The sequence below is a fragment of the Aulonocara sp. 'chitande type north' Nkhata Bay genome, linkage group LG7, assembly GCF_057382095.1.
Source record: "Aulonocara sp. 'chitande type north' Nkhata Bay isolate Kocher_YH1m ecotype deep benthic linkage group LG7, A_spYH_male_GT1.1, whole genome shotgun sequence".
NCBI lineage: Eukaryota > Metazoa > Chordata > Actinopteri > Cichliformes > Cichlidae > Aulonocara > Aulonocara sp. 'chitande type north' Nkhata Bay.
The window spans coordinates 28613956-28686044 of record NC_141350.1 but is presented as its reverse complement, the minus strand read 5'-3'; the positions used below and the strand labels follow the sequence as shown (position 1 = coordinate 28686044).

The following is a 72089-nucleotide window of genomic DNA, read 5'->3' as shown; positions in this document are numbered from 1 at the left end:
TGGGGCTCCACGCAAGATCTCATCCCGTGGGGTCAAAATGATCATGAGAACGGTGAGCAAAGATCCCAGAACCACACGGGGGGACCTGGTGAATGACCTGCAGAGAGCTGGGACCAAAGTAACAAAGGTCACCATCAGTAACACACTACAACGGCAGGGAATCAAATCCCGCAGTGCCAGACGTGTTCCGCTGCTGAAGCCAGTGCATGTCCAGGCCCGTCTGAAGTTTGCCAGAGAGCACATGGATGATACAGCAGAGGATTGGGAGAATGTCATGTGGTCAGATGAAACCAAAGTAGAACTTTTTGGTATAAACTCAACTCGTCGTGTTTGGAGGAAGAAGAATACTGAGTTGCATCCCAAGAACACCATACCTACTGTGAAGCATGGGGGTGGAAACATCATGCTATGGGGCTGTTTTTCTGCCAAGGGGACAGGACGACTGATCCGTGTTAAGGACAGAATGAATGGGGCCATGTATCGTGAGATTTTGAGCCAAAACCTCCTTCCATCAGTGAGAACTTTGAAGATGAAACGAGGCTGGGTCTTCCAACATGACAATGATCCAAAACACACCGCCCGGGCAACAAAGGAGTGGCTCCGTAAGAAGCATTTGAAAGTCCTGGAGTGGCCTAGCCAGTCTCCAGACCTCAACCCCATAGAAAATCTGTGGCGGGAGTTGAAAGTCCGTGTTGCTCGGCGACAGCCCCAAAACATCACTGCTCTCGAGAAGATCTGCATGGAGGAATGGGCCAAAATACCAGCTACTGTGTGTGCAAACCTGGTAAAGACCTATAGTAAACGTTTGACCTCTGTTATTGCCAACAAAGGTTATGTTACACAGTATTGAGTTGTATTTTTGTTATTGACCAAATACTTATTTTCCACCCTGATTTACGAATAAATTCTTTACAAATCCTACCATGTGCATTCATGGATTTTTTTTTCACATTCTGTCTCTCACAGTTGAAGTGTACCTCTGGTGCAAATTACTGACCTCTGTCATCATTTTAAGTGGGGGAACTTGCACAATCGGTGGCTGACTAAATACTTTTTTGCCCCACTGTATAACCCCTTTGTAATACCTGTTCACCAAAGTCTATTTAGCAACATACGGAACGATATTACACATAAAAAAAACACACGGAAACTTTGGAAATCAGCTTTTGGCAGGCAATTAGTGATGGGTCGGTCGCGAACGAAACAGCTCTTAGAGCCCGATCTTTGACGTGAACGACGCGAGCCGGCTCCTTATCGCGAGCCGTGGGTTTTTTTCTTTTTCTTTCTCTCACCCTCTCTATCGCACTTTTTTCCGCTTCACTACGCACGCAAGCCTTGTGCTTTGCGCTGGGAGGAGGGGGAAGGGACGGTAGTTACACTCTCAGCACAGGAACAGAGCGGCAGGAAGAGAGAGAGAGAAAGAGAGCCAGGGACAACAACGTCACATTAGAAAGGTATAGTAATCATCCACAACTATAATCAGTTGCGGATGATAAAGGATTCAGAAAGTTTATTCATGCAGGTCCATATGACACAGAATATGTATGTTCTTTTTGTTTTCATATTATAATTTCTATTTAATTGTGTTGTGGTTTGCAGTGTTTTGTGTTGTTTCACTTTAAAATTGTTTAAAAGGAAAAAGCTGAAAATTTAAATAGTTAAAAGTTAAAATATAAATAGTTGGTTTTTGTATTATATGATTTATTTATTACATTTTATGTGGAGTGAATTAATAAAAGTATATTTACGGTACCCTAGAGACAAAGCATGTAAAAACTCCAAAACGCGTACAAAAGACAACAGAAGTGCTCCAGGATGCTAGGCGCAGTGTAGTGGCTACACAAGCCAGGAAGTACCAACGACCAGATTTGGTGTGTGGTAGTAACAGGTAAATGAACATTTTTTTTTAAATTATTTGAATATATATGAGTGCTTGTATATAAATACACAAACAATACACACATGCTTTTAGTTGTGTAATTTAAGTGATCTAGGTAGCTCTGTTTTGGAAGTTCAGTTAAAACTAGAAATGTGTTTTGGAGTTTGTACGTGTTTTGTCTCTAGTGGCCACCGCATATATTTATATATATAAACATATATAAATAAAACCACTTTTTTTTACATTAGTAATTCCTTTTGTGTATAATTTTATATTATTGTTAATAATAAATTAATTAAAACAACCTGAGGAGCTGGTTCGGAGCTGAAAGAGCTGGCTCTTTTTTATGAGGTGCCGTAAGGGACATTATTACTGAAACGCTCTCACAGACACTACTGAAACGCTCTCACACACACTACTGAAACGCTCTCACACACACTACTGAAATGCTCTCACACACACTACTGAAACGCTCTCACACACACTACTGAAATTTTACCTCTCACACACACTACTGAAACGCTCTCACACACACTACTGAAATGCTCTCACACACACTACTGAAACGCTCTCACACACACTACTGAAATTTTAGCTCTCACACACACTACTGAAATGCTCTCACACACACTACTGAAACGCTCTCACACACACTACTGAAACGCTCTCACACACACTACTGAAATGCTCTCACACACACTACTGAAACGCTCTCACACACACTACTGAAACGCTCTCACACACACTACTGAAACGCTCTCACACACACTACTGAAACGCTCTCACACACACTACTGAAATTTTAGCTCTCACACACACTACTGAAATGCTCTCACACACACTACTGAAACGCTCTCACACACACTACTGAAACGCTCTCACACACACTACTGAAATGCTCTCACACACACTACTGAAACGCTCTCACACACACTACTGAAATGCTCTCACACACACTACTGAAACGCTCTCACACACACTACTGAAATGCTCTCACACACACTACTGAAACGCTCTCACACACACTACTGAAACGCTCTCACACACACTACTGAAACGCTCTCACACACACTACTGAAATTTTAGCTCTCACACACACTACTGAAATGCTCTCACACACACTACTGAAACGCTCTCACACACACTACTGAAACGCTCTCACACACACTACTGAAATGCTCTCACACACACTACTGAAACGCTCTCACACACACTACTGAAACGCTCTCACACACACTACTGAAATGCTCTCACACACACTACTGAAACGCTCTCACACACACTACTGAAATTTTACCTCTCACACACACTACTGAAACGCTCTCACACACACTACTGAAATTTTACCTCTCACACACACTACTGAAACGCTCTCACACGCACTACTGAAATGCTCTCACACACACTACTGAAACGCTCTCACACACACTACTGAAACGCTCTCACACACACTACTGAAATGCTCTCACACACACTACTGAAACGCTCTCACACACACTACTGAAATTTTACCTCTCACACACACTACTGAAATGCTCTCACACACACTACTGAAACGCTCTCACACACACTACTGAAAATCCAAGGCATTTCAGTTGAACAGGAAGGCGTTTCAGTTGAACAGGAAGGCATTTCAGTTAAACAGGAAGGCGTTTCAGTTGAACAGGAAGGCATTTCAGTTAAACAGGAAGGCGTTTCAGTTAAACAGGAAGGCGTTTCAGTTGAACAGGAAGGCATTTCAGTTAAACAGGAAGGCGTTTCAGTTGAACAGGAAGGCATTTCAGTTAAACAGGAAGGCGTTTCAGTTGAACAGGAAGGCATTTCAGTTAAACAGGAAGGCGTTTCAGTTAAACAGGAAGGCATTTCAGTTGAACAGGAAGGAGTTTTAGATGAACAGGAAGTTGTGTCCAGACCAGGAAAGTGAAGGAAAAAGTGGTAGACTTCAAACCACTACACAGATGTCTACTCAGCAACCTGCTAGTAGCCTAAGTGAAGCAGCCGCATTACTCAACAGTATATTATCCTCAGCAGAGACCATCAGAACTTTGTCAAATGCCACAGTCGTGGGGCAGCAACCTGTTGCAAGTACCAGTGTGGACGGACTGGATAGTCACTTAACATCCCTCTTTCCCTCACGTCAACGTAGCAGCTTGCCCATGCCAGCGACATCTACAGTCAGGAGAGAATGTGCACCTGCACCACGTTATCAAACTCGGCAATGCTTCGGCAGCTGGACATCAGGCACCAGAAGAAAAAGGTAGTTACAAAGTTTAATGAGTTTGTATTCACTTGCCTGAAATGGGGCCATATGTAATAGTCTGATATTTAATAATATACTGCAGAGCTCGCAAAATCGCTAGCCCGACGTCCCGGGGCTAGCGATTTTTCCAGGCTACCAAAATCTATCTCTGCCCTGCCCGTCGGGCTATCGTAGGAAGGAAAAATATATGTCTATGCTTTTGCATTCTTTCGGAAATGTAGCTGGGTAATTATGTCATTGGCATCGGTGAGCCACTGTCAATATGTGACATATTGAAATCGCGTTTGAATTTGCGCTTGTTTTTTGCTTTCACTTTGCAATCACGCGAACTGTGTATAGAGAGCGACAGCACTGATTGGTGAGTGATGATAATTTGCGCACCAATTCCTCTGACATCGTCTTATCAATCGTTAGCTTACTATGCAAACATGACAAGTGAAATCTCCCGCAGCTTAAACATGTGAGAGGTTGATTGCGCAGAGAATCGCTGAGCGTTATGTGTGTGTGTGTGTGTGTGTGTGTGTGTGTGTAAAAGCAGCAGGATTTATATTTTAGTTCTGCTGAGCCAAATAAGACAGGTCAGGGTGAAGAAGTGACAGCCAAAGAAAAGCTTACCACAAAACGGAGAAGTTATGACAAATCAGACTATAAGGCAAAAAGAAAGTGCAGCTTTATGGTTTCATGGACAAAATAATTTCTGTGGCTGCAATGACGAGCTAAATAACCAGGGCTGCACATAAGTGGTCCGCAGGTGCGCATTCGCTGTCAAAACAAAAGACACGCACAAGATAAGAAGTTGCAACGCGTGTTTGCGTACATAGGATTTTCTGGAGGAGGACAGACATTTGTTTAGAACTCTTAAAGATGTCGAAGAAGCTCCTTTAAGCAATTACTTTGGTTTTCCTCCACCTCCAAAGAAATGTCAGAAGGAGTCCGAACCACAAAAGAAGCACGTATTCTCGGAAAAGTATAAAAAAAAGTATATAAAATTAACCCTTATGTTTGCCTAACTACAACAATTTTGTCTATGAAAGCATTCTGTGTAGGGGTTTGGATAGTGTTCTGCTGTCTGCATCTCAGTATTATTAGTTATCACTTGCTGTTGTTTATGGTATCTAATATTTATATTTCAGAGCTATGGCCCAGCAGCATGACCATTTCAACAAAGATGTTATACTACTTCCAACTCCATCATGGGGAGTAGTGTGCAAACAAGGTTCAAAATTATGGTTACACAAACATGGGCACATCCTCAGTGCTTTTGAATTCCAGAAGACCTGGGACAACCAAACTGTCGTGAAACACCTCAAGGAAAGCTTTGGTGAACGCCTTCCAGAGGATGTCAGGTAAAATACTATTGTTTATTGTTACTGTGTGTATTCATGTAATGACTTGTACTTAAAGATAATATACCAAAGTAAAGAAGTTTAAAATATCATTCATCATTATAAAAACATATGACTATACCAGTAGAATTTAAGTCATAAAAGCATACACACAAACAGAACAATATATAATAAAATATTTAACTAATACTTAAAATATTTAACTAATTAGCAATTGCTGTTGTCCCTATTTATTTTTTGTAGCCTCGAGTTTCTAATGGCTTGTGGCAATAAGCTGGTGTCTCCAAAGCTCCAAGTTGGTCAGGAGCTGAATGGGATGCTGATCCTAAAGGTTTTTAAAACCAAAGCCCTCTATGTAAGGCCATCAAGGACACTTTTAGTAAGTTACTAAAAGAATGAAAAGTAATCATGATTTGGGAAAAAACATGTCAACAATTGGGCTTCTAACAAAATAGAATATATTTATTTAAAACAAGTGTTTTGGAGCAATCAATATGGATATTTCTTATTTTAATCTTTTTAAGATAAGCTATAATTACTTGCTTTTGATATATGTTTTTGGTCTTTTTCTGTTGAAGAGTGAATCAGATGAAGACAAAGATCCTTCCCACATCAGCTCCAAATCAGCATTAAGCAGTTGTGCAACTGATAAGGACAGTGACAATGATTGTTTTGAAGTTGATAGTTCAAAAATCCAACAAGACATGAGCAGCCAAGTCACTACAAGGTTAAGAAGTCATGTTAAAGGTGATAACCCTGGCACTAGCAGTGATGAAGAAGATGATACTGGGACCAACTGTATTCGAAGGAGTGTTGGTAAAAGGCAACGAGCAAAGCAAGGAAGTGATGGGAACAGCATTTGTGATGAAGGCTACATGGCAAGAAGTGATGACAAACCTAGCACAAGCAGTCACAGCAGAGATTTCAATGCAAGAAGTGAAGACATCCCTGCCATGAGCGTTAATGATGAAGATTATTCTTCATATTTAACTCTCGTGGCATCGCTTTCTGGCGATTCTTCAGATGATGAGGATTTAAATCAAGCTATAATTGCGAGCTTGGAGAATCAGATGTGAGTAACAAACATACAGAATTTGAGTTTGAGACATAATTTGGGCTTTCCAGAATTGTCAAATCAATATAAACCTTTAAAGCTTTAACTCTCTATGATCAGTGTGACACATATTCTCAAATTCTGTAACATGACTACATGGCTGATATATTTTATTTTCTGTTTTATTTTCTTTTTTTAGTGCAGAAAAAGTCCCTGTTCAAGAGATACTGCTGGAACTATCAAGCAAAATTAGCACAAAACAGCAGTGCAAATTTAATATAAATCGCTCTGCTGTGTGGGAGGGAGCCTTGCGTGGTTTTCAAAGGCTATCTTATGATCCCAACTTGATGATCTGTGTGAAATTCTCAGATGATATGGGGAAAAATGAGGAAGGGGTTGATTTAGGTGGGCCAAGGAGGGAATTCTTGAGACTATTGATGGACACCATTGCCAGGTCAGCCATGTTTGAGGGGAAAGAAAACTGCAAGAACTTGGCTCTTGACAGTACTGGTAATTACCTATTTTTCTAAGATTAATAGTGGGAACTGTTTAACTGATATTTATTTTTACAGGCAACATTACTGACAATTTTGCTTTTCCTTTTATTCTGTTGCTTTGCAGCTCTCAGAGGGGACTGGTACTACATCTCTGGGAGAGCCATTGCAGTGAGCTTGGTACATGGTGGTCCACCACCTAACTTTCTGTCACCAACAGTATTTTCCCTTCTGGTTGGAAATTCAGCAAATCCAGCCCTGGAAGACATAGCTGACCTGGAACTCTTTGAAAAAGTCCGAAAGGTCTCTATATGTTTATTTTATAAATCTTATAGTGAATTGAAAATAGTTTGTGTTCCAGTTTTCTTTTGCAGGGAATGTTTATCCGGATCAGTCTGGCCATTGCTGAATGCCAAGTTTTTATATTTTGCTGCTATATTAAACTAAGATTCAGTAGATAAGGGTAGACGAAAGAGTATATTTTATCATTTTTTTAAGCACATTGTAAACATATTAAAAAAATATGTGTAGTCATTTGACTTCCAATGTACGCGCGGGCATATTGTGATTGTGTAGACCACTGGTGGCTGGGTTCCTTCTAATAGGTTATAAGACTACTGAGTAACTTCCATAACAAGCCCTTCCTCTGCTCTTTGTGATGCTAGATATCTCAAAGTACAACCCTTGAGGACCTTGAAAAGTCAAAAGAACCTCTGCTTGATTACTTGGCCAATGCAGGATGCCTGAGGCCTATGCGTTCACTAAGAGACAGGGATCTGCTGGTACATGATATTGTCATGTTTCAGGTCATCCACAGGGTTCAAGGTCCATTTCAAAGGTATTTTGGTATTCTGTGTTTTTCAGATTAATTAAAATGTGATAAAAATCTTACCTATTAATCAAAATGGCCAGTTAATAACCTAGTATAACTGATTGTGCCAAATTGATAATATACAATTAACTTAGAAGCATGAAATTGCAGAATTATTGAATAAAATTTCTTTGTGCTGTTTATCCAGATTTTGTGAAGGTCTGAAAACTCTTGGGGTTCTCGAGAAAATGAGGAGGCATCCAGACAGTTTTCGCCCGCTGTTCTGCTATGAGCCACATATGCTGACTGCTGACCAGGTGGATGATCTTTTCAACATTCATCTATCTCCAGAAGGAAGCAACAGAAGAGCTGCTGAGGAGATGGTTGTTACCTTCTGGAGAGACTATCTCCAAGATGCAGAAGGTAATTGTCACTTTAGTGCACAATAAATAGATGTAACGATTTATAGGTTAGCATTTCTGAAATCTTTATTTTAAATAACATACTCATATAACAATAACACCACATTACCCTCTTGGTTGTAGTAACATTTTTACATAGTTCTTTGAGACTATTGAAAGATGAAAAGCATGCTCTATAGTCATTGCAATAACAGTCATTAAGATTCTTGCTTTAGATTTGTACTCACTGACAATTTATGTTGGCCAAATGAAATAACCTTTTAACACTTTTTTCCTTCTCTGTTTTATGCAGAAGAAGAAGGACCTTCCAAATTACAGAAGATATTGGCCTTTGCAACTGGAGCAACTGCGGTGCCACCTATTGGCTTTTCCCCAGCACCCTCGATTGAGTTCATTCATAGAGGAGACGATGACTTCTCTTCTACACCAATTTTCCCTCTTGCCAACACGTGTGTTAACTGCATTAGGCTGCCACTGCATGTTTCATACCAGCTGTTCAAGGAGAAGTTTGATTTTGCATTAGGTAACACTTACGGCTTTGGCAGGGTATGAACACATTATGCTGGAGGAGTTTGCGTGTTTCTCTTTTGTATTGGTCTCTCTTTTGATTCAAAGTGAGTATTGAGTATTAACTTGTTAAGGTTTTAATATTTCCAAATTTACCTGCTTCAGTCAAATTGATGTTTTAAGACATCAATTTGACAAGAAGTGATTGTTCTTCAGGATTCATACAGGTAGATACCAATTGTTTAACAGCACGTCAGAAGTTAATTTAGATTGTTGAGTTTGAATATACAAAATTTGTGTCACTTTACTCATTTCATGTGTATGTCCATCGGTTTTTGATTTGGTTGTCTTTGTGTCTGTTTATTCTTCTGCCTGTGTCAGTTTCTGTTTGACAACAGAGCTGTCATTTTATCATTTTAAAGAAAATGGTTTCAATATGTTAGTTTCGATCACATATGTTTTCTGAAATGTTTTTTTTATATATCTTTTTTTTATTTTTTGCAAAATATTTTATTTAATGTAGAAGGTGTAAAAGTGAAGAAAACACATCTATTCCATGATTTCCATCATTTTCTAATGGATTCACTTGTTGAATTATGTTCATTGCAGTCTCATTTATGTTGATGTCAATAGCTGGAATATTGACATTATTGTTTGTTTGAAGTTCTGGTAATGGCCCTTCTTCATCAACGCCATAATAGTTATCAACATGAAAAATGTCATTTATAAACGACAGGATTCCCACATTGTTTGTGACACCTGTATGCCACAGCTGAAGAGGGGTCTGTCCTCCTTGTGTAGAGAGACCATGGTTGTTCCACTGATTGACAAATTCTGTTAATGCTCTTTCAATCCTTGGCAAATAAACATAATGCAGACAAAAAAGATGTAGCTCATTCAGTGAATCCAACATACCCTGTTCTTCCATAAAGTTAAAGATATTTATAAAGTGTCTTGATACAACTCTGTTGAGTTCTGCCCACAGTCTTTCAATTCTTTGGTTATGTACTGAAACACCTGTAATAACACTGCCTACTCCTCTTCTCTGTAACATAAAACGAGCAACCTGTATATTTTCCATACCATGATCACACCTGACCCTTAAGGGCAAACCAAAGTTTTGTATTCCTTCCAAAAATAATGACAAGACACTTGAGGCTCTGTTATTGGATAAGCAACGTAAGTATATGATAGTTCGGCTGAAGCCATCAACACAGCCATGCAGGACCAAGCGCCATCTAATCAATTTGTGGTTGCCGTCAAAATGCCTGTTGAGAGATCAGAAAGCATTACTACAGTTCCACATGTTTGTTCATATTATTTAGTAGTGAATTCCTGACCCTGTACTTAAACAAAAACTAGAGGTTTCATTTTGTACATTTACTTCAACAACAGCACACCTCTGTCTCTCACACACACACACACACACACACGTGCACACACATACACACAGTGGCATAAAATGTCTTTTTCCACACTACGTTTACCTGGCACAATTGATGTTAGAGATTAAAATTGTGATGTAAAATAAAGGATTAAACAACTCAACAGTATATACATTAGACAACATCTAAATTGATGTACTATGAATCCCCCAAATATTTAACATACTTATATCAATTTCAGTTTTTTTGGTTATTGTTATTTTTTTATTATTATTATCTTATGCTGATCATATAGATTAACTTCAGTAATGTTTTGAATGAAGGACCATTAATTTTGATGTATTGTGTTAATACTTTTAAACACAAGGCCTGATCATTTGTTTCAAACCAGTGAACTTACCATAAGTGGTTGGGGGCCTGAACACTATAGATCCTTCGCCTTATCGCATGACGACGTCTAAATGCACGTCCAATAGGATCCACTTCCTGTAGACTTTGTCTGACCCTCCAACGTTGAACTCTTAAGCCACGAGATCTCAGACTTCCAAGAATGTATACTTCCCCTGCATTTGGAGTGTTCTGTAGGATATCCGTCACAAGGCCATTCAGTTCTTGATTTGAAATATCCACATAGCTTAATGGCTCAACTCCCAAAGTTTGTCTGTGTCTGTACAGGGTTCTTCGACTTATTCCAAAGCATGATGCAATTCTCTGCCATGTCATACCAATGGAAACAAAGTGAGAAATCTGTTCAGCAGATATAGTGTATCGTGGCCGACCTGGATGACCACTCAAGGTGGTTGGGGGTAACAATCTGTGGGTCACATAAGCAGATCTCTGTCTAGCATCATATTCATGTAGCAAGCTGCAAAAGCATCTATACAAGGATTGTAGTAGGTTGGTGGCAACCCTATTATTGGGATCATATCGAGATACAGCAGCAAGAAATTCTGATAGAGTTCGTGTATGATCATCTAGCTCTCTATAAAGCCGCTCTTGTCTGATATTGTCCGAATTTTCATTTTGGAGCGCCCCAATACATTGCAGAGCACAAGTAAAAAATCTTTCAACATCTTCTTCATTGGTTCTCACCTCAAAAAACAAAGAAAGTATGTAAAAAATGACAAGGATCTGATGTAATTTCATTGTAGATGAGGTACTGTCAGACACAGTCTTTCCAGATTATACGGGCAGCTAGCATAGCCAGGATGCCCTGACTTGTTGCAATAGGCTGCTACCCTACAACAATGTTTGGATAGTCACTGATGAAGGCAAAATATTTTTCAATTATACCTCTAACAGACTGTTGTCGACGTCACCGCGGTGTTAGCTGTGCATTAATGTGTTATTTGTTTTTCCTCACCTTCCTGTACAGCTAAAATGCCTTCCTGTTCAATTGAAATCCTCTTGGTTTTCATTAGTGTGTGTGAGAGCGTTTCAGTAGTGTGTGTGAGAGCGTTTCAGTAGTGTGTGTGAGAGCGTTTCAGTAGTGTGTGTGAGAGCGTTTCAGTAGTGTGTGTGAGAGCATTTCAGTAGTGTGTGTGAGAGCATTTCAGTAGTGTGTGTGAGAGCGTTTCAGTAGTGTGTGTGAGAGGTAAAATTTCAGTAGTGTGTGTGAGAGCGTTTCAGTAGTGTGTGTGAGAGCGTTTCAGTAGTGTCTGTGAGAGCATTTCAGTAGTGTGTGTGAGAGCATTTCAGTAGTGTGTGTGAGAGGTAAAATTTCAGTAGTGTGTGTGAGAGCGTTTCAGTAGTGTGTGTGAGAGGTAAAATTTCAGTAGTGTGTGTGAGAGCGTTTCAGTAGTGTGTGTGAGAGCGTTTCAGTAGTGTCTGTGAGAGCATTTCAGTAGTGTGTGTGAGAGCGTTTCAGTAGTGTGTGTGAGAGCGTTTCAGTAGTGTCTGTGAGAGCATTTCAGTAGTGTGTGTGAGAGCGTTTCAGTAGTGTGTGTGAGAGCGTTTCAGTAGTGTGTGTGAGAGGTAAAATTTCAGTAGTGTGTGTGAGAGCGTTTCAGTAGTGTGTGTGAGAGCGTTTCAGTTGTGTGTGTGAGAGCGTTTCAGTAGTGTGTGTGAGAGCGTTTCAGTTGTGTGTGTGAGAGCATTTCAGTAGTGTGTGTGAGAGCGTTTCAGTAGTGTGTGTGAGAGGTAAAATTTCAGTAGTGTGTGTGAGAGCATTTCAGTAGTGTGTGTGAGAGCGTTTCAGTAGTGTGTGTGAGAGCGTTTCAGTAGTGTCTGTGAGAGCATTTCAGTAGTGTGTGTGAGAGCATTTCAGTAGTGTGTGTGAGAGCGTTTCAGTAGTGTGTGTGAGAGGTAAAATTTCAGTAGTGTGTGTGAGAGCGTTTCAGTAGTGTGTGTGAGAGCGTTTCAGTAGTGTGTGTGAGAGCGTTTCAGTAGTGTGTGTGAGAGCGTTTCAGTAGTGTGTGTGAGAGGTAAAATTTCAGTAGTGTCTGTGAGAGCATTTCAGTAGTGTGTGTGAGAGCATTTCAGTAGTGTGTGTGAGAGGTAAAATTTCAGTAGTGTGTGTGAGAGCGTTTCAGTAGTGTGTGTGAGAGCGTTTCAGTAGTGTCTGTGAGAGCATTTCAGTAGTGTGTGTGAGAGCATTTCAGTAGTGTGTGTGAGAGGTAAAATTTCAGTAGTGTGTGTGAGAGCGTTTCAGTAGTGTGTGTGAGAGGTAAAATTTCAGTAGTGTGTGTGAGAGCGTTTCAGTAGTGTGTGTGAGAGCGTTTCAGTAGTGTCTGTGAGAGCATTTCAGTAGTGTGTGTGAGAGCGTTTCAGTAGTGTGTGTGAGAGCGTTTCAGTAGTGTCTGTGAGAGCATTTCAGTAGTGTGTGTGAGAGCGTTTCAGTAGTGTGTGTGAGAGCGTTTCAGTAGTGTGTGTGAGAGGTAAAATTTCAGTAGTGTGTGTGAGAGCATTTCAGTAGTGTGTGTGAGAGCGTTTCAGTAGTGTGTGTGAGAGCGTTTCAGTAATAATGTCCCTTACGGCACCTCATACTTTTTAGTGAGTCGAGCCGAAAGAGCCGGTTCTCTAAAAAGAGCCGGAAATCCCATCACTACAGGCAATCTGCTCGTAACGAACGCGCTCTGCCCTCAAGGGCGAGCATTGGTTAATGGTAGTCATGGGACTGATGCAAGCCAGATCCTTTTCTTTAGCAAAATTGAGATTAATAGTTACATTTTATTGTTGAGGGGCAAAGACAGGGCTCCATACACACATACACATTAAAAAAAAACAAAAAACAAAAAAACCCTTCTCTCCTCCTGCCTGTGCAAACAAGCAGCATCGTCTCCATACATCTGCTGTTTCCTTGGTTACCTGTAATGGTGCACACACACACACACACACACACACACACACACACACACACACACACACTGGTTGTATCCCAGTTCAGGGTCTGCAGCCTTCTTTTTTTTTTTTTTTTTTTTAAATACGCTTTATTGACAAAGGTCTGCGTCTCATGTGAGTGTGTTCAGTTTTACCTCTGTCTCGTCTTGTTGATTATTCCCAGCTGTGTCCACCACCTGTGTGTAATTCCCCTGCGTTTCTCTGTGTGTATTTAAGTCGTGTCCTCTGTCATTGTAGTTGCTGGTCCGTCTGTGTATTCCACCCTGCTTCATCTGTGTGTTTCCCTGCTGTCAACCGCCAAGTGTTTCTGCTCGCTTTCATTCATGTTCGGGTTCGTGTTCTGTAGTCATTTTGTCCCCAGTCTAGTTTAGTCCTTGTTCGGTTCGCCTTTTGTCCATTTTTATTTTGTGTTTAATAAACCACCATCACACCTTTACAAGTGCCTGCGTTTGGATCCTCCTTTATTTTCCACACGGCTCATCTCACTCGCCGTGACAGAAAGTTAAGACCACCAATTTTTGAGAAAATATAATTGGGAATTAAGTTCCAAATTGAGGTTGGGTTCCTGAAAAATTGTTTAATACAGTTTATTTTAAACACACTGCTTAATGAGGAGAAGTCAAGAAAGTTTACTCCACCATGTTGGTATGAGTTGGATAAAACTGATCTTTTAATATAATGAATTCTATTCTTCCATATGAAATTATAAATAAATCTGTCAATATCTTCCAGGGTTTCTTTATTTACATCAAGAGACAAAGCACAAGTTAGAGATAAACCCTCTGCTTTCATGAGTAAAACTCTCCCTTTAATGGATAAATCCTGCTGCAGCCAAGCATTAAGCTTTTGTTGTGTTTTGTCCAAAATTGGAGTGAAATTAAGGGAACACCTGGTGGATTGATTTTTATTACAGTTTTTTACAGACGCTAGGACACATTTCTCAATACTTAGGTCACTTTTGCAAAACTCCTCACACAGTGAGCACAACAGAAGTCTATGTGGGCTAAACTGAGGACCAGTTATCATTGTTTTGGCACAAAATGCATTCAATGACTACATCTCTCAAATTTCATGAATTATCTTCTCACTCAGACACAACAACTGCCAAAAATCTTTGTACGTACAGGACATTTTGCATGTACTTACATACTGTTTTCAAAACTGTTAAACTTGTGGCCAAAACAATAACATAATGCAAAACTTAAAAAGACAGCAAAATCCAACAGCAATATTTTATTGAAACATATTTTAAATCTAAAAATGCAGTTTAACCAGCCACAGCTGATTCTCATTGTAGATGAACATCTACACAGGTGTTACTCCTTCAATTTTTCAACTCCTTCAATTCTGGCATGCCAGAAGATTCTTTCCTAGGTGTGTTGCCCTAGATGACATAAGATGTGATGTGGATGAGAACCTGTGGCCAAATGGAGGAGACCGAGTAGATTAGCATTACTATTGTATGTGTATCAGTGGATGGTGTATATACAAATTCTTGTATTTTGTGATTACTTAGTGCAAAAAAATAAAAATACATAAACAAATATTAACAAATTCTGCATGATGTCTGATTCATTCCAGTAACATATATTGAAATTATAAACAGAGATGTGTCCTGTTGTTAGTGTTTTTTAGGTCATTGTTTGTCGGCTGTCAACCTTTGCTAGTGTTCTGGAAGAATGAGTTTATTTGAGACCTGAATAAAGTGTTTTGGTAGTTGTAGTGCATTTTGAATGTGAAATGAACTGCTTTGCCAAGCTGAAGGTCAGTTAGGAGAATTGTGTGAAGAGTTTTGCAAAAGTGACCTAAGTATTGTGACATGTGTCCTAGCGGCTGTAAAAAACTGTAATGACGATACCAAGGTAAGTGACAGACTCTTTCACTGGGATGCCAGCGATAGATAGACTGGTACAATTTCTAAGGACAAGCAGTTCACATTCGCCAATGTTTAGGTGGAGTCCTGAAGCTAAAGAAAAGGCATTAATTGTGTTAATAGCCATCTGCACCTGTGAAGCATTTTTTAAAAAGAGAGTGGTATCATCAGCAAGTTGACTAATGAATATTTCTTCATCCGCAATTCTTATACCTTTCAGAGGACTGCGTTTAAGATAATCAGAGAGGAGTTGAGCAGATGAGAAATAAGTATGGGGAGATGGGGCAGCCTTGCCTGATACCACGGTTCAAGTTAAACCTAACTGATGTACCTGCTTGTAGTTTGATGGAGCAATTTACATTTTTGTACATTGTTTTAATTGCATTCTGAAAATAAGGGCCAAAGCCAAATTTGTCCAAAGCCTGAAAAATAAAACCATGTTCAATCGTATCAAACGCTTTGCAGAAATCTACAAATAAGATAAACCTATCAGCCCTACACAAATCTGCATAATCAATTAGGTCAAAAACAAGTCTAATGTTGTTGGATATGTGTTTGTTAGCCATAAAGCCAGACTGAGTTTCATCAATAATATCATTCAAAACAGCAATCTTTTGGCAAAGATCTGAGCTAGGATTTTATAATCATTATTAAGGAGGCAAATTGGCCTCCAATTGTCCATATAAGTGGGATCTTTCTTTGGCTTTGGGATTAGGGTTAACAGACCTTGTGATAAAGTGGGGGGAAGAGACTGATTTATAAGACTTTCAATGTATACATTAAGAAGAAATGGAGCCAGTTGATCTGCAAAAGTAATGTAAAATTCAGAGGTTAAGCCATCGGTTCCTGGGGATTTATTACGTTTAAGACGTGGAATAGCAGGTAGCACTTCACTAATAGATATCGGCCTATCACAGAAACTCATCTGATCTTCTTTAACTGTTTGCACATCAGGGATTTTTTCCATAAAGTTCAGAGCAGCACTCTCATCAAACTCTGACTTGTATAAATATTTATAAAAATTGGAGCAACAGGTGGAGACTTTTCAGAGGTCATCAGTTATAATACCGCCAATATTAAGTCTCCGAACAGAACTAAGTTTAGAACGAGGGTCTGCAGCCTTAAAGGCTGCATTTTAAGGCCGATTACGTCACAGCGACGCGACGAAGGCTGTCCCAATTCAAAGGCTGCTCGAAATGCGGCCTTCAAATGCGTCCTTCATTTCCCTGAATTTTAAGGATGTGGCGGTGTAGACTTCGTGGCCCAACATATCCCAGAATGTATAGCGCGGCAGTGGGAGTGGATAATTTTGCCGAAAAAAACGGCGGAAGAGGGGCGGACGAAGAGTAACTTAAGTACGGAATAATATGTCACTTATTTATATGCAAATGTTTAATAATGAAGAACATTAAAACATTACTGTTGGCCACATGTCGGCAAAGTTATGTGACATTAGTGAACTGGACATGTGTGTGCTTAATAAACTGGCAAATTACAGCAGGATTTTCCTATCCTCGGTCAGAAGGCACAGGTGACTTATATGATGAAAGAGAGGGTCCACAGCAATGAGAATTAGGGTTCCTTTAATCAGAGGTGGGACCAAGTCATTGTTTTGCAAGTCTCAATTAAGTCTCAAGTCTTTATCCTCAAGTCTCAAGTCAAGTCTCAAGTAATGTCAGGCAAGAAAGAGTCGAGTCTCAAGTCACTGGTGTAAAAGTCCAAGTAAAGTCAAAAGTCTGAAATTTTGAATTTCAAGTCCTTTTGAGTCTTTAAAAAAAAACGAAAAAAAAATGTTGCAGTTATGCTAAATGTAAATATTAGACCATGTAATTTTTAAACCTGTGTTTTTCTCAACACATGACAAAATAGTGAACTTAGAAAATATACACAAATTGTGAAATTGCACCTCTTTAAAATGCAGCTCAATTAAACCTAGCTCCAAGAATAATTTTCACCGACAGTTCTGAGATAAGCTGCATGTTATTCTTGGATGCGGTTGTAGGACATACACATTAAAAAAAACTGCATCACCAACGTAGCCTGGACAACATTTGCTAGTTAGATGAAGTCAGCTATCTCATCGTAGCATATTTATATGCATATTTATAATTATACGCTTCTTGGAGTGAGTGCATACACTCATGAAGTTTAGTAACTTCCGGTCACTGCAACAAGCCCAGGTACAGTTTACCGACGGATGGGTACAGGACCTTGAAATGCACCGTGTAGAAAGTAAAGACCATCATACGTATCATAAGTTTACCAGTCTCACAAATCGTCGTCATAAATGCACATTCGTTAACAGTTTATTAATAGGACCTTTGAGCTCAATGGTAATTAATTAGCAGTGGAAATAATTTCTGGTACGCGTTACAGAAATGTAGCAGTGACAATAATATTGTATGCTGTAATCGTACTGGGCAATTAGTGATACAAAACAACTGTTTTACCCTGTGAATAAAAGTATATGTTTTTGTCAATGTACCATAATAACAGAAGCGAAACGCAATATTGTGTCAGGACAATTCACTATTTATGCACAATAAATAAAGGAGCATAGCGCGACAATTTCTGTTCAGCGCCAGACTTGCTTGTAACCTATATCACCAATTATGTTAAGAAAAATGACGCATTAACTACAACAGCAGACTGACCTTTGTGGGAATGCTTGGAGCAGACTAACCTGTGAGCTGGAGTGTTCTGGGACGTTATATTTGCTCTTTGAATGGCTGCAATCCAGGCCATCCGTCGCCTCTTTGTTACTTCGGAAACATGGCTCGAACAATTTCTCTTTAACGACGTAATCCGATAACAACCGATCTCTTTACCCGTCGGCTTCCCGTGGCTGTCATGCGACCGGCTATTGCAGTTAATAATACAACAGCTTCTTGACATTTTTGTGTTTCTTTTTATTGCTGTATAACTGATTTTAATTGAAAGCCTGCGTGCGCTAGTACCGCTTGCCACGAGTTCCCAGAATCCTTTGCGGTTCTACCCGTGAATGACGTCACATTTTCAATCTCTATATAATATGCATGTAAAATTTTATATTTGGGGTAAAATATCAAGTCTTTTCAAGTAAACCGGTTCAAGTCCAATTCAAGTCCCAAGTCATTGGTGTAAAAGTCCAAGTCAAGTCACAAGTCTTAGAACATTTTTTCAAGTCAAGTCTAAAGTCATAAAATTAATGACTCGAGTCCAAGTCATGTGACTCAAGTCCACACCTCTGCCTTTAATCCAAAACATCTCCAGAAGTGAATTCGTGTGAGTATATGTATGTGTGTGTGTGGTTCTGTAAAATAACAGAAATTACAATTAGCAAACAATTAAAGTCAACTAAGTTGGTCTAAATAATACAGAAAGGGTTGAACAGAAATGACTAAACACCACCCCCTGGTGGACACAAATGTGCTGCTGCACAGGGATAGACTCCATCTTTACTTTGGGCAGCTCAGTTCACAAGGGTAGCGCCATTTTGGTCAAATCAGCGTGAATATACAGTGTCTCGTGGCTACACAAACCGCTGGAAAACTCTATAAAGGCATCACACAATGTACATAGGCAAGTGTATGATAAGTTACAACCATAGAACAAACAAATACAAGGCACTTACTTATCATTCACGCACACACACGACACATGTTCAGTTCAACAGCCCAGCTCCACCAGCGCTATCACGGTGAACCAGCGCAAACACAAACAAAGGATGGGAGGAATGTAGCATCTTAGCAGTGGTTAGAGGGGGTCCGTGGAACAGTCTATATGCACAAATCACAGGGGTTTTCTACAATTAGTGATGTTTGTACTTTCAGCGTTTACTTGGTTTTAAAGCCTCTACTTCAAAATATACGCCGTTCAATAGTTGGCCTTAATCTTACAGAGAATGTGACGATTTTATGGATAATTAAAGTCAGTTAACGTGTGTTTGAACGAGCTGACGGTTCACTCGTTAAGCTGAAAGAAAGATGCTTTAATCACAGCAGTCACACATGTGTCCACTGTACCATCTGGGAACTCTTCTTGTTTAGCACTCGTAATAAAACAAACACTAAATCCTCCTGTTTGTAGCAGTGTATACACCTGAGACACCTGTCTGTCTGTCCTGCACTCTCTCTCTGTTTCTTTCTCTCTGATTGTGTAATAAAAGTATGAACATGTATTTATAAGTTACACTTGTGTTTGAATCCTGCAGCTTATCACACATTTGATTTCCACGTGTCCCAACTGCAAGTGTCCAGAGTGAGGACAGACTGAGGGACACACTGCGGCACATCATCTGTGAGGCTTTGCACCCCTGATGATCCACCAGGACAAACTCAGCAGTGTGTGAGGAAGAGGAGGAAGAGCCAGCAGCAGCTGACAGATGGAGAGAATAGATAGACTGTTCCCTGTTTGTGAAGGACTGCTAGGAAAGTTATAACTAATTGTCTGTCCTGAATCAGTCTTATTAGGTAATGTTAAAATAATTTGATCATTCCAGTGTTTTCAGTGTGGGAGAAAGTACTCAGGGCCTTCAAGTTACACACTATGAAAGGCAGCAACAAGTTTAATATTCAGAAACCTAAAGTATGTATCAGCAGCAGAATGGAGCTAAAAATAAATGTTTGTTTCAGTTCTATGAAGCTTTGAGTATTTTGGATCAGTAGCACTGCTGTGTTTGTTGCATCATATTGCTGTAATTGTTTATATGCTTTATATATTCTGAGGTAAGTTGATCTATAGTGTTACATCATATTCTATAAGGATGTTATGTGTTTGTATACTTTCTGCCCAGTTTGACCCATTTAGCAGAAGTCAGCCTGTTTAAGGCTCTGATATCTATTCTGTATGACTTAAAGCAGTTATGACATGGTCTGATTTTCTCACCCATTAAAGGAATATTTTATATATCAGTCTACTCTTCATTCTATCAGACACAGTTTTCACAGCTCGTACATTTTGCTTTTTACACATATATGTAAGTATTGAGCCAAATTTAGTAATGCCAATATACTGAAAGAACAATATTTGTCTCTTCTATATGATAGGGCTTCACGATTAATCGTTAGAAAATCACGATCTCGATTCATACTTACGTGCGATCTCATTTCCAAATAACAACGATTTAAAAAAAAAAAAAAGAAAAAAAAAAAAAGATGACAACGACTGTACCGCATTTTGATCCGGGACGTAATCTGCATGAAAACAAGTGCTCACTCTTCCTGCTCAACAAATAACAAGGGCGGAGCCTTATACCACGTGATACAGAACCTGTGCCGTGTGATGCTAAAATTAGCAGGGAAAAAACAACGGAGAGCAAGTCAGGGATGACGAGAAAGTGACAGGAAAAAATCCGTCCCGGTCAACCACCCAAACATCAATAACGGAAACCTTATACAGCGCTTCCCTATACACGTCGAACTTCCGCAGGCACAAAGAAATTACGGAGGCTATCACTTATCACCTGACCAAAGATATGGCTCCCATCAACACTGTGCAAAACGAGGGATTTAGGAAAATGATCAACACCCTAGACAAACGCTACACAGTGCCGTCCCGCAACTATTTTTCTATTGTTGCACTACCTGCTCTATACACGCAGTGTCGAGCAACGGTGGAGACGGAATTTCAAGCAGTACAACATTTTGCGGCAACAACAAAACCTGAGACATTTGTTGTTTTTATGTTTATTTATTGTTTTTATGTTCAGTCTCAACTGTTACGAAGTTGATGTGCAGCTAATAAGTGCAATAAATATTTATACTGGAAATATACATGTTCTCACTTTCATTAGAATTTTGTTTATCAAAAGGTCTGACATGGTAAATGCAAATAACAGCATTCTCATCACTTATTTCTTCAATACAATATGCATGTCCTTCATTCATCCCTTTGTGGAACTTCAACGCACTTCTGCTCTCCCCCATATTCCATCTTCACAAGCATATCCTGTGCGGAGATTTAATAAAAATTAGTTGACACTAATTAATGGCACAAATAATCCAGTAAACAATTGCAGCACAGTAAAAAAAAAAAAAAAAGGAATCCTCTTTGAGCCATTACTTGTGTAAAGTATTTTCCCAAAAGACAAGGACACAGGCAACAGGTAATACTGAACTAAATGTAAAACCTCAACCTTTTTCATTTTTACCTAAACCGTGTGCACAAAACTCTGGAGGGATCTAAATGCTAACGTAGAATCCAGTCAGGACGTCTGCTACTGCTGTTTGCTCGTTTGTTTTTTTTCATGGGCGATCGTTTTCAGGCTTCAAGTAGCACCATTATACCAACATTTCACATTCTAGACATTGTTTTAGGTGTATTTGACCAAAGGTTTGACTGAAAATTCACATGCAAGCTTTTTTTTCAAAGCTGTGGTATTTGCCCGCAAACAATACCTTTCAGCTAGCTAAAACAGAATATTATGCTATCACCGAGCAACATGGCTAATGCCTTTCACACAGCTTTGTCTCAACTCCAAAGAGCCACAGAAGTAAAAGCTCATAATAATAATTGAAACAATCATTGAAAAAATGACTTACCAAGCATGGCAAACAACTCAAATATGTAGAGCAAAATGTTCTGAAACGGCTTCACTTCAGCTTCGATTGGAGCCGTGCTGGGGGCGGAGTCTGTGAATTTACTCTATTGGTGTCATAGCCCCTGTAGGAGTTCAGAGTTAAGAGGTCAAGAGTTAATGTTTCCATTGTAACACCTCCAGATTTGACAGAGAAACACTCATTTTTAACACTCGATTTTAACTACTATCATTTTAGACCTCAGAGTTACATTAAAAGAATGTGACTCTGCTTAGAGTAAAATTAACTCTACTTTTGCAAGAAGACTATTAACACCAAAACATTTAACACTTTTGAATTTGCTGTGTACTGGAATTTATACTGTATACTGGAATTATTATACTGGAATTTATACTGTATACAATAAATATTTATACTGGAAAAGAAAATCGTGAGAGAATCGTGATCTCAATTCTAAGCCAAAAAATCGTGATTCTCATTTTATGCAAAATCGTGCAGCCCTACTATATGATACATCTATATATACACTGTCAAAGATACTTGAGTGTCTTTGAGTGAAGATTTAAGGTGACAGGAAATATAAATAAATGCAACTTGAATCTTTACTGAAGCTCAGTATTTGACACAGAGTTCAAACTCATTGCTGTAATAACTAATAATGATTAATATAATAACTATAATATTGACCATATTATAGTTACATTACCAAAGTGAGATGATTTTAGTCTCATGAACAACATTAGCTAATTGTTATTTACTAGCTAATCTTAAAATGACTGTTCAGCACAGAAATGAAGCCCAACAATTATGTTTACAGTCCTGTGGTCTCAGCCTCAGATACTTATCAAATCACACAAAGCGCTTGTAGAAACAAAATATATTCTCCTTCATTTCTGTCATACAAAGCTGTATGAAATGTTTCCAGCAGTTAGTATCATGGTTGCTAGGCAACCTGGGCAGCGCGACGGAGGCTAGACCGTCCCATTTCACAAGCCTACAAGCCTCGCACTTCCAGCCTTAGCGTTCTTTGAGTTCGCGGCCCTTGGGGACCGTTAAGGCTGCTTACTTTAAGGCTGCAGAACCTGAATTGGGATACAGCCGCTCTCTTCGCTCCGGTGCTGCTGTAATACCAACATGTGTGTGTATGTGTCTGTCTGTGTTTGTGAAAGTGTTTGTGTGTGTGCGCGCTCCCTTTCTTGTGGTGTTTGGGGTCTTCCTGCTGTCTGTGCTGTTCACTTAAAAAAAGGTTTAAGATGCAAATGTTAAAGAGTTCTGCACAGCTTCCAGGACATCACTGTTGTTACTGACACCGGTGGTCACTATGTGAACTTCAGGTGAGCTCACCTGTGCAGGTTTCCTTCAGTGTCTGATGGCAGCAGCCTGACTGCACAGCAGTGAGCTGTGTGGGGATAAACGAGAGAGCTCTCTAGCCTCCAATGCCACCTCCTCGGCCTCCTGAAGGGGCCCGCTCAGCAGGAGACCTGGCTCATTTCTTCTCTCTGAGATCCACCGAGCAGAGGTGTGAGCATTCTGAGGGAGCTGTGCGCTTTGATTTCACTGCAGGTTACAAGTTCAACTTAGATCAAAACATAAGAATGGTCACCAGTGTGGCCACAGTCTGGAACTTTACAGCTAATGACTTCATTATTTATCAGTCATCAGATTACACAGATATTTTTCTAACACTGTCTCTGGGGAAAAAAGTCAAGTTTTGAATTTATTTGTCTTGTGCACAGACTGCAGCTCAGCTTAAAAAAATAAGACATGAACATTAATATGACTTGTAATTAGAAAAATTCGCACAACTGGCAATGCCCCTAACAATAAACACATTAAACAAGTGAGTTATAAAAAGCTTCCAACCATACAGCTGTTATGAAGGAGGAAATTATCTATAACGTTTGTGTATCAGACTGTAAACCCTGCTGCCTCTGCTGGACAGCAGAAGAACTGCAGTGTTCTTCAGCCATAGAGACTGATGCCTGAGCAGTTAAAAGAGCAAATACTAATAACTCTAACCTGTAAAAAGCCTCTTCAATCAATCATTACCCCATCCAGTTCTGCCAGCCATCCACTCTCATTCCCTCTGGACCAATCCATCTGGGTGCAGATTGTGTTGTTACTGTTAGGTTAGTGTTAGTGTTGCTAGCGAGCAGCTCGCTTCCTCTTCCAAAATCCATTCTGTAAAAATCTGAAAACATCCACCTGGATTGTTATGTTGAGGAAAACCGCAGTTTTGAGAAATTCAGCATTTTCTTGAACTAATCCTGGAACAGGAAGAAGGTATGTGAGCTAGAATGAAACCTTTCCTGTTTTTAATTTGGGCAGTCAAGACCTTCAAGACTCTTCTCATGCTCTTCTGGTAGTAATATTGGGATTTATATGAAGCCCTTTAAGAAGAAGAAGCATATTGACAGCCATTCAGAGGTGCAGAAGGTCTTGAAGGGAGATTGGCAAAAAGTGTTCTATGTTTTCTATGGGCAGGATCCCACAAAAGTTTCTTGCCTGAGAAGGAAAGAACAACAAAGACACTTTTCAACTTTAAACTTAGTGTTTTTAATGAAAACATTCTGCACTACATTACCCAACAGCCCCACACAGACTACACCTTTCTCACTTAAATGGCATGAAGAAGCTGACAGAGGAAACTCATCCCCAGTTATATGAGAAAGAAGAGTTTGGTCCCACGTTTGGTCATTTGAACCAAAAACGAAATGAGTTTAAAACAGAAATGACTCCACAGAGAGAACAAACATGCACAGCCAGATAGGTTTTATTTTTTAAGAAGGAGATTAGAAACTGGGTCTTTTAACATTTGTTATCATTCGGATGTATGGAAAATTTATAGCTTCTAAAATTGCTCAAATGTTGATCAAATTGAAAACCCGTACTGGAAAGAATCCCAAAAACGGCATTATTTTCCATCTGCAAAAGACAGGAGGAGATTTTAGAGATATAAGAAATAAAAATTATGCTTTAACAAAAAGGAAGAAAGACAGGGATGGATAACTGTAAGTGTAATAGTAACTGTAACTATAACAGTACATCTGACATGAACAGTAGAATAGTGTAAGAGTGTGTGAAGCTGCTACAAACTGAGTGTGAAACATTTCTTTTCATTCAGCACAGAATAAGGCTAAACAACATCTTTAAAAATGTTATTTAAGATGCAGTCACTGAAATTAGGACAAAATCGGCTCAAGTATATAAACGCTAACATTAGCACAGAGTCACTCACTCAGTGGATTTTATTAACAACTTCTGCAATTGTTAACCATATGACCATATAACCTGCAACCATATTGTTTTCCACTGCATGTAAGTTACTAATCTTCTCCTGTGAGCTGGAAAGCTGCAGTGTGAGTATTGTTATGAACAGTAATCGCAATAAAGAAAAGTGTACGCAGAAAAGCGCTGAGATGTGGTCGGGTCTGTTGCACATCGTTTACACTAACCTAACCCAACTCAACCAAACTCACTTCAACCCAACTCATCAATTCAACCTCGCCCAACCACACCCCACCTCACTGAACTCATCAACTGAACTCAACTGAACCTAACCTAACGTAACTCAACTAAACCCCAAACCATTAATACAAGGCATGTCTATACTAAGAGATTAAAATGACTTCTGTGTTGAAAGGGTCCTCTTATCCTAATTCTGAGTTATGTATTATTAATCTTGAGCCAGAGTAGCTCAAATGAACCACTATTAATTAAACATTAGGCCTTCACTTCATTCCCTGTAATGTAAACCAACATTCATTTAATTTCTGCCCCCCCTTTAGCAGAAGTGGGTGAAATGAGATGACTATTCAAGGACATCATCTCTGTCTGTGGCATCAAATACAGTTCTAAGAATAGAGAAAAAAGATTAAATTAATTTAGAGCTGTGCACAGCCTCAGTGATTATTTCTACATACTCTGAGCACAATATTTGAAATTTTGGTGATGTTTAAAATGAAAAGGATATATGTGACAGACAATAAGAGAGAACGGGACAGATCTACTTTAACTGCTTTAAAACAGCCTGCAACACTGGCATGCTGTGACAGAGCTCTGGTTTTATTTCTATGCTGTTCAAGATAGAAAAAGTCACATACCACATACCTATTTTGTTGCTATGATGCCAGGTCTCTCTTGGAAATGAGATTTTTAATCTCAATGAGATTTTTTACCTGGATAAATAAAGGATTAATAAAAATGCTGACACTTTACCTGGGACCTACTACTAACTTTTACAGCTTTTACTCAGCTACTTAAAATGGTCTCAAATGTTAACCCGATTGCTAGGTGATTTTATACAACTGTCAGTCACAGTCGTCATTTCATCTCATCAAATCAACACCTGTGTGCAACACTAAATAATTTGTGTCTGAAAGTAAACTGAAGAACTGCAAAAGAATTTTGGCAGTAAATGTTGGCAGAGATAGCCAGAGATCTCACATTGGCTTCGGTAATAGAACCATTTTTTAAACTTGATTTTGTTAGTTTCCTTCAGTTTTTAGTACATTTTTCAGCAGCAGTAACAGTCTGTGCTCCTGCTGAGCTCTTTGCACAAAACAAACTTCAAAGCAGTGTAACCTGGTTCCACCAACATCCCCTGCTTCATTGCAGAGTGGGAGGGGCCACTGGTTCTGTCTGTAGAAAAATGTGAAGAAAATATGGCGCTGCAGCTGCTGACACTCTGTTAGGTGAGCTGATTTCACTTCTTTCAACACCAAAGTCTTTGGTTGGACGATCTTTTGAACAGCTGGTCGGTCTATTGGTCAGTCCATCTGTTGGTTAGACCGTCTGTGGGTCAGCTTTTTGGTCTGTTGTTCGGTCTGTTGGGTGGATGGTCTGTCGGTCAGCTGGTCAGTGTGTTGGTCTGTTGGGTGGACAGTCTGTAGGTCAGCTTGTCGGTCTGTCGGGTGGACGGTCTGTGGATCAGCTGCTCCGTCCATTGGTTGGTCTGTTGGTTGTATGGTCTTTTGGTCAGCTGGTTTGTTAGTCTGTTGGTTGTATGGTCTTTTGGTTAGCTGCTTGTTCTGTCAGTCAGTCTGTTGGTGGACAGACTGTCCAACCAACAGACTGACCAACAGAACCCACCACTGTGTCTATGACACTAGAATGTCGTTAGAATGTTGCCATTTTGACATGCTGTAGAATGGCTGGTTGCAGCACTCAAACAACATTCGAGAAAAGCTAAAACTAATAGCCCTAGTTATAGTAACTAAGGGGCGTGTCTTACTGAAAAGTCCCTGCTACCAGCTCTCCTGCCTCCTCTCTCTTCTGTCACTCAGTAGAGTTACTCTAAACAAGGATTCCTGCTCGTGTTCGGGACTCAAAGCAGCATCGTTCAGCCTCTTCATTCATTCCTGTCACCAAACATTTGGTGACAGGTCAAATCAGCTGTTTATCTCTGGCAGTGAAGTGATGGAACCCAAGCCAAGATGAAGCAGCATTTGATTACACAGCCATCCCAGCCAGCTGTTAGCACACTGCCTCCAGCTGTGAACCGCTGATGAACCACCTGTCAGAAGACAGTTCTCATAATCCTTGATTTTAGGTGGCAGCTGGTAATGTCTTGGCAAGTATTGCTGAACCAATCTCAGGTCTTGGTGAGGGGATGCACATCGAGCCCATCCTGTTGAGTGACGTTGCTTTGGTCATGCCCTCACTGCCCACGGTGGATAGGGGGAAGCTCTCGTAGCTCTCTGTAGCCCGGTTGCCGCACTGGCAGCGTTGCAGTGTCAACTTCAGCTCCCTCTGGAAGTTGCTGTTGAGGAAGCCGTAAACGATGGGGTTAATGCAGGTAGAGGCCATCGCCGTCAGGTGACAGGCAGAGAAGACTGTGTCGTGCTGACAGTCTGGGAGGGCCTGGTGGTGCCAATCAAACAGAGTGTTGAAGACATTCAGTGGCAGCCAGCACAGAGCAAAGGCTATGACGATGGCTAGCAGCATTACGTTTATCCTCTGGGCTCCTCGAGTCCTCCTGCTGCGCTCCAGCATGTCCCTGCACAACACAGCATGACATCCATCATCAGACAATCCACCAGGAAATGTCACAGCAAACCTCAAGAAGCATTAACTCACAGCGTAACCACACACAGTGTCCACACAGAGCTCTAATCTGACACGATAACACGAACAGTTAAAGATGATGTGGATGAACCGAGTTATCACAGAGTGAGTGAACGGAAAGCTGTGTGACCTGCGACGTCTCAGGCGTAGAAAGATCCGGAGGTAGCAGAGGAGCACCAGCAGAAGGGGCAGGCAGTACTGGAAGATAAGCAGCGAGGTCGTGTAGGCTAGGCGATGCTTGTCTGACGGCCACAGCTCCATACAGATCAAATGATCCCTTAAACAAGACAGACATGGATAATGAAAACGGAAACACTTATTTAACTTTTAGAAGCACTGATTTAGGAAGTTGAAGATTTCATGTAATTTCTGCACTAAGCAATATCCCAAAACATCTGTGCCTCGATGTAATATACCACTGAGCACAACTTTACTGAGGCTGGTGTCCAACCTCTGGTGACAGTTCTGAACATTACTTCACTCCTGACCCAGAAGTTTACCCAATTTTGCTGTGCAAGAAACTGCACAATGACAATAAAAAGCTCTAAGTCTAAGTCTATGTCTGACCCATTTGATGGCATTTTCACCTGCTTGGCATCCAGCGCTAATCTCAGAGGTATAAATATGTAACAGAATTTTCACTTAGAGATCAGAAACTAACAGATGAAACTGCCCAGAGGTTCATGAGAGGAAGGCTCTGAAAAAGAGGCTTTTTCAGTTTGTTGACTGAACCTCGTATGAACCGCTTGCTTCTCTGGAACATACATGTTTGGGAACGTACTGAGGATGTACAGGGGTTTACTGGTACTACATTAGTGGCTTTTTTTGAATTTTTACCTGCTTGCACACCAGAATCAATAAAACCAGGTCCCTTCATATCTAAATCATACTCTCTCTGACCTTAGAGCAAAGCTGTCTTTGTCTCAGTCCTGTAATCAGAGTCTGAAATCGGCAGGTCCACTCACCTTCTTGCATTAACGTTTTCAGGTTTTAGATGTGCTGATAAGCAGATACAGTGCTGTTCCCTGACTGTCTGAGCCAACAGAAATGCATCTTCAGTTTTCTTGTTAAATGAAGTAAATACAAACTCTTCAGTATCCAGATATGAACCCTGAAGTCTCAGACAGCGTCAGGCTCTGTGGATGAAACACTCTCTGCGTCTCTATCACCAGGCACCAGAGCGGAATTTAAAGAAACTCCAACAAATGCTGACATTCTTCTTCCACAAAATCAGAACTGTAAATAAACACCTCCTTCAGTGACTCTGATGGCCCTGAACCGGTTCTAAAGACTTCAGTTGGTACAGGAACCTCCGAGGATAAAAGGTCTTTCTTAAAGTGTTCATTAAGTATTTCTGACAGGCTAATGTCCAGACGGTCGGATTGAGACACATTCAGGTTCATTTATTGTGCTGCAGCAGACTTTATTCCCCTGATGAGTTCTGCTGCTGAACATCTTAGGGCTACGCTGCTTTTAGCTAAATGCAAAACAAGCCCAAGGCGTTTTGGGCTGTGTGACAAATACCGAACATTTCCAAAGAATAAAAATAAACTCTGGGCTTTGAGAAAATCAGTTATGTGTCCTCATAGCTCAGCTCAGCTTCAGTTTAAAATGAAACAGCATCTCTGGACTGAAGCTAAGAAACACCTGTATCCCAGATCTCACCTGAAGGGGTTGGCAGGGAGGCTGATGTTCTGGAATGGGTCATTGGTGAGGATGTTGAAGGAGAGGAAAGGCAGTGAAATGAAGCAGGCAACCAGCCATGTCAGCCCCACAGCCAGATAGGAGTGTCCCGCGGCGGGGGACCAGCCAGTGGGATGGAGGATCAGCTGATGGCGCTCCAAAGCGATCAACACCAGGGAGAAGACCGACACTGTCACCGACATGCACTGAACAAAGGGCGTCACCTGGACGGGCACGAAACACAGCAGAGGACAAACTGAAGGTGTGGTTATCGAGCTCGCGGTACACTGTGAGAGCGCGGCCCCATGGTCATGACCAGCTCCACCTTCACGCTGTGACATCACACTTTTATCCATTCATCCAAATGTATTCAGTTTCCCCTGTTACATCAGCTGACAGCTTCATGATGACCTCACAGTGAGCAAATGAAGGCAAGTTTTTTTTTCTCTTTTAAAATGTGAATGAACACACCTACAGGTGAGCAGGGCAGGCGGTACCTGGTCTGCAGGTAAAGTGCTGCTCGGCCTGCTGGGCACATGAAACACTGCCATGGATGGCTCTCACTTCCGTGTCAGCATTGTTCTTCATCTCTGCTCCATCAGATCTGGTGCTACTGAACTTCTAGATCTGTAACGTCAGCGGCTCTGAGTTGCTGCTGTTTGCTGTCTAATTTCAGATTTTTATTAAATGAGGTGACACAAACTTGTAATTAAAACCGATCTGTTATCTGTGAAGCCAGAGGCTGCTCAGGCTTTCAGGTGGTCGGTCACTCAGACTGAGAAGCATTACGTTCCTGTGTGGAGCAGACCACCACTTATCCCTCTGCTCCCATAGACATGCTTCCAGAGGAAGCACAAACACAGGCTTGTATCATCCTCTGGTCTCACCTGCGTACCTGACTCATCTGCATCACTAAGCAGTGGAAAGCTAACGGTCTTCATTTATCAACACAACTTTGGAGGATAAAAGGAGTATGCAATCCATGTTCAGGGTGGGCAGAGTCAGCACCTGGATTGCCCCCCCCCCCGGCTCGTTTTTAATTTTACATCTGTCTGACAATGCTGGATGACTCTTATTTTGAAAGTCACTGGAAAGTGCTGGCCAGTGAGCCTGGACCGTTCCTGTCTAAGGTGCCTCAGTGGTAGCTTATCAGGCCGGTGGCCCAGAGTGAGGTTCTGCCAATGTGAAGGTTATGGTTTTATTTTTTATTTAACCAGGAAAAACACACTTGAGATTTAAAATCTATTTTAAAAGCACGTCCTGTGTTCTGAACACTCATTAATTCAGTGTTCAGCAGTGCAGTCATAAGCTAGCAGCACTTACAGTAGTTAAAATAAAAGAAACAATCATAACTTAGAAACTCCATGTCAACAAAGAATGATTATCTTAGTAAAAGTAAGCATCTAGTGCCAGAAATGAAGCGTATAATATTCAGGTATTCAAGTCCTTTACAGCTGCCTGAAGAAGAGCAGCTCCTTCAGATACTCCTGCAGCTGACTCCAGGAGGAAGGAGCTGCAGGCTCGGTGTGAAACTGTGCTCAGGCTGACAACACAGCCCTGCAGACAGCTTCTCACTGTCGTCTCTTTATTGTTTTTGAAGGAAAAGGTGATGATTGCACACTGGTGAGTGCTGTTGTCCCAGCAGCGGTGAGCGTGCACGGCACACTGACCTTGCACAGGGCCTCCCCCAGCACCCAACGATCCATCAGCGTGTAGATGACGGTGACGGGCAGACAAACGATGCACATAAGGATGTCGGAGCACGACAGGTTGGCGATCAGGATGTTGGTGACGTTGCGCAACTCCTGTTGCCGGGCAATGATGAACACCAGACCTGCGTTGCCTAGCAACCCAATGGCAATGACAGCGCTGTATGCCACGATGAGGAATGTTGCCCCGCCTACTGAGGGAGGGCACTGAGAGGTGTCTGCCCAATCGGAGGCCTCCCAGACGTGGAGGACGCCGCTGTCGTTGGACATGGCAGGAAGGGAGAGGAGGAGGAAGTAGGGAGCGGGCAACCCAGCGGTGGCGACTCAACTTCCAACAATAAAGAGGATCAGAACACAATGAGGGGCGAGGAGGAAGAGGAGGAGGAGGAGGAGAACAGCACCCAGCTACGTGCTGTGAGGAGTTGGATGATGGAATCAAATATGGCGTCCTGTGTTTCTTTCCCCGGGGATCAGCTCTGCAGCAGCGTTTTCTGCAAAGAACACAAAACAGCAGCGAGTAATAAGATGGAGATGAGGAGCTCTCAGCGGACAGGCAGAGGAGGAGAAAGGTGAAGAGGAGGAGTGAATGAATACATCAGCACATGCTGCTATCTCATGCTGAGCTGCACTCCATCGTCCAGAGACACTCGTTAGCGTACACTGCCAGCGTGGGTGTAATGGCACATTATGCAGCCCAGCTCACTGGGACACACTCGGCAGAAAAACCACTCTCCAACTATCTGACTGTCGGCGTTTGCTAAAACGTTGCAGCGTGAGGGCTGCACTTCAAACAGGAAGCCTAAAAACACTCCTCACAGCCCGACAGTCGCTCCATGTGCACAAGTAGCAGAAAAAAAACAAATCCTAGCTCAGCTCTCCAACAGTCAGACCTTCCAAATCATCAGACTGTAGTTTGCTCTCACCATAACTCATGCAACGATTTAATTTAATTCAGTTTTATTTGTATGGCATCGAATCACAAGAAGAACCCTCCGGCAAAACCAGTCTCAGGGACGGGCAGCTATGTGCACTGACCGACCAATAACAGCATAACTAAGGAAAGGACTCAGGGTCACCTGATACAGCCCTAACTATATGCTTTAGTAAAAAAGAAACTTTAAAGCCTAATTTTAAAAGTAGAGATAGTGTCTGTCTCCTGAATCCAAACTAGAAGCTGGTTCTACAGTAGAGGGGATGGAAAGCTGAAGGCTCTGCCTCCCATTCTACTTTTAAATACTCTAGAAACAACAACTAACAGTCTGCGAGTGAAGTGCTCTAATGGGGTGATACAGTACTATAAGGTCTTTAAGATAAGATGGGGCCTAATTATTTATTGATTATTCTTGTATGAAAAGAGCAGGATTTTAAATTCAATTCTGGATTTAACAGGGAGCCAATGAAGGGAAGTCAGTATAGGAGAAATCTGCTCTCTCTTTCTAGTCCCTGTCAGTACTCTTGCTGCAGCATTTTGGATTAACTGAAGGATTTCCAGGGAGTTGTTTGGACATCCTGATAATAACGAATCATAGTAGTCTAGCCTAGAAGTACTAAATGCATGAACTACTTTTTCAGTGTCAATCTGAGACAGGATATTTCTAATTTCAGAGATACTGATCAGATGACAGAAAACAATGATGATCCGCTCTGTTCTGCAGCTCCACAAAGCCCCTCTCATTCCGGAGCAGCTCGAGAGCACCCCCTGTGGAGCAGGGAGTCTAGAAAGGTTCTGATGCTAACAACTATAAGCTGAGATCAGCTGCTGATACACTGTAGCCCTCTGTGGTTTTAAAGAATATCAGAGTTTGAACTGTCATGTATGATATATGTAATGTTCTTACACATGTGCACAAACTATACACACACCCACACTCAGTATCGTTTTAACGACCCGTGTTCTCACTTATCTGCGACGTGCTGACTTAACGGTTTAATTAAGATACAGCTTTTAGACCATCAGCTGCTGCAGGCAGCGCGCATCCTCTGATCACATGCACATCGACACCATCAGCTGTCTGCCTCGCCCACTCTTTCATTTCGCCCTCCACTGACAGCCTTCATCAGCCCTGAGGGACTGAACTGCCACCAAATGAGACACACTCACAGGTGTTTGTGCACAGCCACGCTCTGACTCACTCGCAGCAGCCACCCGCTTGTCATGGCAGCCATCACACAGCTCCATATCTGCTGCTCCCTCGCTCCTGCACAAGAACACTCAGAGATCCACACTGTTTTTAAAATATGCACACGTAAAGCTCCAACACAGGACAGCAGCTTGACAGATGTTGACGAGACAACACCAGTAACATCTGGAAACAATGTGTTTCCTCTGCTGTGCAGAAAAACATCACAAAACATGGCATGTTTACTACATCATCGCCTGACAACAAATCTTCTGTCTCCAGGCAGGTGTTCGGTCATTCTGTCTAATGGCCAGCAGGGGGCGACTCGTCTGGCTGCAAAATGTAGTTGGTCATATAGAAAAAGCCCAACAGAGACCCAAGAGCTGAAAACATCCAAAAGGTGCAACCCAGATCAATCAGTTCCTCTGACATCTGCTGGATGTCAGTTCGGCAAAGACAGTGCCCACAGGTCTCTGCGGATTTCATGCAGGAGGTTATCAGAAAACCCGACAAGGTTACTGTTAATGTTCCAACAATGAATTTTGCAATGTCTCAACTTGACTCCGCCCACTGTCTGCTCAGCTGGTATGCTACTACATGTGTCCAAAACCAGCTACAGCTGTGGTTTGACAGAAATAGAGAAAATCTTTATTTTATGTCATTTTTTTTACTTTTACTGAAGAAAATTGTGTTGTTTCATCTCCGTGTGATGTATCTGGGTGAACATTACAGCCATGTGCTGAGCCAATTATGCTAAGTTTAGCTAGTAAAATAGTTTGCTAGTGTAGCTCTTGAAATGTCTCATTTCATTTTGATGGTATAAATGTAAAATGATTTCCATTATTGATATTTTACTATATATACTTCATTTTTTGAAAAAAAAAAATCCTCAGAGGTGAAATTTAACTCAGTTGTCTCAAATATTATATTTCAGTTAAAATTCAAGGTATATATATTTCTATTTCATATCATTTATAACTTGTGACTGTCTAACAGACAAATATTAATATACAGTGACCACTGGCTGAAATCTTTAGTTATATTAAAGGGCAATATCCCAAAAAATCCCAAAAATTAACTACAAAGATTTGATCCTTGTACATTTCACATAAAATGGAAATCAGACTGATGCAGTAAATATTCTTTTATTGATGAGAAAACTGGGCAATATAATTTATTTAAGATGTTGAAGATATCAGAGCATTAAAGAGGCCGATATTTGGGTAAAAGAGTCTCAAGGAATAGAGATGACACAGAAACAACATCGTTATAAAATATTGTATTTTACATACATACTTTATGAATGTACAGCTTTTCACAGCTCTTTGTACCTCTTACTTGCATACTTTTCCCACTGAAACCAGTACAATCCCATTGTGATGAAAACAATATTTTGACTAAATACATTCTGGATAAATCAGATCATTATCAAAGTTGTCTATGGTTACTTTTATTTTCTCTTCTTTCCCTGTCAGATCCTGTCCTGCAGGATAAACATCAGTCAGTGGTTCCCTATATGCAGCTGTTATAGTTTGTGTTGCAAATACACGAAGCAAATATCTGAAAACTGTTTTAAATATTTTCAGCCATCCTTCATGTACAGAGAACAGCTGCCTGTTCTCCCCCTGTTCTCCTCTTCATCTCTCAGCTGCTGCTGGCTCCTTTTTCTCCTCCTCTTCCTCACACACTGCTGAACCTGTGCTGGTGTTTCATCAGGGATGAAGAGCCTCTGTCCCTTCTCAGTCTCTCCTTACTCTGGACGCTTGCAGAAGAAAATCAGCCATGGCAGTTAACAACAAAAGCAGGAGAAGTTTATCAAATATCTGTTAACTTGCAAGATGAAAACAAAGTTTTCTAATAGAATCACATGGACATATTTTATGTATTTAAATCACACAATCATTTAAAATCCTTCATGCACCAATGCATGAAGGAGTGTTTCCGCAGGTCCTTCCTCCCTGCAGCTGTCAGACTGTACAATCAAAACTGCTCCCAACAATCATAGATGTTTACATCTGCGCTGTAACTGCAATAATTTAATCAACCGATTCGCACCACAACCTGGGTTTGCTTCTTATCTGTAGTTAATTTTATTTAATTTAATAACTGTACACTACTCCGTTTATAGTAACCATTGTCCTTGATGTAAATATGTAAGAAAGAAAATTGTGTATGTTTCTGTTCTGTGTCCTGTTTGTTTGTATATGTGTCTTTCTGGCTGCTGTTACAATCAAATTTCCCTGTGTGGGACAATTAAAGAGAAATTTAAGAAGGAAAAAAAGAGAAAGGAGAAACAGGACATATGATCCTGCAGAAATGTTGGGCTTTATAACAAAAGTGACATGCTCAAATTGTATGATATAAGCATGACAAACAGCACAGACACAGGAGGAGGACTTCTCCATTTATTGCCTGTCTTATTTATTAGTGGTTTATACAGGATGAGAGCTCATTTAACCATAAACTTCAGCACAGCATGGTTGAGTCTGCTTCCTTACCACAGCTCACGGGCCAGACTTTTGGTTGGTTTGTCCTAAAACAACCGAATGTTAGCTACATTGAATTTTTTAAGACTTTTCATTATGCTAAATTTGTTCCGCTGGATATTTTTAATGAGATAAAAAAAAACCAAAAAAAAAACCAGTACTTACTTTTAAAAGTTTATTTCTGGATTGCTTCACTTCAACCACCTGCCGTTTTTCTCAAAAGATTTTCTTCAACCCTTATTCGCAATGAATCCTGGGATATGGTGGGCCACGAACGATACACCCGGCCCATGCTTCAAATCTGGGGAAAAGGAGGATGCATTTCTGGGCCACATTTGGAGCAACCTTCGAATTTGGACAGCCTTTGTCACCATGTAATTGGCCTACAAATGTGACCTCCGAAGGATGTGGCCCCTGAATTTCGACACAGCCTAAGACTGGGGTGGCCAACTCCAGGCCTCGAGAGCCGGTGTCCTGCAGGTTTTAGATATCACCCTGGGTCAATACACCTGAATCAAATGATTAGTTCATTACCAGGCCTCTGGAGAACTTCAAGACATGTTGAGGAGGTAATTTAGCCATTTAAATCAGCTGTGTTGGATCAAGGACCCATCTAAAACCTGCAGGACACCAGCTCTTGAGGCCCGGAGTTGGCCACCCCGGGCCTAAGGCTTCAGGTCACAGAGTCCAGAATCCAGTGGCATTGTGGTGGCTGCATCCATGTTTCCCACACAGTCTGTCATGGATGTGAAAAAATGGCCACCTCTCTCTGAGCCTGGTTCTGTCTGACTTTTCTTCCTGTTAAAAGGGAGGGTTTTTTAGATGTGGGTGGGGAGAATCATGTGACTGCTGGAGTTTCTCTGTATTATTGTAGTATCTTTACCTCACAGTATTAATATTGTGATTTATATAAATATATATAAATGTAAATGAACTAAGTATAAATGAAACTGAATTGAAGTTAATTGCAGAACAGCTTGCTGGACTCTGTTTTCACAGTAAGAGTCCAGCAGTTTTTCAGTGCAAAAGCAGAGCTTAATGGCTCCAACTCTGAAAGGAAAAAGGGATTCAAAATAAAAGACTGCATCTTTCAGCTCTGGTTCAAATTTCCTACAGCAACTGAAATTAGATTTTTCAGGCTTTATGATAAATTTCTGCCTCATTTCTACCCATAAATGAAAGCGTGTTGATTTGAGTGCCAACTTAAAACAAGTCCTCCAACACACTCGTCAGATGGCTGAACAATGTCTGAACTTCCTTCCTCCCACATCTTCCCATCTGTGACTGACAGCTCACTTTCTGCAGCCGACAGGCTGACGTTCACCCACTGCTTTGAACTCCTCTATGAAACACTGTTAATGGGAACAGTGTGAGAGGCGGCTCTGTCGTATCCCACAGCACAGATTCAGAGCAGATTCTGCAGTAAAATTTCAACCTGATCACCATCTCCATCACACATGCCTTCATGTGACTATGAAGAGCTGGTCCATGGAGATAAAAGAAGCCTGGTGGCTCTGGTTCTTCTGTCCACACACAGGATCAAACATGTTGGGTAACTCAGTCCAGAAAAAGGCACAAGTGGGTTCATCTGGCTGCTGTTAGTACTTCAGCTACTTCAGCTGGACTCCTGCAGGCGTGAAGCTGATGGGGCTCAAGTTTAGGACAGCCTGAGACGCTCATAGTGTGCACTTTTTAAAGCATGATGGAAGATCGGGGTGACATCATCGTGGTGAATTTAAGAAGGAGAACCAGAATTCCACTCGGGCCATGCATGTGCTGTTTCTGAGCGCATGCCTGAACCTTCGGTGAAGTTATGAAGTGCATGACCAGAATCTGTGAAGACGTGGAGGTGCTGCTACTCCGCCTGCAGTTGCCCATTTACCCCCGATGACCTTGCTGATCTTTGATATTTCATTTCTTCTTCCTTTTCTCTTTCCTCAGAACACATTACCTAAGCCGACCTGACCGAGCAGCAGCTGCGCAGAGAATCAGAGCACTCAGACTCTGAGTTTACTGAATGTGCACAGTGTAATCTGTGGGCTGCAGAGGAAAGCTGTGCAACAGGGTTGTTCCATCAGACACTAATCACAGTCAGCTGCTCTTTGTTTAATCAATGATGCATTATGTCCCCTTCACACTGTGAACATGTTCAGCCTCACAGACCCTTCAGGTACACTTGCATAGGTCCACATTTTGGGCTTTTTGCTGCATGTTTGAGCTTCATCAGTCCAGCAGATCTCCACATGAAACTCTGGGTTAAAAAACACAAAGCTTTGTGAGAAACTGAACCCAGATCAGTTTTACTACCACTGCAGGCGTCACAGTCTGAAGACTTAATCTGTTTGTTATAGGAGTGATGATCTCCATAAAAACAGCTGAAATTTGTTCATCAATTCCAAACATTTCACGAACTAAAGAAGTGGTGAGAATCAAAAACGCTGGAAAAAATATCAACGTTTTTTAGGGCTGACATTCTGTAAAATATTCAAAATGTGCATGACAGGTTTGGGTGACTGAGATTATTTATCTTCATGTTCTATGTCACTGGTTAGTACAGCTTACAGCCACGCCATGACCATAGTTCAACCAGAAGGTGCTGAGTTATCAGTTAATGCTTAGCTATCAGATAGACACCAGCTAATCAGTAACATCCAATGAGGATCCTAGAATTTCTTTGAGATGGTCTGTTAGTACAGTAACCTCACAGCAGCGATATTATTAGTCACATGATGTCTAAAAGCACAATCATGGTCCAAAGGTCCAGTTCAGGTGAAGCTAGCAGACAGCTTGCAGCTACAGCACCTGTGTCATCATCCACCTGTCAGTCAGAGAGGCCACACTCCTCGTAATGCAAACAGGTGAGTTACAAAAATATCTTCCTTAAACGAATATAATGAAGGTTTAAATTATCTACAGAGACCAAACAGGTTTGTTTTAACATGGAAGTCTATGAGGACGGTCTCACTGCTGCCTCTGCTGGACGTCAGAGGAACTGCAGGTTCTGTTTGGTTTGTTGCTCTCATCATGGGAAAAAAAAATACCGGAACAGTTGCAGAAGCTGCAGCTCACTGTGTGTCGATGTGAGAGGGAACGTCTTGCAGGAAGGAGGTCACCTGCAGCACAGCGTCGAGCCAGTCATGTTTGTGGTCTGTGCAGCAGAGGGGGAGCACGCACACATTAAACCAACAACTTGAATGTGTTTGAGCTTCGAATGTTCAGCACTGAGACGTTCGTGTTGGCTGGGAGCTCTCGGCGCTCTGCGGCTGCTTTCTGCTGGAAGAGTGTGTTCTGGCTGCACGGATATAAATAACTTGTGTTTCTCTGAGTGTGGAAGTGGAACAGCCACGCAGCAGAGCCATGAAATCTGAGCTGGATTAAGCTATGAAGGTTTCCTTTGTGCGGAGGCGGGTGAGGACAGCCATCACAGAGGTCACATCCTGATGTTTGATATCAGTTCGATGTGGCAGATGATTCCAGAGGGCTGACGCTTTCGTCTTAGCGCCAGCTTCGTGCCATCGAGTTTGCATGTATGCAGACGGTGGTGCCTGCGGGCCGGCGAGCTGTCTGTCTCCGCCACGTCGCAGAGCTCAGATTGTTGGCATGACCGGGCGGTCAGTGGGGGTGAAATGATCCTTCAGGTTTAATGTCTGTTAGGATTGAAAGTGTCTTTAAAGCTAAGGGGAAAAACTTCTCATAATGAATATGAAGCTGGGAAGGGCGGGATGCAATTCAAGGACACACAAAGAGGAGGAAATCTCTGCTCATGTGCTCACCACACTATTACAGATGGCGTACTCACACTTCCTGGTTATTCTTACATGTTTGATGAAGTCACAGATGGAAGTACAGTGAGGGCTAAAAGTATTGGAACAGTAAACCGATTACACGGAGACCCGCAGACTTTCTTATTTGAAAAGTGTCAGTCAGGTTTCAGAGCTCATCACAGCACAGAAACACCTTTAGTGAAGGTTACAAATGATCTTCTTATGGCCTCTGACAGTGGACTCATCCCTGTGCTTGTCCTGCTAGACCTCAGTGCAGTGTTCAATACTGTTGACCATAATATTCTATTAGAATGATTAGAGCACGCTGTAGGTGCTAGGACCAATTCTGTTTACATTATACATGCTTCCCTTAGGCAGTATCATCAGAAGGTCTAGCACACATACATACACTGCTATGCTTATGACACCCAACTTTATCTATCCATGAAGCCAGATAACACACACCAATTAGTTAAACTGCAGGAAAGTTTTAAAGACCTGGATGACCTCTAATTTTCTGCTTCTAAATTCAGATAAAACTGAGGTTATTGTACTCGGCCCTGAAAATCTTAGAAATATGGTATCTAAACAAACTCTTACTTTAGATGGCATTACCTTGGCCTCCAATAACACCATGAGAAACCCTGGAGTCATTTTTGACCAGTTCATGCATTTATTACTTCTACTGTAATTCCCTGCTACTAGGATGTCCTAAAAACTCTCTGAAAAGCCTTCAGTTGATACAGACCTTCCCAAAGTGTGGGGCCCGCCCCCTAGGGGGGTGCAGAGCCATTGCAGGGGGGGGGGGGGCAGCATGAAAAGGGAAAAAAAAAAAACCAACAACTCTTGGACACTGCTAGAGCGGGGCGCTTACACAAATGCAAAGCAGGAGATGAAGCATCGCTGAATATGTTTCCAAACCAACTTCATTCTAAGCCAAAGACTAGAAAATATGGTGAAGCAAATCTTACCTTTGCTTTCACCTGCACAAGTGCCGAGGTAGGTCTCCCTGCAGAATTGGTTTTCCCTTCATCGGGAGCAGCGCTGGGCTCTTCAAATCACAGACAAACAGTATCCCACAGTTGTTTATGTTTTTAAACCCATTTTCCACAGAGAGGCATTTTTTTGAAAAATGTATTGATAGCAATGTTGAATATTATTACACAGGAAAAAAAACAACTACATGTAAAATAATCACACCGTGATGCCTCTGCCTTTCTAAATAGAGGGACAGTAACTGCGTGTTTATATGCAAGTGTGTAAAACCTGAAGATAGAGACAAAATACTGTTAATCTGACTATCTGCCATTCTGCAATTCCTCTCATGTAAGCAATGACGTGGCGCACAGCTGACGTGAAAAAAGGCACATACCTTTGACGTTGCATGACGAACTTTGTATTCCTCGTCCACACGTAAACGCAAAAAATGAGTTTTAAAAAAAATCTTAGTTTTCGGTGATTCGAAACGCCGTTTACGTGTGGACGAAACAGCTGCGTTTTCAAAAATACCCATGTAGGTGTGGACGTAGCGCGAAAGAGTTAGTTTTAGATTACGCTTAAAAGGCAGGTGACCCTGAATCCTTCCTTTAGTTATGCTGCAGTAGGTTTAGGTTGCTGGGGGATTCCCATAATGCATTGAGTATTTCTTCTTAGGTCACCTTTCTCACTCACTATGCATTAATAGACCTCTCTGCATTGAATCATTAGTTGTTATTAATCTCTGTCTCTCTTCCACAGAATGTATTTATCTTGTCTTCCTTCTTTCACCCCAACCGGTCGCAGCAGTTGGCTGCCCCTTCCTGAGCCTGGTTCTACCGGAGGTTTCTTCTTTTTGAAGGGGAGTTTTTCCTTCCCACTGTAGCCAAAGTGCTTGCTCATAGGGCGTCATGATTGTTGGGTTTTTCTCTGTATGTATTATTGTAGGGTCTACCTTACAATATAAAGTACCTTGAGGCAGCTGTTGCTGTGATTTGGTGCTATATAAATAAAACTGAATTGAGCTGAATTGAGAGCTCTGCAGCACCAAATGGATGAATGGATGGACAGACAAGTGGAGGTTCCACATACCGGTGATGAGTAGGTGAACATGTCCTGCAGCCCGCGGGTCGTGCTCATGGCTGAGAATCAGCACGGCACTCTGTTGGTAATCCCCCCCAACAGAAGATTTCTAGTCAAGCCCAATTCCATCAGAGCCAACACCCGTTGGTCCAGCCCCTCTAATGCTTTTATAACAGAACAATTCAGGAACAGGGATGCTAAAAGACACAAAGACAGCCCACTGCTTTCTCATTCACTGCTGTAATTACGTCTTGGTTTAGGCTGAGGGGTGGCGAGGGTGACCATTACACCCCTAAAGGCAGCAGGAAGGAGCTAATCTGCTCACTTCCTCCAGCAGCTGTGAGATAAATACAATTAGCATGATGATGAAAATGATTCCAGAGATGTTCTCATCCCGAACGAACGATCCTACTCTCAACAGCTCAGCGTGCACACAGTAAGAGTGATCACTGAACAGAATCAACTTTTAGGGATTTACTTACCTGGATAATGCATCAAGACGTGATGATTCATCTTAATCACTTAGAAATTAAAAATAAATCAAAGCAGGCGCCCCCTGTTGGATAGCAGACACACCTCTATCATGCTGAAATCCACGCAGGTGTTCAGACTTTGAAGACCGTTTTTATTTTCTTCAGCTTCTCATTTTGGGACGACGGCGTGATTAACAAGCCCGATGGCATCCTGGTTACCGAGGGACGAGGGGCAGGATGATTAATGGTGTTTCCATCAAGTGCCATGTTCCACTGACTCACAGCATGTGGCTCAGCTCTCACAGACACCTCACGGTGAGGTGATCTACATCAGGTGTTATCCCGGAGGCATAAATCCTCAGAAACCAAAGACAGATCCTCCAGAGCCGGACAGAACACCCATGGGGGATCTCATCACTAAAACCATTAGTGAGTGAATCAGGAGTGCGAGGCATGTTTCACGTGTTTTTCACTGAAGATGTCTGCAAACACAATTGTGTTTTATTGAGGCGATGTTGATGCCACCACATCATCGTTCAGCGACATTTCACTGATGTAAAGATGGCCGGCTGAGAAACGATCACTTTTACTTACAAGAGAACGAGAAGATCCCCCAGCTGTGACAGCACCCCAACAGACCGACCATGACAACGAAGTCATGGAAGCTCACCTGTCACCAGTCACATGGCAGGATAACAGGAAGTCTGCTTTTCTGAAAATGTAACTAGAAGACATTTTCACTTCCTGGATTTCACTTCCTGGTTGATACTTCCTGGTTTTTTGGTGAGTTTGGTTTCTTTAGTGTTTTGAGCTTCTCGTTAGAGTTGTTTTTTTCTGTGATATTTCCTCTGAATCATGTTTCACAGCTGTCTTTTGTTGAGGACATGCAGTTGTAGTTTGGACTTTATCCTCTGGACTTTCAAATAAGCCAATGATAAGCCTCCAGTGTTCAGGTCCTCTCTACACCACATTTGAACCTGACCTCCAAAATAAAAGCAGAACAGACAAATCACCACAGCACATTCAGCTGAGAACCACAAATTTCCGTAGACCTCAGACAGCTGCAGGTCTGAGGAGCTCGGGGGGCTCAGATGTTCCTGAGCAGCCCTGAGTGACTCAGCAGTGAGCAGACTGTGGCTTCTAACAGATTTCATGCCTGTTTTCTTTGTGTCATCGGTGAGTGGCCGTGGGCCGGCGTAAAACACCAGTCCAGCGGGCCAAGCTGACGCTGATGTCAGCTGACAGGAGGATGTAACGCTCAGAGCACTCGCTGACGCTCAGGCTGCCCTGACTCTATCGCTGTGTGCAGAACAGATTCTTTCAATTTATTTCTGGAGAATTCACTTCTGTGATAAACTCACTGCATCACTGTGATGTCACATCCTTCCCTGTAGGAAAACTGTTAAAATCATTTACATAGTCTGTCTTTCGTTTTGCTTTTCGATCCAAATCAAATCATTTGGTCAGCTCCAAACTCTTCATAGGGACAGGAGCTCCGAGACAGGAACAGGAAGTCGTGGAGATCAAGTGCAAAAGCTCATTGCTGAGCTTCATGAGCTCAGGTGAAGCCAGGCGTCACACCGCGTCCTGGATGTTTGTTTCCGCTTTGTCAGTCTGATGCCATGTTTAAGGTCTTCCTTCATTCAGAATCACTGCTGTGCTGCAGTTCAAAGGTCAAATAGAATCTGTTGCAGCGACCGAGCAGCTGAAGTTCCTAACATGGTGAATGCTCGCCAAGAAGACGGATGCAGCTCAATGGGACAAACAGGCGATCCACAGCTGTAAGGATAATGCTGCAAAAACTGCAAAACACACACACACCTTACTGTTCATGTTTGCAGGACCAGGACTGAAATTCAAACATGAACCTTTTTACTTAAACAGTCCAAAGAAGAGAAATCTGAAAACACAGAAACTGAACTCAAAGAGCACATGCAGATGATCGACAGGAGGACAGGACTATTCATACACACCAAGGGCCGATCGGTGGACGGGCAAACAGGAAATGAATGAACCACTGCTGAACAGTAAGTAAAAGTTCAACCTAGACATAGCAGACAAAAACTACCAAAGTAAAATGTGAAAAACCAAGGAAACTAAAGTACTCACAGACTCTGAACAGATGATCAGAAACTGAAATCATAAAACCCAAAGACCATCACTACTGAGTGCTCAGTAACATCCACATAAAACCCTAGAATTTAAATCTGACATGGAGCTCCACCTTCTTGAACGCTCTGTTAGTACAGTAACCTCACAGCAGTCATATTATTGGTCCCATGATGTCATTAATATTACTCTAAAATTCTCCAACAACAGAAACACAGTCCAGAGATCCTGTTAGCAGACAGCTAGCAGCTACAGCCGCCTGTGTCACCATCCACCTGTCAGTGAAAGAGGCCACGCCCCTAATGTTGTAGACTTGAATACAGTGTACAATACTGTGGTAGAGTGGATTACAAGTCCTCATTCACAGCAAGGAGTTTAACGGCAGTCAGTCCGTTGTTCTCCACCCGTCCATCCGCTCGGCAGCCTCCCTCTGTCTGAGCCTCGCAGCTTCATCAGTCCAGCAGATCTCCACATCAAACTTTCAGGCCTGAAACACTCGGTTCAGCTCTGATAGAAACTGAACCCAGATCAGTTAACCCTTTAAGACCTACCATAGAACCAAGTCTGCCAGAGCTTATATTATATTTTTACATGTTGTAGTGCCATTTTTGGGAGCATTTCGAGTTGCTATACATCAATACAACCATTATAGCCCAAATTTTAATAATATGCATGCATTAAGTGCATAGAAATTACCTAAATTGCAAGAAAGTGCAATAAACTACAAAAAAATTGAAAATTGTTTTTGTTTTTTCAACATATATTTCTAGTTAGAGAAATATAAGAGGCTTATCCCTCAAAACTGTAAATACAAAAAAGTTGCACAAAATAGTTTCCCACCACAGGAAATTTATTTTGAGTGTCTTCATATTTTTATTTTTGAAATACACCAATTTTTATACACTGCAGGAAAAACGAAAATAAATATTATAATGCAAATTTGCAAAAAAGCAGCATATGCATCAAAATAAACTATTTCCAGCAGTGCAATATGAGTCCTGAGCATCCCAGAAACGACACAGAAAGTCATAAAGTCAAACATAACTTTTAAAAAAACACCAGTATAGGCTCATAAGGCCCTGATGGTAAAAAACTACATTTCCGCGAAAATGACGTCACTTCCGGTTTTGGGCAGGTAATGGAGGACATGCGATAGCTCACGCTGACGTCTATTCTAATGTAGGAAGTGTTACGAACAGCTGATCGGATCGGCAAAGCGCGTTTCTGGAATATTATGTTTTTGTTGCTGCAAGTGCTTTTTATGCAGTTTTTGCAAAGCTATATGTGGAAGGAAACTGTGACCTAGATGTAAGTACAACTCCTCCGGTTTCATATGCAAAAAAAATTATTGCGCTAGCTCACGTGGTTGCAGTGCTACAAGGATTTAAAAGTAGTTGCGCAAAACGGAGCGTGTCCGCGCTGACCGGTTTTAAAGGGTTAAATACTCAGTTTGAGGACTGAACCTGGTCTCTGAACAAATGTGTTATCATCTGTCCGAGTCGGAACGACCTGCAGCACTTTGACCCGTTTCTGATCACTCACAGCGTGCATTCTAGGTAAACCTTCAGGGTCAGATCAGCAGGTGGGACAGGTGTCAGCTCTGGTGGGAGCAGGTCAAAAGTCATTTAAAGTCCAGGATCACCTTCCAGCTGTGATTATTATGGACTCTACAGTGGTGCTGTTCTGCTACTGATGCTACAAACTTAGAAAAGTGCAGAAAGACGTCAACGAGTCCAAGCCAGCCGGAGCTTCACGCTCCCCGTCCCTCTTGGAGTCTGCTGCCCTGACAGGCAGGACTTTACCAATCGCTTCCAGCCTGAAGACAGAAGCCTGACACCACCCTCCAGCTTCACCCACCTGAACCAAGGGTGTTTCGAACCTCAGCTTCATGTAAATAAGAAGTGTGACTGTTTTTAAACTGAAGAGTGTGGAAGAAAAGCAGAGTGAGGTAGGCGGTCATAGGAGGTCACATGACTGTCAGGGTTTTCTCTGTATGATTGCAGTCTTTACAGTGCAAAGTGCCCTGTGGGGAGCGCTGTTGTAATTTGGCGTTGTATAAATAAAACTGAATGAAGTGTGCAGAACAAACGTGTGGATCAGTCTGGTCGCTGTTTCATTTCCTCACACAGGTCCAGCGTTCTCTCGAAATCAAACCGTGACATTGAACTGATGATTAAAATGATGCTGATTATGTTAACAAGATGTGGGAAGCACTCCACAGACATCAATGCCTTTAATGTGGAAGCACAAATGCGTTCGGCACACAAACACATAAAATTAAATGTCATCATTAAGAGACAAAAAAGAGAAAGAAGCCTATCAACGTGTCGCATATTTACAAGTATAATAAATAAATAATTATTGTTTGAGCCATTTAATATCCTCTCCAACTGACTATTATGACAAGGATGCTGATGCCAGTAAATATTAAATACATTTTTAAATCTTATAAAATACACACCAAAGAACAAAGGCAGAAATGAAGTGCAGGCACTGAATGTATGAAATGGGACTGAAGCGATGTTGTTTTACCTTCCCTTTAACCTTCTATTTTAATAATTTATTCATTATGAAAATGTCTGTTTTGTACTGTAGTCACTGTTTGCTCACTATTAATTAATTAATTAGTTTGTTTGTTTGTCTGTTTCCTCCTTCAGTGAGTGAACTACAGGGATGTCACTACATAAACTTTATTCTTCATTTGTGTCACATTTTACAGTGGATGTTATGGTTATTTTCAGTGTGGTTTCTGGTGCCTGTAAAAGCATTTTAACCATTTTAATCAGTAATTTGTTGACGTCATGATTTTTGGGGGCACTTTCGGTCTTCCATATTTTAACTTTTGAGATGAATTTCTGTCCGTGCACGTGAGCCTTTATGTCTCACGCTTTGATCGGAAGGTGAACACACAGCACATCTCTGAGATCACTTCTCTGGGTGCACGCGCGAAATGCCAACACGTTCACATGACTCACATTTAAATGGACGCAGCTGCAGTCCTGCACAGAGACACAAAGCGTCAAAGATCCTCACCTGAGCTGAGCTTACACCTGGAGCGCGGTTCCCGTCAGTCCTGCCTCTGTGCTCGGCGCAGGGGCTGCTGCTGCCTGCGGTACACAGCTGAAAGAAGCTGCCGCCGTGTTTGGGAGGAGAAGAGCGGGAGAAGTGGAGCAGTCACCCATCTGCGGAGAGGCGCCTGTGAGCAGGAGGAGCTCCAACCAGTGCGGAGTCAGAGGGAGGGAGGGAGCAGTGACAACAGAGCAGCTTTACCCAGGGTCGTAAACACGTTTAAGGAGGCCTGAGTCTGAGGGGGCCCTCAGCATCCAAACACCAGGACCAGATGCTGAGGGGGAAGCCGAACATTCACGGCATCCATGCAGTCATTTCATGGATTAATCCCACATTTTACTACCCTGACAAATACACAAACTTTATTCTGAAAAACTGGAACACATGATCTGAAGGCGTGTTTCCTTTACCCACCCCGTCAGTAAAACACTCACTCCACACACCACAGTCAGTTTCAACCCATCTACAGTGCTGGGGACGTTAAGTAATCCATCACCTTTCCTAAAGTAATGCACCATATTACTTAATTACTTGGCAGGGAAGTAATTAGTTACACTTCTGCAATAGCTTACTTTCTCATTACCGTTGGGATTAAATAATTTGCAGTGCCTCCCTTTTTATTAATAAGTGTTATAAAGTTATATAGTGTAGTATTAAGTGGACACAGCCCTGAAAAATAAAGGCATGAGACCATGTGTCCTTGGGGAGTAGAAAGCTGTAGACTCTCACTCACGCTTGCCTGGGAAAAGTAGATACGAGGGGACCATCTCTAGTGGAAAGTTACGGAGACACTGTTGTTTAGACTAGAATGAGAGAGCGTCTGTAATAAAACTGTTAGGGGTACACCACCATTTTGAGATCCGCGGCAATGTGTCATGCAGGACGCATCTCCCGTCTAGAAGTAATATAAAAGAGAAATAAAGGGTTAAATGGTCTACTGAGCAATGTTTTGTCTTCCATCAGATGCCTCTGAGGAATCAAAAGAACTCAGTGAAGTGTTGATATTTACATTACTCCATAAAATGACCTGAAACACTGTCTCATAATTACAATATAAACTTGAGGCACACAAAGCTTAGCATTGGCATGCTAGCACACGGGGTGGCTGTAGGTCAGGAGGTAGAGAAGGCTATCTATTAATTGGAGGGTCGGTAGTTTGAGCCCTGGCAGGGGCGGATCTAGTGAAAATTTCCTAGGGTAGCATGGAAATCAAATGGTGTGGCAAAATCAAAGCCATGTTTTTACTCATGCTAGTGTTACATCCTGTAATATGCATATAAAATATTATAGTCTATAACTTTATTTTCTTTAGCCCAGATAATTAAACATTTTAGTTACATAAAACATGTGAATTTTGATTTTATGTAGCCAGTAAAATAAATAAGTATAAAATCCAGAAAGCAACGTGGGGTTGAAACTTAAGTTTAAACTTAAGCTAATTTAACTTAAGTGTAAATCTCCAAAAGTTGATTCTGTTCATCTGGATGTAGCGTTTTGTGGGAGAAACGTTTCCTCACTCATCCAAGTGACTTCTTCAGTCTCAGCTGACTGCAGGTTTGCCCAATCTTATAAACAGCACATTTGCATAATGACTGAAACCAGCACCACTGAAGGAACAATGGGCTGGGAGGTCAGTTTCTTCATCATGATTATGCAAATTCTCATGACCATTGATCAACAACCACTGATCAATGGCCATGAGTACCATTCACAGAGAGTTGGGGAATGGCTGTGAGATGGCGAAAGATGTATCCTTAGGCCCCCTCCTCGATTCAGAAATGGTCTTTCCCCTTCCACGTACATGGCTTCCTTGACTCTGCGCTCAAACCAGCGTTCCTCCCTGTCCAGGATGTGCACATCCTCATCATTGACAGAGTATCCACTGGCCTGTAGGTGTGAATAGACTGCAGAGCCCTGGCCTGACGGGGTAGCTCTTCTGAAACTTAAGTGTAAACTTAAGTTAACGCAGTTAGCTCGTTAACGCATTAGCGCCATGCAGCCATTCACACGGGGCGATCTGTGTTAACTCGCTAACGGAGATTTGCCACATTAATGTGGTTAACGTCATTTTAATGAGATTAACTCTGACAGCACTAGTTTATAAGTAACATAGCCAACCCCAAAATGTTTCTTATGATTCAACTGTGTAATTCAACTTATTTGTTTAGACGGACAAGCTAAATTATTTTATTTTCAACTATAAAGCCAACCTAAGCCTTTAACAGTTTAACAGGCCACTATTCTGGTTTATGGTTTTGGACTTTCACAATAAAACCCGTCTAAACACAACAAAAAAACTATTATAATTATATAATAATAATAATAATAATAATAATAAAAATGTAATTAACCAGAAATGTTCATTAAATCAAAGGCTAGATTTGACATTAATAGATGTCACAGATGTTTAAAAGCAACCACAAAGCATTAAAATAAATACAGTTCATATGTTATAGGAGTTCATATGGATTGAAAACAAGCCCCCACCTTTAACGACTGCACCTTCCGAAAAAGTCACGTCTGGGCTCATTTTTCTATTTCAAATAATCAACAGAAAATTTCACGGAGAGATGTTTGTATTAGACTTTTAAAACTGTGGTGTTAATTTTTAAGTAACATGAGCCAAGAGGCAGCAGCATGCACCCATTGGTAACACAAAAGCTAGTCTAACACTGGCTAGCTGGCAAGTTTATAAACCAGGGCCCTGTTTCAGGAAGCCGGTTTAGTGGAAAAACTGAGTAAGTATACCCTGAGTTAACGAAAACTCTGGGTTTTCGGTTTCACAAAGCGAGTTCAGCTGCAGCCTGAGTGAGTCACTATGACGACACACTCCGTGAAGCTAACCTGCCCCCTAGCAGGTTTACTACAACTAACCCTGACTGTCTCCGCCCCTTTGTCGGAAACCTGACAGTAGGAAGTGTCGGACATGGCGTGCCACTTCCTTGAAGAGCCAGTAGATCGTGAAGCCCAAATTCTCCGCAGAGCTCTCCGCCGGGAGAGAGTGATCAGAGCGCGTTTGGACATTTTATCATTTCCTGATGATTTTCTGTGCGAACGTTACCGTTTCTCAGCACAATCTATAATTTATTTGGATAACATCCTCAGGCCATATATTACGCATGTGACACATCGCGGACATTCTCTCAGTTCTGTACATATTATTTGTATTGCACTTCGGTTTCTTGCAAACGGGAGCTTTCTGTATAATATTGGTGACGCTGAGCACGTTTCCAAGGCTACCGTCTGTCGGGCAGTCAGGAATGTTACAGTTGCACTGAAACGTCTCCTGTACTCGTTTGTGGTGTTCCCCGGTCACAGACCCACAAGATTTATCAAAGAGGGATGCCACAAAATTGCAGGTATCAGGATGAACAAAACTTAATTTATGATGTGGTGATACTTGGACTACTACTTAAATTTTACATTTATTTTCACGGTTCCCAGGCGTGATTGGCTGTACAGATGGCACTCACATTCCAATCATTGCTCCTTCAGTAAATGAAGGAGACTATGTGAACAGGAAGTCTTTCCACAGCATTAATGTACAGGTACATAGTTCCCTGTAGCATGTCAAACTAACAAATTATTTCATTATAGTAATGGATGCTAATTTGCGTTCTCTGCACTGTGAAGATCATATATGATGCTGCCAACATTATCACAAATGTGGAAGCCAAGTGGCCAGGCTCTGTCCATGACTCACAAATATTCCGTGAATGTACACTGAGCACAAAATTTGGACATGGTGAGTTGAGAATACTTTAAAATATATAAAGACCAATTGCTTCAGGGACATTTGAACTGAAGTGTACCCTTCTGTCTTAGGAGAGTTCACTGGCTACTTGCTTGGTGATAGGGGGTATCCATGTTTACCCTATTTGCTTACCCCTTACCCTGACCCGGGCCCACAGCAGCGATATAATCTGGCTAATTGCAGGACAAGAGCCAGAATTGAAATGACTATCGGAATGCTTAAGGCCCGGTTCCAGTGCCTGCAAAGACTCAGGGTCACCCCAGAAAGGGCATGTGACATTATTGTGGCATGTGTGATTCTTCACAACATTGCCACAATTAGAGGAGAACACTGTCCTTCTGAACCAAACATCAGCAGTGATCCAAACCATGAACATCCTGACCCTCGCACGGACATACAAGATGGAAGAGCAGTCAGAGACACCATATGTCACAATCATTTCTTTTGACCCATCATCTCAACATGTTGAAAGAAGAATAAACTGATTTTTTGTTCAACTGGCTTTATTGGTCGCCTGTGTTTCCTGTACACAAAGTATTAAAAGATGTAAACCTCATAAAGTGTCTCTGTTGCTTCCTCCTCTGTAACAGCTGTCAATGTTTCTTCATTATTTTCCTGTAGTAAAGAAATAGACAACATTGCTGTTCTACTGTAAACTCATATAATCTGTGGAGTATTACTCACAACTGCATGTTGGTCTGGCTCAACAGGAGGCTGCACCAGATGCAGTACACCATCACCATCAACTGATAGAATATGAGGTTTATACAGGTCACTTATAACTTACAAGGGACCAAATGGCAATTAACAAACATACCAAGCACCTTACACTTAATTGTCATTATGCTCTCAAAGACAACCAAGGCTGAGGGAAGGCAAAATCAGTCGGAAAATAACTTCACTACAAAATAATCCATTATGGTAAAGAGTTTATCAAATGAATGTGTCGCACTGCAAAGGTGACTGTGAAGAAAGGATGTATGCACATCATGTATTATTTTGAATTTACCCCTTATGTAGGCACTTGTGTCTTGCGGGGTTATTGCCTCAGAGGATGTCCCCGCAGAGATGCCTTCGGCCACAGGGCGCCCACTGTTTTGGCTGAGGGCCAACTGCTCAGCCTCTGTGAGTGGTGGTGGTGGTGGAGGACCCCCACCTGTTTTTCGGGCCTCCGCTTTTTTTCTGTTGGCTATAACGGGCCACATTTGAGCATACAGAGTAAGCAAATATGTACTTGTAATGTGCTCAGATAATTTCAATAAGTGCTTACAGAAAGAAAATTAATGTAGCCTCTAACTGCAATTGATTTACATGGGACAAACAGACCAAGCACTATGGCTCATAATACAATTACACCTCACCTGTTTGGACTATATTTTTATATTTCATTTTTACTTGCTGCCAGGTACGTTTGGGGCCTGTTGGGTTGCACCTGCGCTCACATCACATCACAAAATAAAATGTATAAAATAACAAATAAAATAACATATGATAAAATAACGTGTTAAATGGGTGGAAATCCCTCGATCAATGTTTAAATTAACACTCACGCATTGACTCTGTCGACTATGTTTTGCCATGCATGCTTTCGCAGCTGTGGCTGTGTTACTTTTTTCCGCGGAATTTGCATGTTATCGGCATATGCTGCCATCAGAATTTCGGCCTCAAGCGCTGTGAAATACATTGACCGCGCCTTCTTTCCCTCCGTCTCCATGGTGACTCGCTTAATCTGTGCTCCGCTTATCAGGGCTTTATGTATCCTCGTCCGCGCGCTTCACTTGGGGTTAAAGCAACTCCACGTTGACTGAACTAATTGTTATCAGCCTTTCTGAAACTGAATATTCCGAGTTGGACAGTTCGGGGTTACTCAACCGTGAGTGTCGTTTTTCACTCTGAGTTTTCCAAACCGGCTTCCTGAAACAGGGCCCTGGTGTTAAACTGAGAGAAGGCACAAAAACAGTTTGAATAAAAGAAAACATTTACTCACCAAATCAGTGTATCACGTAACTGTTAGGTGTGGCTGTGTGCAGACAGGAATAGGACCCAAGGTGCAGACTCCGGAGACAGAACTTAAACCAAAACAGCTTTAATGCTGAACTCAAACATAACATAACTGGGGAAAAAAGGTCAAAAATAAACTAACACCGGCGGATTGACAAAACACACAGCAAAATAAACGGTAGATCGCGACACAGACACTAAGAAACACAGGGCTTAAATACACAGAGGGAGCAATCAGGGAATGGGTAACAGGAGGGAAACACAGCTGGGGCAAATCAGGCCTAACGAGACAAGGGGAAGCAAAACCAGACACATTAACAACAGACATGGATTTTCAAAGTAAAACAGGAAACATAACACAGACTCACGGGCAGGCACTATAACAAAGGGAACAGAGACGTGGGAACAGGGCAGACACAAACACTGACTGAACACGGGGATATAGGAACTTAAGATACATATATACGCGAACTAGACAAGGGGATGCAGGTGATAGGGGAGACAGAGCAACTAAAGAAGACAAAGACATAAGCCATAAGACAGAACTCAAAGAAACCAAAAACTAGAAAGTATACATAATATTATAAACTCAAAAACCCTGGGTCGACGACCCAGGCATCCTAACAGTAACAAATGACAGCAATGCCAATAATGATCTCTTGAGCTGAAGCTTCTCCAGGTTTGCTCAACATATTCCAGAAGAAAATGTGGGCACCATGAACATGCCGACTGAGAGAGGAGGAAAGCAGTGAAATGGCATTTTCAAACCATATTGTTTTGTCCTTCCACACTGAGAAGCAAAATTTCCAGCTGAGTAACTTTGGACTGAGTACGTTTTTCTTTACCTAGTTTATTTATTTGAATTAATAACCTTATTTGTTTGTAACCAGGTTAAACTATAAGTTATTAAAATGTGTTGAAATATTAAAAATGTTGAAATCCATGTTAATATGTAAAATAATGATGAAGTACTTAGAAAATGTTGTAGAATTCCTTTTAAAAGGACTACAATGTGTTTAATATGTTTAGAAGACCATTCTCACAATATGTGGTTTATTTGTGCAAGTATCTGGTTTATTCTTGTGATTCCACCATGCCACCACCTGGGATTCAGGAGGTGACAACAATGATGGACTCCACCATGTTTCAACACTCTTTAACATTTTATCACGGTTGCTTGTTCGTTACACTTACGGCTTCAGCTTTCCAGCTGTCAGCCGTGAGTGGCACACACCACCAACAACAATGCCTTTCAGCACCCAGTCCCCTCTTATAAGCAAGGGAGGCACCAGGGAGCTGATGCATCCCAGGTGTCTCAGCTGATTACCTGCAGGAACACAGGAAGTAACAACACCCAGCCCAGCTGGACCGGCTGAGGAAGATCCATCAAGAGGAGAGTGCAGCTCTGGGAAAACAAACCATTTGAATTGGCTTGTATCTGACCTCCTGCAGGTTGCCACGGGAACATTGAGCTGTCAGGTAATTGGTCAGTTGAAGTTTTAAGGTTCACAGGCTCAACATTTCCTGTATCTATTTCATATTAAAGGTCCTGTCAATTATTGGCAAGGCTTTTATTGTGAAACATTTGCAGGAAGTGGTGGTCAGATTATCTTTGGCTGGGTCTGCAACGGTTTCACTTGCAGAAGAAGCTCAGATACGGAAATGAGGCTCAAGTCATAAATTATCATTGATTCTTGTTGCTGTGGTTACATCACTGTGGAAACAACAACACAGGAAGCCTGAGTGAAGATTAAGCATCTTTTTTTTTTTTAAACAGTCAGTCTTTAAAACCCGTCAGACAACCATGGCTGTTTTAAGCACAGTGCATTCTGGGTAACTCCTGGTGGTCCTGGTCCCATCCTCTGGACCTCTGATATACCTGTTATATCTGACATACCTGTTGTACCTGTCTGCTAAACTATAAAGTATCTGTACTTTGTTACTTCCCACCTTTTAATGGCTTCTCATGGTGGGTTCATCATATTTTACAGCGTCTGTGATCAAATATGAATCAAAGAATCAAAGATTTTTCAAACAATGATTTCATTTCTGTAAATAAGTCAGTTAAAAAGGAAACAATGAAGATGTGAAACAAACTAAATGTTTTATTTCTTTATTCAGATTACTCCGTGCACTGAGGCAGCTTTGGTGTTTTCCTCATGCTTTGCACGGATGGTGGAGTCAGGAGCATCTCTGAGCTCTGCAGTCTGTGAGTGCTCCCACTGAGAGCTGCAGATTAATGAAAGAGAAGAAGAATAGGACCTCCCACTGATGTCTGTGTGAAGATCAGGAGGAATTTCTCTGTGAAAATAAAAAGGATGTTTTTCTGCAGAGAGCACAGAGAGAAAACCAGGCTCCACCTCCACGAGGGGAGAAAGACTCTAAACTGATGGAGCATTGCACAGAGAGTGTCAGAGAGCAGGAGAAATGCAGGACAGGTAAGGGTTAGGGTTAGACACACAGATCGTCCAGCACGCTAACAGGTGCAGAGACTGAGCAACTGTATGAGAACCCTGCTTCACAGGCTAAATATCCAGTCATTTGTGTTGCTACTCATCTCTCTGATATGGTTTTGCATAATCCCCCCACCCCCATTGTTTCCTGTCTTTGTTTCCCTCGCCTGCCCTCAATGGATTGCAGGTGTTAAACGAAGTGGCGGTGGATTTCCCACCTGAGTCCTGGCCTAGAGGCAGCAGCTGTCCAGTACATTCATTAAATACAAAGAATAAGAAGCACAGTGGCTAACGCATGTTGGCATTTCCGGCGACTGCAGGTACACCATCAGTGTTTTCATAAAAAGCCTGTTATTCTTGGCTCATGTAAACCCAAATCAGGTACCAGCGTGAGAAACTCGACTCACAGCGACACCAGACAGGACTGCTGCTTGGCTTCGCTCTGACTGGCTCAGAGGCCTTTACTGTTATAAAGAGTTTGAAAGTCTCTGGAAAAAAACGAGCAGGGGTCAGAGTGTTCCTCCGCTTCTCCAGGGCACTAATGAGTCGTTGTTTGACTTCTGACCTTCAGCATCAATCAGCATCCAAATCTTGAACCAAAAACAAGGACAGAGTCCAAACTGTGCACCACAATTACTTTCACATTGCTCAGCCTGCCCTTCTTCTTGTTCCTCCACCCTAAATCTTTCCTCTGCTGAGAGGAACGATTCATTTTTCTTCTGTCCACACCATTTTGACTGGATATCATCCATCAGCTCCATGAAAGCTGCCCTTTTTTCTGTGGTGTTGCTCAGTAATCCAAACTGAAGTTCAGTCAAACTCAGACTTCTGTGCTTGAGGGTCCTTAAACTTCCCTGTGGTCACATCCACCCTACTTCACCTCCTCCCCCTCTGTTTTGCACCTGAAAGCTCTTCAGACATGTGATCGGGGCCCGGAGCAGTGGTTCTGTGGTCCATTCTGTGATATTCTTCATGCCAGAACACACACGTTCTGGTGAATTGTTTAAAGGACAGCACTTCATTTTAAAGGAGTGGTAGGAAAATCAAACTGAGTCATCAAAGATTCATCACAGCTATGACAAACAAAGCAGTAAGTAATGTGAGGTGTGTGATAATTAAACTGGAGCCAAGCGGCCAGGGGTCTGCAGTGAGCTGGGATCTGTGTGGCTGTTGGAATGATGTCAGCTGGGCAGTGAGTTCAGGACACTTACGCTGAACTGGGGGAGGAACAAGGGTTAAAAACACTCTGATGTGCATCAGAAAGCAGAGTGATTGCACCAGGTCGGTGGGCCGGCTCACAGTTGTTAAAGTCCCGCTGCCCTCACAAGTTTGTTAAAGCTGCTGATTGTGATGCACAGGAGGGAAATCAGCCTACCGCCCTCTGACATGAGGAGGAAATAGCATTTACTTTCTCTGAAGGGGCAGGACTTATGTCTGTACATGGAGGGGAGCTGATGAAACAGCCTCGTCTGGACTCCACATTGTTAATTATTTACCTCCTGCTGTGGTAATACAGCTGAACTCCCTCCTCCTGTAGTTTCTACTCTACCCTGATGCTTTTCAGAGAATATCTGAGTTCATTCAGCTTGAACCAACCAACCAACAAATCAATCACCCAACCAAACATCCCATCAATCAACCGACCAACGGATCAACTGACCAACCGATTGATCGATCAATCAATCAATCACATTTGGTTGGTTTTGGTTTTTACACACATACAGCTCTGGTGACATCAGGGCCCACGAGTCATGTGTGGAGTAATATCACCTCCACAAACATGTATGTAGAGTCCGGGAGCTGCTGTGACATCACCACAACCTCACCTCAGAGAAGGATGAGCAGAACATGAAGAGGTGGAACTGCTGTGTGAGCTCAGCTTGAAGAAACATGTATATGTGTCCCTGAGATCTCCTGAAGATGAATCCTTCAGTGTTTCACACCAAGCATAGAGTAATTGAGGTTTCAGGTTTGTGAGAGCTCCTCACCCAAAAACTCCCAGCATGAAGAAGCTGTGTGATGACTGCAGGGTGCACACACACCCACCCACACACACACACACACACACACACACACACACACACACACACACACACACACACACACACACACACACACATACACACACACACACACACACACACACACACTTCCACAGAGTGTATCTCACTGACTATATCTCGCCGAAAACCTACCAACTCAGACCTCAGCAGGACCACTGCTGCCTCACACCTCGTGAATGGTTGAAGGTGATAAAAATCCTCTGATCATGGAGGCTCGTCACAGAAACACCTGCTGCAGGTGAAAGAAATCTGCTGCTAACATGAACTTATGAAAGATTTGAATTTAAACAAAACTACAGTCTCATCTGCTACTGTGGTAACGCAGGAAATATGGGAGCGAGCTGCTGGTCATTCTCTGGAAGGAAAGGATTACCTGCACATTCATGCCATTTGTTGTATATCTTATTTGAAAAAACAGCTGTTCTTAAGCACAGGGTCCTGCTGACCCACACGCTGCCACAACATCTGCATAACATCCTCGTCTAGCTGTGCAGACACTTCCAGCTGCTCACGACTGCCATTCAGGCAGCTTTCCTCTGCACTCAGGCAAGCTAACAGTGCAAAATGTTTTGGATGGAGAAGCAGTGACGAAGGTCTGAGGGAGAAGCAGGAGGAGTTTGGACTTTAGAAAACATCCAGGCAGCATCTGCAGGACAGACAGCTGAGATTTCAACTGCCTGATCATGTGACCTCTACTGAATACACCCATATCTTTGACCACCAGCAGTCTCTCAGGGGTCACATGGTGGTGCTGGAGGTGCTGTGATTGGTCAGTGAGACTGGACAGGTGCGACACAGTCCAGATAAAACGAGAAGTGGTGTTAAAGGTCTGAGAGTCAAGGACAAAAATACCTCAAAGCAGTGAGTGAGCGTCACGTTTAATGTAAGAGCCACAAGTGCAAAATTTATGATGTTATATTCAGTGTTGGGAAGGTTACTTTTAAAATGTATTCCTCTACAGATTACAGAATACATGGCCCAAAATGTATTTTGCAATGTATTCCATTAAGTTACTCAATGAGAGTAACGTATTCTGAATACTTTGGATTACTAGATATATATTTTCATGCTTTTTACAACTGTAATAACAAATGTACTATTGTTGTGTGATTTATTACTATTACTGAAGGTTACTCGCTATACCAATACCAACTAGATTTTTAAATCTTAATATAAAATGAGTAACAGTAGTATCATGGTCCTGAGTCTGTGGACTCAGTGGTTTTGGTATTATGTCACTAGCAGGGACCACTTCCTTAGTGATGATGGGCAATGAGGGATGAGGAAGTGTGAATAGTGTTGCGGTTTGGGGAAAGCCTTGAAGGGGACTGGCGATGGTGAGTTTATTTTGAAATAATATATAGGCGTGGGGCTGCCCGATTGACTGGTTTTGCTTCGTTTGAGGATGAAAATGAGGCAGTCTTTGGAGACTGGGTGGATGTCACTAAAGCACAGGTGAAGAGTCGAATGGGACTTCAAAGATGAGGAGGTGAATTCGGAACAGCGTAAGAAGCCAAAGAAGGCGAGTAGGAACATGGGTTTGAGTGTGCGTGCCAGGAAGTAGTTGCTATACTTCAGCCGGAGGGTAGAAATGCAGCGATGTAGAAGATCTGAAGTTAGGGGTAAGCGGTGTAGGGTCGTGGCAGGTGACTAACGCTGGAAACCTTTGGTGAGTGGTGATATCTGGGATGACGTAATGGTTAAGCATGGTGAACCTGTGAGCAGTTTGATAAAGAAGTTGATGCCACTGAGGGATGGAATGAACGGAACATGTTCCAAACTGTCCAATATGAGGACAATGTGCTTGCTGCAAGGCTATTTATAATCGCTTCTTGGGAGATGCTGATAAGTTCTGCGATGCTGGGGTTTAGGTCTCGAACGTTGTAGCTGAAAATGGAGGAACTGGAGTCGGAGCTGCCTCTGCGTAGGGCGCCAAGGCTATGAATGTCTTCGGCCATAATAGCCCCCAAAGCCGACAGAAGGGGCGGCATCTATGAAGAGCTGAACGCCGTCGGGGTGGGACAGCTGATCGTTGTAGAAGAAGGTGATGCCATTCCAGTTAGTGAGCAGAAGTTGGCAGAAACGCAGTTCGGCCCTGGAAGAGCTATCCAGCATGGCGGAGTTAAGGAGTGACGGTTTGGGTGCAGCGAGTGAAAGCAAGTGAGAGATAAGTTTAAGTGTCCCAACAGGGAGAGCAGCTGTCGTTTGGCGCAAGTGGTGCAAAATGTTTTGGATGGAGAATTGAGCTTTTCGATGGGCAGGGAGGCCTGGAAACGTTCAGTGTCAAGGGTTATCCCGAGGAACTCCAGGGATGTTGAAGGTCCCTCCGTTTTCTCTTCCGACAAAGGGACGCCGAGTTCGGAGAAGACTGCCCTCGGGGTTGATAATCTGTGAGCTGGTGGTGACGTGGGAGGGGGGGATTACTAGGAAGTCATCAAGGAGGTGAACCATCTATTTTTTTCTCTCTTTCTTCTTTTCTCTCTCTTTTATCTCACTCTCTCTTTTCTTTTTCTTTTTTTTGTTCTTCTTCTTTCTTTCTCTTGTTTTGTTTTGGTTCTTTGACTGCAGGTTTTTGCGAGTGCAAGAAACCGATGGCTGGGCGACGATCCCTCGGTGGAAGCTTTGTGAGAAACCTTTTACTAAGAAGTTGATAAAGTCTGAGTTAGGGTGATTTTTTTTTTTCATATAAGGCATCTTCTAGTGCCGGAATGTGGATGGGTGTGGAGGCTGACAGAGCTCGTCATGGCTTGGTGGGGTTGTGGGGGCATGCGGGGCGGGAATGGCCGCCGCCGCAAAAGGAGCAGCAGTGAAGATAGCGGCATTGAGACAAGGAACAGCCGGAGTCGTTGAAGTTATTGCAAATGGTACAAATGTATTATTGCTGTGTGATTTATTACTATTACTGAAGGTTACTCGCTATAGCAATACCAACTAGATTTTTAAATCTTAATATAAAATGAGTAACAGTAGTTTCATGGTCCTGAGTCTGTGGACTCAGTGGTTTTGGTTTTCATTATTATTTCACTAGCAGGGACCACTTCCTTAGTGATGATGGGCAATGAGGGATGAGGAAGTGTGAATAGTGCTGCGGTTTGGGGAAGGCCTTGAAGGGGACTGGCGACGGCTCTCGGGCCGGGCAGAACCCCATGTACTAACGGGTTAGGGTGATTTTTTTTTTTTCATTTAAGGCGTCTTCTAGTGCCGGAATTTGGATGGGTGTGGAGGCTGACAGAGCTCGTCATAGCTTGGTGGGGTTGTGGAGGCAGGCAGGGTGGGAATGGCCACCGCCGCAAAAGGAGCAGCAGTGGTAGATGATACGTAAAAGCTAATTTTGCCAAAGTGCTTAAGATACTTTTTTAAAATGAGCTTTTTTTTCTTCTTCTTAAAGAAATCTACTACCTCATGTGTAATTTTTTATGTCATGTGTCATTTTCATTGCAAATATTAATCACAGTTAAATTAAGAGGGGATGGTAAAAACAGTGAACTTCAGAGCTGTGATGTCATCAAGTACACTGCCATTCCAATTGTAGAACAATCGCGGTGGATTCTCCGGACTCTCGTCTGAACTTACGAAGTCGGGACCTGCGAGAATGGGCTCGCGTACTTGAGCATTGAGAAATGGCCTAACAGTCTGCAGTCTAACATCAGCTAACATCAGCTAACAAAGTTAGTTCTGTGGTGAGTAGCCTTCATTAATAGTAATAAAAATCACACAGCAATAGTACATCAAAGATACTGAAGTTTCATCCATCTCATTCTTCTTATGAAGTGGTGTCGGAATTTGGTGTCGGAAGACATGCATTCTTGACTAAGACTGCATTTAATCATCAAAACTGGAAAAGGCATAGAGAGGGAGAGAGCCTAACTTATGAAACATGAAATGACCACCGTGTATTCTATTTATTTCATCAAAGTAACTGTATTCTGATTACCACCCATTTAAAAAGTAACTGTAACAGATTACAGTTACTCAGATTTTGTATGTTAAATACTTAACGCCGGTACATGTTTCTCGTTCCTCCCCAACACTGTTTATATTAAAGGTTATGAAAGAACGCAGAGACATCCTAACAGGATTTATAAAAACTGCGAGGACCTGAAGCTCTTTGATCAGTCCAGCCTGTCAGGTGAAGCAGGTGAGTTGCAGGCATGAGAGTTAAATATAGCATGATTCTTGAGGCGGCTGCTGTTGTGATTTGGCACTGTAAAAGTGGGTATAAGTGTATAAGTGAGTGGGTTTGTCCACTCAGACTGTGAACATTAAACTGATCTAAGTTCAGTTTCTAACAGAGCTGAACCGAGTGTTTCAGGCCTGAAAGTTTCATGTGGAGATCTGCTGGACTGATGAAGCTGTGAGGCTCAGGCAAAGGGAGGTTGCCAGGTGGATGGACGGGTGGAGAACAACTAACTGAATGAAACCAGCAGGTTTCCATGAACTGTGCAGTTAGTTAACAGTGAAGCTATGATGCAGCAGCGACTCCTGCTCAGGATCAGGAGAATAAAATATGTCTCTGGCTGTTGTGAACTCAGATAGTAAAGTTTTGCAAATGATGGAGGAAACCTCGAAATGGCTGCAAGCATCCTCGTACAGAGCTCACACTGACAAATATTTATGATGCAGACTGCTGAGCTGATTATGAAACTTTTAATGAGGACTGATGGGACAGCTGCACTGAATCAGTCTGCAGATAAAATCGAGCAGCTTTAATAGAAACTTCAGAGATTTTTACCTGTAAACCAATTTCCTGTGCTGCCCTGTGTGCGCCCCAGGACTGCAGTGATCCGATGTAATAATCTCTCATTAGAAAAATAAATAGAAGCCTCCCGACGGCCTTAATCACGTCTACTTTGCTCTGCTGTTCCTCATTCACACTGATAATCAAATCCTTTTTGGTTGTTGTATCTGCTGATCAGTACTGACACTGATGTATGTAATAAATGTGCTCATATAATAAGCTGTTATTTCCTAATGCCACAGCGTGACACTGTGTGTCCCCAGCCTGTGAGTGATGCTCCCGTAGGCCTCCCCAGACCATGTGGTCATTCTGGAGGCAGCTGAGACATTAGAACTGAGGCCTCAGCAGGGTCGTAGAAACCAGCGACTGGTGTGTTTGTCCATGAATGAATGTGCTGTGACCCAAAACTCCAGTCACAGCCTACCACTTCAAAGCAAAGACATTCAGTCTTTAAGGTGGTACAGGTGAGAACTAACCTAAACCAAGAAAATTCCTTGGTGTGATAATACATCACAATATATCCTGGATTCCCCACATTACTTAAATTAAAGTCTCTGCCAATTCTCTACAAGGTTAAGGATTGCATAAATCAAACTTACATTATGCAACAAAAGAGCAATAAAGGATTATAAATAAAACCACTTCAAGAGAACCAACTAATCCACTTTTTATTAAATTGAATATTCTCAATATTCCCCAGGCCTGGCGAGCCTCTCATGGCCGGGCCTAAGTCCATGGCGCCCGACCTAGCACAGCCTGAAAAAGAGACATGGGCCCATCTTCTTGCAGGCCCACCACCCACAGGAGGCGGTGTAGGGAGTCAGGTGCATTGTGTGCCGGGCGGAGGCCAGGAGCGGAGGCCCTGGATGACTGATCCCCAGCTACCAAGATTGGCAATTGGGACATGGAATGTCACCTCTCTTTTGGGGAAGGAGCCTGAGTGAGCGTCTGGTTGAGAGGTACCAGCTAGATATAGTCAGGCTCACCTCAACGCACTTCTTGGGCTCTGGAGCCCTTCTCCTTGAGAGGGGCTGGACTCCCTTGCCCTTGGCGAGAGGCGACGAGAGGGTTTGTATCCTGCGCCTTCAGGTAGGGGTACATGTCCTGACGCGTATGCACTGAGTGGCAGTTCAGAATACTCAGCTTTCTTGGAGTCCCTGGGTGGGGTGCTGGAGGGTGCTCCACCTGGGGACTCTGTTGTGCTACTGGGAGACTTCAATGCAATGACAGTGAGACCTGGAGGGGCGTTACTGGGAGGAATAGCCTCCCAGATCTGAACCCAAGCAGTGTTTTATTGTTGGACTTCTCTGCAAACCACAGTTTGGACATAACAAACACCATGTTCGAACATAAAAGTGTCCATAAGTGCACATGGCACCAGGATGCTCTAGGCCGCAGGTCGATTATCAATTTTGTAATTGTATCATGAGACCTAAGGATATGTTCTGGATGTTCAGGTAAAGAGAGGGACTGAGCTGTCAACTGATCACCACCTGGTGGTGAGTTTGATCAGTGGCAGGAGAGGACGCTGGAAAGACCTGGCGTGCCTAAATGTATACTAAGGGTGCACTGGGAACGCCTGGCAGAGGCCCAAGTCTGTGAGATCTTCAGTGAACACCTCCGGCAGAGCTTCAACAGCATTCCAAGGGAGACTAGGGACTTTGAGTTCAAATGTTCAGCTACTCCATTGCCAAAAACGCTGCACTGAGCTGTGGCCACAAGGTGGTTGGTGCCTGACGTGGTGGTAACCCCTGAGCCAAATGGTGAAAATCAGAGGTGAAGGGAGCCACCAGGCTGAAGGAGTCCTATCGGGCTTGGTTAGCCTGTGGGACCTCAGAGTCAGCTAATAGGTATCAACGGGCCAAGCGAAACATGGCGCAGGCAGTAGCTGAAGCAAAAACTCAGGTGTGGGAGGAGTTCGGAAAGGCCATGGAAAAAGACTTTTGGACTACCTCGAAGAGATTCTGGCAAACCGTCAGGCAACTCAGGAGGTGAAAGCGGTGCTCCACCTGCACTGTGTACAGTGCAGGTGGAGCGCTGCTGACTTTGACTAAGAAAATTGTCAGGCGGTGGAAGGAATACTTCAAGGACCTCCTTAATCCCACTAGCACATCTTCCGTGGAGGAAGCAGAGTCTGGGGACAAGAGGGATGACCTCCCACTCTCCGTGGGGGGGAGGTCACTGAGGCAATTAAATAATTTCTTGGTGGCAGAGCCCCTGGGGTGTATGAGGTCTACCGTGAGTTCCTGAAGGCTCTGGATGTTGTAGGGCTGTCCTGGTTGACACACTTCTACAATGTTGCATGGAGATAATAATAATAATAATAATACAGGGAGTGCAGAATTATTAGGCAAATGAGTATTTTGTCCACATCATCCTCTTCATGCATGTTGTCTTACTCCAAGCTGTATAGGCTCGAAAGCCTACTACCAATTAAGCATATTAGGTGATGTGCATCTCTGTAATGAGAAGGGGTGTGGTCTAATGACATCAACACCCTATATCAGGTGTGCATAATTATTAGGCAACGTCCTTTCCTTTGGCAAAATGGGTCAAAAGAAGGACTTGACAGGCTCAGAAAAGTCAAAAATAGTGAGATATCTTGCAGAGGGATGCAGCAGTCTCAAAATTGCAAAGCTTCTGAAGCGTGATCATCGAACAATCAAGTGTTTCATTCAAAATAGTCAACAGGGTCGCAAGAAGCGTGTGGAAAAACCAAGGCGCAAAATAACTGCCCATGAACTGAGAAAAGTCAAGCGTGCAGCTGCCAAGATGCCACTTGCCACCAGTTTGGCCATATTTCAGAGCTGCAACATCACTGGAGTGCCCAAAAGCACAAGGTGTGCAATACTCAGAGACATGGCCAAGGTAAGAAAGGCTGAAAGACGACCACCACTGAACAAGACACACAAGCTGAAACGTCAAGACTGGGCCAAGAAATATCTCAAGACTGGTTTTTCTAAGGTTTTATGGACTGATGAAATGAGAGTGAGTCTTGATGGGCCAGATGGATGGGCCCGTGGCTGGATTGGTAAAGGGCAGAGAGCTCCAGTCCGACTCAGACGCCAGCAAGGTGGAGGTGGAGTACTGGTTTGGGCTGGTATCATCAAAGATGAGCTTGTGGGGCCTTTTCGGGTTGAGGATGGAGTCAAGCTCAACTCCCAGTCCTACTGCCAGTTTCTGGAAGACACCTTCTTCAAGCAGTGGTACAGGAAGAAGTCTGCATCCTTCAAGAAAAACATGATTTTCATGCAGGACAATGCTCCATCACATGCGTCCAAGTACTCCACAGCGTGGCTGGCAAGAAAGGGTATAAAAGAAGAAAAACTAATGACATGGCCACCTTGTTCACCTGATCTGAACCCCATTGAGAACCTGTGGGCCATCATCAAATGTGAGATTTACAAGGAGGGAAAACAGTACACCTCTCTGAACAGTGTCTGGGAGGCTGTGGTTGCTGCTGCACGCAATGTTGATGGTGAACATATCAAAACACTGACAGAATCCATGGATGGCAGGCTTTTGAGTGTCCTTGCAAAGAAAGGTGGCTATATTGGTCGCTGATTTGTTTTTGTTTTGTTTTTGAAAGTCAGAAATGTATATTTATGAATGTGGAGATGTTATATTGGTTTCACTGGTAAAAATAAATAATTGAAATGGGTATATATTTGGTTTTTGTTAAGTTGCCTAATAATTATGCACAGTAATAGTCACCTGCACACAGATATCTTCAGCTTAGTTTTAAAAACCTCCACAGAGCATGCCTGCCTAATATCTTGAGGGAGGGTGTTCCACAGAAACGGGGCACGAAAAGAAAAAGCACGCTCTCCAATTGTCTTTTTTCTGGCTCTAGGAACCTTTAGAAGGCCAGAGTCCTGAGATCGAAGAGCACGGGATGGAACGTAAAGATGTAAAAGGTCGGAGAGGTATGAAGGTGCCAATCCGTTTAAAGCCTTGTAGATGAGCAGCAGGACCTTAAAATCTGCTCGAACCTGACAAGGTAGCCAATGAAGAGAGTTCAGTACAGGGCTAATGTGCTCAAATTTCCCAGTTCTTGTTAAAATGCGAGCAGCTGCATTTTGCACCATCTGTAGACCTCTAAAACCTTTCTTTGGTAGCCCAGAAAGAAGAGCGTTACAATAATCAATACGTGAGGACACAAATGCATGGACAAGAACCTCTGCAGTGTCGCTTGACAAACCTTGTCTGATTCTGGCTATGTTCCTCAAATGATAAAAGGCGGTCTTTGTTATCTCTTTTACATGAGATTCAAAGGAGAGCACCATGTCGAACCACACGCCCAAGTTTTTTACCTTGTTCCTGCAATTTATGACACTGTCATCAATTTTCAAGATGAAATTTTGGGACAAGTGCTGAAATCAATATTTAGGAGCAAGAAATTATCTGATAACCAGCCCTTAATTGCAGATAGACAAGATTCTAGTTTAAAGACTTCAGCACAATTTTCAATGGTTAAAGGAACATAAAGCTGCAGGTCATCAGCGTAACAATGAAAGGTTACATTAAAAGAACGTAGAAGAAGAGGCAGCAGGTACATAGAAAACAGCAATGGTCCAAGTACAGAGCCCTGAGGGACCCCATGCCTCACTGCACAAGTCTCGGAGAGATCATTTTTAAAACTAACAGTCTGAGACCTCCCAGACAGGTAAGATCTCAGCCATGATAAAACATTTCCTGTAATTCCAATAAAATGTTCAAGCCTATCTAATAAAATGCAGTGATCCACAGTGTCAAACGCAGCACTTAGATCCAGCAGTAATAAAACTGAAGTGCGATCATTGCCTGCATTTACCAGCAGATCATTTACATGTACCACTTTTACTAAAGCTGTTTCTGTGGGGTGATTTGGTCTAAAAGCAGACTGAAATGGTTCGAACAGATTGCTTGTTGACAAATGCTCAGTGAGCTGCTTAAAAACCCCTTTTTCAAAGACTTTAGATAAAAAAGACAGATGTGAGATGGGTCTATAGTTTGCGACCATGTCAACATCCAGTCCAGGCTTTTTCAAGATAGGCACTACCACAGCTGATTTAAAACATTCAGGGAAGACTCCAGTTGTCAATGAAGTATTTAAAAGAAACAGAATGTAGGGTCCTAATGCTGACCACAGTTCCTTTATAGCCCAGGCTGGTAGAGGATCCAAAGAACAGGTTGTACATCGAGCTGCTTTTACAACCTTAGTTAATCCAGACAGAGAAATAACCTTGAAGTCAGAGAACAGTTTATCAACACCAACAGGCAAAGCAGCCGAGTAGTCTAATGAACAGCTTGAGGATGTCATGGCCCTGGGTCATGTGACCCAGTATTCTGAGTTTCTTGGTGTTTTGTTATTCTTTTTAGTCTAGTTTCATTTTGGTTTATCTAGTTACATTCTGCCATGTTTCATGTCCAAGTTTTCTTTGTTTTTCAAGTTCATGTCATGTCTAATCTCCATGTTTTCTGTTTTACTTTGAAAGTCTGTATTCAATGTCAGTGTATTCAGTTTCACTTCTCCTGTCCCGTCATTAGGTTCATGTGTGTCAGCTGTGCTCCCATGTGTGGCCACTTCCCCTAATCATCCTTCATGTGTATTTAGTCTCTGTGTTTCATACAGTCTGTGTTGCGTCGTCTGTGTTCCCACCCTCCGTGGTTCCATGCCCAGTCTTTTGTATCCCCAGCCATAGCCTTACCATAGTTTGTTCCCAGTCTAGGTTCCTGTTTAGTTACTGCTCTTGTGCTGCCCTCATTCTTGTTTGTTTCTTTCATGATCATCAGCCACAATAAAAGGCTCGCTTTTGTTTAAGTTCACTCCCGTATCCTCACTTGTGTTCGCACCTGGGTCCACCACACACATCTCCGCACGGTCTGTCTCCACAAACCGTGACAGTACAACGCGAACCATGTCGGACCCAGTGACACATAGTAGAGACGTAATCCAGGCAGTGGAGTCGTTATGCTGCCAGTGGAGGCAAAGCTCTAGAGAGGAGGAGAGGGAGGAGTTACTTCACTCGTTGCGGGTAAGCGTCAAGGTTTTTCCCTGGTTATGGGAAGCGCTACCCCCTCTGATCTTGCTCCGAGATCAGAGGGGGCTACCTCCGCACCTCCGCACCATCCTCCAACCCCGTCCACGGGAGGCTGCGCGGCCCGGTGTGTGGGCTGCATCACCACAGCCCCGCGGCCGCGCAGCCTCCCCTCCGCCTGCTGTGAGCGTGTGAGTCGGCACGCTGAAGTTCACCACGGCGCCACACTCTTCTGCGCCGGCGCCACCCCTCAGCTCACCGGTTTCCAGTTCGCTATCACAGCTCAGTCGTTCACCCTCGCCGCCTCGACTGACCTACCCGTCTCCCGCTTCGTATCTGGGACGGATGTGGTCGGAAGACGAGGAGCCGGTCGCCACAGAAATTCAAGTTTCGTCCACGACCACTTCAAAAAGGAAGCGGCGTTCACGTCGCCGTCGCTCATTGCTCGCCCTCCACTGAGCAACACGAGGATGCTGTGGAGGTCATGAATTTCAACCTCGAGGAGCGGCAGCGCGCTGCATGCGCTCAACTGGAGGAAGAGCTCCAGTTGAAGTCGTGGGTCGCTCCTAACTATGAAGAGATCTTCCGGGGAACTCGCCTGGCTCTCAGGGGTCCCCTGAGCGTCCAGGAACTCTCACCTAACGCTCCATCAGCACCCAGTTCCCCAGCCTCTGCGACGCCGCCTGGCACTCATGAGGCGCCGCTGTCTGGTTCATCGGAAACTACAATCAAGAAGAAACGGCGTTCGCGTCCCCGTCACGCTGCGCGACGACCGGAGGTGAGTGAATGCAGTCTTTCATCACCAGCCTCCATTGAAACCTTAGAAGATGAACTAGATGCAGAATTACAGATTCAAGGGTCAAAGTTAAAAGAGACACATAGTGTCAAGATGGCTGACTCTAGTACTGTGAATGGTGTGGTTGTTTTGTCTGGCTTCCACGAACAAGGAGTAAGACCCACACAGACGGTAAATTCCAGCACTGGAGAGTTTCTGCCTGTGTTCTTGTCACCGCCACCCGAACAGGAGTTTGACTGTCCAGCCTCTGAGCCGACCGTTTTGTGTTTTTCTTATAGCGAAAATAAAAATACTGTTTCAGTGCTAACTGTAGGCTGAGTAATGCAGTGCTAACCGAGCCACAGCCTAGAGATTTTTTCCCAAAAACAACCATGGACAAACCTAGTAATCTTGCAGGGACCTCTGACGCTACACTTAGATTGAAAGAGACCTCCACAGACCTAAATGCTGATTGTGTGGGGGGAGGGGGGGAGGCGTTTTCTCCTGTGTCCTTTAATGTGCCTGGGGTCCCATCAAAGACTGAGTTACCTGTGGCTAACGCCTCCCTTCCTGCTCTGCTCACCAACGAGCTACTTAAAGTAGGTCCCTGTGCTTTCATAGCAAGTAAGGATTTTTTAGAGGAGGGTCATGACGTAAGGTATAAAAGGACTGAGTGTGAGATGATGTGTGATCATGTTTTGCCTGCTGCTCCTATTTTCAATGAACTTAAAACTGAGAATGCTGATCATGAACTCACGTTGGAACTGAAAGATGACAACATGGATTCAGATCAGGGTAACATGAACTGTGAGATGTCCCAACCTGAATTCTGTTTTCCTCACAATCGTGAGCAGGGTGTTTTTGGACTGTTTACCTCCAGCACTGCCACCTCCAATCAGAAGATTGAGGCTGAGACCAGGGGATACAATTCTACTGTTAATGAACATGTGGTGTCCCCTCACGGAGTTAACTTGACACAATTCTCCTGTGTTTCTGTGAGCACATTAGACAAGGTTTTGAGTTCCAAGGATAATGTTACCACCAGCACACAGCCTGAAATGTCACCTGTCTCAGCTATGGGTGCTAGCACAGCATTATCCGTACCCATTTCACCATACACTCTACATAACACCCTTGAGTTACAGTCCACCTCAAGCGTGGTTCCAAGTCAATGTACCACTTACCGCTATCATGCTGGTCAGTTCTCATGGACCAGATCCATACCTGAATATTTCATGTTTGCCCAGGAGCTTATCCATGAAGGTTTAAGTCATGTTTTTGTGGGTAATATTGTAATCCTTGTTTTCCCTGTGGCTGACCCAGCTTATCTTGGCCATAATGATATGTCATTGATTGAGGCTGAAAGGAGGAATGTAGAAACAGGGCTTTCTGTTTTAGAGCCTATTATGACAGCCAACATGAGTCTTGAAGTGAATGAGCTGGTCTCTGCCTATGGACATCTAACACCTGTTTGCTTCTGGACTGATAACTGTAAGATGTCATGTGAACGCAGCCAGCCTCTTGCCACGTCAGCTGGAGGGCCCAAGGAGCCCGTCCAGCCACCACCTGCGGCTGCCTCACGGTCGCCTGGTCCAGCCGCGGCCTCAGCTTCTGCTTCGCCTGGTCCAGCCGCGGCCTCAGCTTCTGCGTCGCCTGGTCCTGCCTCGCCTGGTCATGCCGCTGCAGTGCCACCACCAGCGCCTGCCAAGCTACGTCCACAACTGGGCCTTCGCCGGCCACTTTCCGGGCCACTGGCTGGACGTCTTCGCCGGCATGGGCGGCCCCCTGACCTCTTTAGCAACCGCCGTGCCCATGGCAGGCCTCCTGAAAGTTGTTGCCGGAATCGCCGCAGTTTTCCACGTGGCTGCCCTCCGGACCTCCTCAGCCGCCACCACTTTTTCCGTGGTCGTCCCCCTGAGTTGTTAGATCCTGGACTGTTGCGCCATCGGTCTGTCTCCACAAACCGTGACAGAGGAGGGAGTTACCTGATTTCTAAGTGTTTCAGCCTTGTCTCTGAAAAACATAAGAAAGTCATGAGCTATCAAATTAGAACAGCAGAGCGTTGACTTACTCTCTGTAAGTTGCGACACTGTGTTGAAAAGGAGTTTTGAGTTATGTTTATGACTCATGATGAGATTTGAGAAATAATTTGCTTTCGCTTTCGACATCGCTGATTGAAGAGAAGACAATGAGTCCTTTCAAGCCTGGAGAAATACTTCTAGTCTGGAAGATCTCCAGTGACACTCTGCTTTTCTACAATTTCTTCTCAAGTTCAAGAGCTCCTCATTTAGCCAAGGCATAGGGTTCCTTTTTGACATTTTAACTTCTTTACGGGAGCAACAGAGTCCAGTAGTTCAAGAAGTGTATTATTAAGATTCGCAGTAAAGGTGTCCACACATAACTCCTGGGTAAAAAATAGGGTCCGACACATCAGGTAGATGTAATTTAACTCCAAGCAATGCTTCAGGGCTAATATAACGAGATGATCTGAGGGGCAATCTTCCCCTCTCAGAAGCTGGAGATTTAGGGATTAAAATATCAAATAAAATTGCTGAGTGGTCTAAGATAGGTAAAACACAATTTTCAGTCATTGATACATTCAGCCCGTAGCCCAAGACAAGGTCTAGGGTGTGGTCCTTATGTGTTGGCCCAGAGAGAAATTGTGTGAAGCTTAAGGAATCAATTACATTTAAGAAATCTTTGACCAGGGGTTTATCCTCACAACACAGATGAATATTAAAGTCTCCCACTATAAGAATTCTTTCATAGTGAGCGATAAAACATGTCAAGAAGTCTGAAAATTCCGAAATAAACAAGTCATTATATTTAGGTGGACGATAGATGACTATAATTAGAACGA

General features: G+C 42.7%; 3 protein-coding genes and 1 long non-coding RNA gene across 5 annotated transcripts; 2 read left to right on the top strand and 2 right to left on the bottom strand.

Moving 5' to 3' along the window:
• The first annotated feature begins 3701 nt into the window (after positions 1–3701).
• On the top strand, positions 3702–9996 carry LOC147325363 (uncharacterized). The gene is made up of 9 exons (XM_086299879.1): positions 3702–4136; positions 5273–5485; positions 5729–5864; positions 6064–6557; positions 6739–7049; positions 7161–7336; positions 7699–7871; positions 8053–8267; positions 8559–9996. Exons 1-9 carry the CDS (start codon positions 3769–3771, stop codon positions 8816–8818), a joined length of 2346 nt encoding a protein of 781 aa, XP_086156005.1. The 5' UTR covers positions 3702–3768; the 3' UTR covers positions 8819–9996.
• LOC147325362 (uncharacterized) lies at positions 8249–10049 on the bottom strand (the record flags this gene model as incomplete). The annotated part of the gene is made up of 1 exon (XM_086299880.1): positions 8249–10049. A coding segment is annotated over one exon (762 nt), but the record flags the coding sequence as incomplete, so codon positions are not given.
• Positions 10050–24446: 14397 nt separating this feature from the next.
• Positions 24447–47567, bottom strand: npy8ar (neuropeptide Y receptor Y8a). Of its 2 annotated transcripts, none has more exons than XM_086299878.1 (5): positions 47390–47567; positions 31308–35228; positions 29620–29861; positions 28085–28231; positions 24447–27886 (listed from the first exon to the last, which is right to left on the bottom strand). In XM_086299878.1, exons 2-5 carry the CDS (start codon positions 31614–31616, stop codon positions 27436–27438), a joined length of 1149 nt encoding a protein of 382 aa, XP_086156004.1. In that variant the 5' UTR covers positions 31617–35228; positions 47390–47567; the 3' UTR covers positions 24447–27435. The 2 variants fall into 2 exon arrangements, with proteins under 2 accessions (XP_086156004.1, XP_086156003.1); XM_086299877.1 differs by having other exon boundaries at positions 31308–31837.
• Positions 47568–50854: 3287 nt separating this feature from the next.
• Positions 50855–51327, top strand: LOC147325360 (uncharacterized). The gene is made up of 3 exons (XR_015130566.1): positions 50855–50973; positions 51059–51170; positions 51251–51327. It is a non-coding gene; the product is annotated as an uncharacterized LOC147325360 (long non-coding RNA).
• Positions 51328–72089: the final 20762 nt, after the last annotated feature.

What these genes read in the sequence shown, in the direction of transcription:
- npy8ar (XM_086299878.1), bottom strand. Translation starts at nt 31,616, where the DNA reads ATGTCCAACGACAGCGGCGTCCTCCACGTCTGGGAGGCCTCCGATTGG. An exon ending in TGGGGGAGGCCCTGTGCAAG is followed by an intron (nt 29,862 to 31,307) that starts GTCAGTGTGCCG and finishes GTGCCCGTCCAG; the next exon opens with GTGACGCCCTTTGTTCAGTG. An exon ending in CTCCCTGCCAACCCCTTCAG is followed by an intron (nt 28,232 to 29,619) that starts GTGAGATCTGGG and finishes GTCTTGTTTAAG; the next exon opens with GGATCATTTGATCTGTATGG.
- LOC147325363 (XM_086299879.1), top strand. Translation starts at nt 3,769, where the DNA reads ATGAACAGGAAGTTGTGTCCAGACCAGGAAAGTGAAGGAAAAAGTGGT. An exon ending in GGCCATCAAGGACACTTTTA is followed by an intron (nt 5,865 to 6,063) that starts GTAAGTTACTAA and finishes TTTCTGTTGAAG; the next exon opens with AGTGAATCAGATGAAGACAA. An exon ending in GTTCAAGGTCCATTTCAAAG is followed by an intron (nt 7,872 to 8,052) that starts GTATTTTGGTAT and finishes CTGTTTATCCAG; the next exon opens with ATTTTGTGAAGGTCTGAAAA.